Raw genomic sequence first — 72,089 nt, 5'->3', positions numbered from 1 at the left:
ATTATTATAATTACAACTATAATGCAACATGGATGCCAGAAGCCATGTTGTTCACTCATACTGTAAGGTGGAGGTGAAACAAAAGTTAATTTTTAAAACAAGGACAAACAACAATTCCCAAACCATAAATTTGACGGGAAAAGATGGGAGGACTGAGAATGGGTCTGTAAATAAAGGCATAGGGCATATGCCATATCTCGACTAATACAAAGAACGTTTTTTTCTGTCCTATTTTGTTTTTTTTATGAGGTGAAGAGATTAAACAGAAAACTCTACACTAAAATTAGTGTGATAGAAGTACTATTAACTTATATTAAACGTATAATTAAAGTTTTTATAGCAATTATAAAATGACAGTGCTTATTAAAGAAAGCATGAGATTTTTATTAATTTGTTTTATCAAATATCTTTGTTCTTCATCATAATAACATATTCCTTATATCATATATATGATCAATAATATTTTCTTTTTTCTTTGTATTGTGGGGGCTATTTGGGCTTTTGCCCCTTTCTATGCACTAGCACCTTTTTTTATGATTATTACATTGTGTGCATCCCTGGCACATTTAAGGCAATATGTATATTGCATAATTGGCTGATCTACTAAACAACTGAATATGGATCAATTTTTATTCCAAGCTGGAGCCTTTGCAGAACAGGCAGAGACAATGCAATTTTCCCAGGAAGAAGCTAAGAATATACTGTGGGAACAGACTGGATTAGAGTTACCTTACAATATTACTGCTAAAGATATTTATTTTAAATTTCCAAGTTACTCAGAAAAAGCATTGAGTTGGATCTCCACGGCCTCTTTCTCTCTGACTACTATAAGGCAAAGAGAGTTCCTAGAGGGTTCAGGATATTGAATATCCCCACTATCGGTAGGGGTAAAGCGAAGGTATGCAAAGAATGGACTATGGTGTTGAATAGAGCATCTTTGGACATGATGTTAATTATCATTAAAGACGTGAAGGAAGACCTAATAGAAGTCAATCAAAAAATCTGCGTCCACAGAGGGATTAAAACTACAGCAGAAACAGAAGACCTTCTCAGGTATAAAAATGAGCTGATTAAATTTAAAAAACAGAAATTCGAGAAGGTCCAACAAGATTACTTAGACCAGAGAGTTTACAGATGGTTATCTGGTAACAACCTGAATAGACCAAGAAGACAGCGCAGAAAGATTGTAAAACCCAGAATAGTCACTATTGACAATACATCAGGGGAGTCAGCCTCAGATAATGACAACATCGAATCCACCACTACTCCATCCATATCACTTTTATTAGGGGTCCCAGAAATGGGTACCTCCACCAGGAACCAAAGAAAAGAACACGCAGAACCAGATCAGGCCATGGGAACAAGAAGCATGCCAAAGGGGAAACCACCTTACAAGAAGTGATTCCGATATTCAATTTATCCCACAGACCACTAATCCAGGATGAAATTGATCTATTAAGCTGGGGATTATCTTTTGTACCAACGGCCAAACCAAACAAGTTTCAATAGAATGTTGAATGGTACAAGTTTGGCAGGAACATGCGTCTGAAAGAGTACTTTAATCAACCAGAGAAAGCCCCAATAAGTACCATCAATAAAGCAATAGAGAAATTTCGACCTAGATCTACCTTTGATCCAAAGAAAAACATGTCCAAAAGAGGTAGCACACAACACAACATCACTACACATCAACAACGATTACTCAAAAACCTTGGAGAAGATCCTTCGATAGTGATCCAGGCTGCAGATAAGGGAGGAGGAATAGTCCTGATGGATTATCAATATTATGCTGATAAGTTAAAACAACAACTGAATGACATTAATACTTATAGAAAGCTGGATAGAGACCCCACTAAAAGGATACAGAGTATCATACAGGATACACTCTCAATGGGCCTAAGAGCGGGCTTTATAGACTTGGAATTATTCCAATTTCTATATCAACAATACCCACGCAGCCCAATCATCTACAGTATTCCAAAAATTCACAAGGACTCACAAAGACCTCCAGGACGCCCCATAGTATCCGCAATCAATGGAGTAATAGAACCACTTGCTAAGTGGCTAGACGCACTCTTTAAGGGACCAATTGAAGCATTGGAAACATGTATAAAAGACACACCAACACTCTTGCAGAAAATAAGTGAAATCAGGTTCCAAGAAAACAAACCCATTCTGATCACTATGGATGTAAAGAGTCTATATACGGTTATCCCACACACTGAAGGGGTGGAAGCCATGAGAACGGTATTAACCCAATCTTCAGCCTACAGGGGTCCTCCTATAGAATTTGTATTAGAGGTCTTGACACTAGCCTTGGATCAAAACTATTTTCGTTTTGAAAAAGAATGGTTCTTACAGATATCGGTTACATCTATGGGGGCGTACATGTATGTCTATGAGCAAAATAACATCTTGTCAACATATGCTCATTTGATACAAGGATATTATCGTTTCATTGACGATTTGTTGATTATCTGGAATGGCACACTCATCGAGGCACGCAATATGGTTGAGCAACTGAATCTATTGCCAACATCGATCAGACTGACAGCGAATATCAGTCCTATCAAGGTTCAATATCTGGATGTTGAATTATCTATTGGAGAAAACAACATTGAATATTGTCTTTACACCAAAGATACGGATTGCAACACCTTACTCCATGCGCAAAGTGCGCACCCGGAAGCTTCGAAGAGGTCTTTACCTAAAGCTCAGTATCTCAGAGTAATGAGAAATAACTCTAATGATACAGTAACAGAAATGCAGATAAGGGAAATGACTAACAATTTTTTGAATCGTGGATATCACAACCAAACCCTCAGTAAAGCCTTGAAAGGTGCCAAGGCACCACGAACAAGGAGAGAGACAGCGCCATTACAACGGCTAGTCCTCCTGAAGACATTTCATAATTCAAGTCCCCAGATCTCTTCAGCTATCTGTAAACATTGGAGAATATTGGCTATGGATGATACGCTCCCAAAAGTGTTCCAAGAAATGGCACTAATATGTCACAAGAGAAATAAAAACTTGAAGGACTTACTGGTACACACAGACCCACTCAGAAGCTATGCCAAGGAAACTGATACTCAGAATCGGGGGTCAGTACGCTGTCTGGGATGCGTGACGTGTGGGCATATGACACCCTCTAAGAGTTTTACTCACCCGCATACGACTAAGAAGTATACTATACAATATACTATAACATGTAAAACGACACATGTCATTTATAAGCTAACATGCCCATGTGGACTGGTTTATATTGGAAAAAACGAAACCGCCCTGTGTGAAAGGATTAGGGGCCACCGCTCTAGCATTAGGTTTGCCTATAGGGATGGTTTATCAGATAAACCGTTGGCTAAGCACTTTTTGCAATATAAGCACTCATTGGCTTCCTTGAAATTCTTAGGCATAGATCATGTGCCCCTATCCCGCAGAGCGGGCGACCGTGGGAAAACATTGCTCAACCGGGAAACATTCTGGATTTCTGAACTAGACACAGTGTCTCCAAAGGGACTCAATGAAACTATCTCCTTTCATTCGTTTATATGAGTCTCAACTCCAGTTTGAAAAAAAAAAAAAATTGTAATAATGTATTGTAGCAATGTGCTGAATGTATGTGTTTCGTATTAAGTTATATGTGGTATTGATGTTATACACTTATCAGCTACACTATGCCATAGTTGCTGGTATACAATGAATAAGTCACATATTGAGCAGACTTATAAGGAGTTTCTTTAAAACAATTCCTAAACGTTATACATATTGATGAGCACATACAGTTTAAGCTTTGCCAAGGTATTTTGTATTAAACATGCTTAAGTTGATCTAGCCAGTGGTTGTGTCAACAATGGTAGAAAAGCATATTATATACACACTGACTGAGATATAGCAGGATAGATTTAAGTAGATTATGAGCGACAATCAAAATGTGGAACTATAAGCTTAGGATATCCACTAGGTAGCATCTATATATGTTTGGTTTGCAGCAAGCTGTTGTTAATAACCAGTAGTCCGCAGGTAAGATTTAAAAGAGTGAAAAAAGGGGGTATAGGCTCAGCGCTAGGTGGTCTAAAGGAGAAGAGAAAGGAGAGAAGCTGCAACCTATGGGTATGAGGTTCCCTCTAAAGTCCTCAATTAAGAATGTGGAAAAAACAAAATAATAGGTCGCGCTGTACAGAAATAATACAATTTTAAGGTAAAATGGGAAATATAAAATAGATAGAAATTTTACTCACATATAGATATACACTAAAATAAATATAAGAAAAAACATAATAGTCCCAATATGTAGTGGATTCCAATAGGCTGATGGAAACTTGATACTGTAGTCAAAATAGAACGCTGGGTCTTCTATGGTATAGGCAATCTTGGCTCAATGATGGGCATGCAAAATAGAAAGACAGGGAGACTCCAATAGTGCAGACTGTATTGGCATAGATAAAATAAAATGAAATAGGTGTAGGGGAGGTATTTCACTCACCTATGCAAGAGCATGTACTTGCTCAAGTGTAATCAGCATTCAGTGGCGTTTATCCCCCACTGGCGGGACATAGATGCGGGTAATTCCTCGAAGTAAAGAAAATAAAATATAGTGCTCACTGTATATAAAATATAAGAGTAAGACTTAAAAAATAGAGAACGTACTCACATTTGAATGAGCAGGATATACTGCTCAATATGATGGCGTGGGTGGTATAATCCCCACCTAGGATTCTTTAGACAATAGTCAGCTCCAAAATGACGTGTAACCAGGTAAAAGAGGAAAAGATAATATAATATAAAATATACGGATAAAATAAAATAAAATAAAGGGTATATGGCAAATGTATGGTGAAAAAAGCCAATATTCCTTTATTAGTACAAGTATAAAATATATATATAAAATTAGCCAAAACGCGTTTCGCCACACAGGGCTTTATCAACTGGCAATAATATACAATAACCTGGTAAAAATGAAGCTTATATAGGTTTGAAGAATACATAATGGTTTGAATTATGGCGCCAAAATGACGTCATCAATACAATGGGAGAAATACAGAAATGTTAAAAAGCATAAACATAACTTAACAATAGCAAGAGTATTGAATAATAATGGAATTTATAACTGAATGCTGTAAAAATTAGTTAAAAACGAGTAGTGTTCGCGATCACGTGTTGTTTTTACTTCAATCAAGGGCTGCATCCCTGGGCACTACACTTCCCACGATGCCTTGTGCCACAACACGTGACCGCGCGTGTTCGCGATCACGTGTCCCACCTTCCTACTGGCTACCATCGGACGGAGGTGTGCCCTCAGAAGCCAGCCTCCGTCCAGACATCACACCCTTTCTAATTTCCATGTTATATCACGTGACCGCGAGCGGTCGCGGTCACGTGTTCTTTACCCTTCCAGTCTCCCCAGCTCACCATCATATGTACTACATGTCCCAACAAGCACTGGGACGTACCATGTGATCACGGCAACTCGCGATCACATGACCATCTATTTTCCTCTCTTTTATCATTATAACTACTCGTTTTTAACTAATTTTTACAGCATTCAGTTATAAATTCCATTATTATTCAATACTCTTGCTATTGTTAAGTTATGTTTATGCTTTTTAACATTTCTGTATTTCTCCCATTGTATTGATGACGTAATTTTGGCGCCATAATTCAAACCATTATGTATTCTTCAAACCTATATAAGCTTCATTTTTACCAGGTTATTGTATATTATTGCCAGTTGATAAAGCCCTGTGTGGCGAAACGCGTTTTGGCTAATTTTATATATATATTTTATACTTGTACTAATAAAGGAATATTGGCTTTTTTCACCATACATTTGCCATATACCCTTTATTTTATTTTATTTTATCCGTATATTTTATATTATATTATCTTTTCCTCTTTTACCTGGTTACACGTCATTTTGGAGCTGACTATTGTCTAAAGAATCCTAGGTGGGGATTATACCACCCACGCCATCATATTGAGCAGTATATCCTGCTCATTCAAATGTGAGTACGTTCTCTATTTTTTAAGTCTTACTCTTATATTTTATATACAGTGAGCACTATATTTTATTTTCTTTACTTCGAGGAATTACCCGCATCTATGTCCCGCCAGTGGGGGATAAACGCCACTGAATGCTGATTACACTTGAGCAAGTACATGCTCTTGCATAGGTGAGTGAAATACCTCCCCTACACCTATTTCATTTTATTTTATCTATGCCAATACAGTCTGCACTATTGGAGTCTCCCTGTCTTTCTATTTTGCATGCCCATCATTGAGCCAAGATTGCCTATACCATAGAAGACCCAGCGTTCTATTTTGACTACAGTATCAAGTTTCCATCAGCCTATTGGAATCCACTACATATTGGGACTATTACGTTTTTTCTTATATTTATTTTAGTGTATATCTATATGTGAGTAAAATTTCTATCTATTTTATATTTCCCATTTTACCTTAAAATTGTATTATTTCTGTACAGCGCGACCTATTATTTTGTTTTTTCCAAGATTTAAAAGAGTACCTAGCCGATGCCCAAAGGTAGAGAGACCCAGCTTTCCCTGCAATTAGTCCCTTCAATTAGGCATATGGGACAGGGACTGTGTGTAAGCTGCTGCAGCAGCCTCCAAGGCTGCATTGCCTTATCTGTCCCTGATGGGCCTGGGTAGGCGCCCGCCTGTGTTGTAGCCCGCTTCATCCTTTGAGGTCGCGATCCCCCTCCATGCTGCTTTGCCTCTCTTTGTGGCAAGGGATAGCCGGCGTGCTTGCTGCGACGTCACCGCCAGCGGCGGTGGGTTCTCATCCTTCGCGGTAGTTGTCGGGCTGGTAGCTTGGGGGCTATGGCCCTGTACGACACAGGGTGCCCCATTCCTCCGTTCCCATCTCCTTACCCGCGTCCCGTCTGCCTGTGCTGTGGTACCTTACTCTTTTCCCCGGGGGGGTGTCGCAGCTCACTCGGTCCCGGCAGGGTGGGGTGTGCTTCCTGAGGTACATGCAGCTGCTCATTTAGGGCATGCCAGAATAGGGCGAAAGCGGCCTCTATGCGTCGCACGTCCTCACTGTGGGGTTCCGCTTCGGGCATGCAGTATGGCTCACTCGGTGTGCATGTCGCCGCCATTTTGGGTGCGCCATGTGCTCGACTACCTTTGTGCTGTGATGTAGTTGGCTCTGTGATCCGCCCGTGACTGCCACTTCTGTTGCTTCTGTTGCTTGTTGTGGACCGAGATAACCCCCGTCGGTCCAGGGGGTGGGGGAGAAGGTGTTGGCAACCCCGAGGGATCTGTGTCCGGGCCAGGCAGTGCAGGGAGCGGATGTCGGATGATTCCCCCGGGTGTCCCCGTCATTATAGCTGCCCTCCAGTAGGTGATTGTGCCGTTTTTCTGGGAATTTCCCCCAGAAAGTGTCGAGTATAGCGGGAGCTGAGGTTCAGCACAACCGCTCAGTCTGGATGCCAGTCTCCGCCCCCCCCCCTTCCTAAACGTTATAATATTTTTTCCTACGGGTAATAGATTTACCCGTGGATTTATAACCAGTTAAATTCATAAAGTCTGCAGCAAGTACTTTAACAGCTCTGCTCACTTTAGAGCATCAAACGTATTATGGGTGCTGTGTACATATGGCTATAGTCACTACAGATAAGTGTTTTTCTAGATATATGTTATATATATATACCATATATGTGGTGTGTATTTATGTATATTCATTTAGACCCTCAAGATTTATTCAATAAGCACTTTTTTATTAACAGTTTGCACTTTTGACACTGACACTTTGTTGTCCCTATCACACTTGCACTTTATAAACAATTATCTTGAGCAGGCACTCTGTCACTTTATATGATCGTTTTTAAACCACAGCAACAGTGATTGCCTTATCAGATTCAGCACATAGTACTGTATACTTCATTATGCACTTTATTTATAAATAAGCACTTCATCCTCTTTCCACTCACTCCCCCTATTCCTTAGAACGAGCAACACATTGCACTGTATTCAGGCAACCGCAACCCTATTCCCATGGCGACAACGTTTGTATCACATCGCCATGGAAACGGACACAATGACGTCATAACGTCACGGGGCGGAACTTCTTTGCACATGCGCACAGGGCAACACAGAATGCCGATCAGGAATGCACTTCACCTGGGGGTAAGCCACTTTGTTTAATGTATTTTGCTATATATGTTTGCCATTTTGATTGTGTTATTGTATTGATCCTGAGGAAAGTCCTGTCTAGTGGACTGAAACGTTGATCGTGATTTTTTTTAAAATGAACTAATAAAGACTAGAACTTTTAAATTCTGTGAGTGCTGCTACCTCTTTGGATACCTATGATCGATAATATAGTATGTTATATATTGTGTACTATTAATATGGCCTTAACTTGACCACAATTATTCTATCAATTGATTGTATCTATATAATCTTAAGCACGTATGTTTCCACAGCTTTATTCACTTACCTGATTCCAGCGCCGATTTCCCTTAGTCGCACGCCGCCTATTCCATCGTCAGCCGATGGGGGAGACCTAATGAGCATGCACTGCGAGGGCCGCACGCGTATTGGGACTTTGCCATAGGAAAGCTTTGACTTGTATCAGATCATTGCCTGTACAAATAAATGAAAGATTCCACTAACCATAAATTGTGACATAATGCAAAGTGATGATGTATAAATGTGCACTGATGTATACTTTTCTGTGTTGATGTACAGTGAGAGTGTATACATTTGTTTATTGCTGTACAGTGAGGGGTTAGGTGTGTGTATATATATATATATATATATATATATACACTGAACAAAATTATAAACACAACAGTTTTGTTTTCAGGGTCAAAATTCAGCAGGACAATACAACACATTACACATACTACCAATATATACCATTAATAATTAAGTAGATTACTCACCAAAAGTGCTTGCCGCCCAATCCGCCATCACCAAGTGTACTGCCGGGTATGCGCGCGCGTCTCTGAACGTGCCCCGCCTCCCGTTACGTGATCGTACGTGTATTGCTACCTCGATCACCAGGAGCTGCGGTTTCTATGGTGATGATACACAAACGTGCAATTTACATGAATCGGATGTGCTCCCAATTCCAAATACTGTAAAGTGAACATAGTTTAAAGTGCTAAAAGGTGCTCCCAATTCCAAATACTATAAGGGGAACATAGTTTAAAGTGCTAAAAGGTGCATAGTATGTATGAAAATAACCCTTAGATTCTTATGGTTATTAAATATAAAGTGTATAGACGTATTTAATCTAAAGTGCTTAAATTGAGTATCTAGCAGCCAATATTAATATATAAAGTGCCCAGTGCCAAAAAAACTTCAAAATCAGTGCTTAAAGTGAACCACACTAAAATTAGTGCTGCCAAATGCCATATAACTCTAATCCCTATGGTACATAAATTTATAATTATTTAAATACTATGCGTACATACATATAAGTTAAAAGCATTACAGTTAAAAACTTTTTTAAACTAGCTGGTTATCCTACAGAAAAGAGTGGTAAGAGATATTCTCATTCAGTCCCAAAGGTGACACAGTATTCAATTGATTAATCCAAAACGCCTCTCGTTGAAGCAACAATTTGCCCCTATTGCCCCCTCTCCGGGGGGGAGGGATGTGGTCTATCCCTATGAACTTTAGGGATGCCAAAGGATGCTTTTTGTCCAAAAAGTGTTGTGCGACGGGTTTATCTGTTTGTCCATCCCTGTACGCTAACCTTATGCTTGACCGGTGACCCCTAATCCTCTCGCATAGGGGTGTTTCAGTCTTGCCCACGTAATGTAGACCACACGGGCACACCAATTTGTAGATTACATAAGGAGTTTTGCAGGTAATGGTGTATCTTATCTCATAGACCTTATTGGTGTGTGGGTGGTTGAACTTTTTTGCTGTAATCATGTGCCCACAGGTCACACATCCTAAACATCGAATGCACCCCCTTATGTTGTGTTTGTCCACTTTGGAGTAACTTTCAACTGGGTCAGTATGCACCAACATGTCTTTGAGGTTCTTGCCCCTCCTAAAGCATATCAGTGGTTTCTCCTTAAAAATCCTGGGCAAACTTTCATCCAAGGCGACCATCCTCCAATTGTCTTTGACAATCGCTGTAAATTCACTTGAGGTATTATGAAACGTCATCGGGAATACCATCCTCTGTACGGGATCCTTAATGGTAGGTACCGGAGCCATTTTAGCTTTCAACAGTGCCTGTTCCAACCCCCGACGGTCATAGCCTCTGTCCAGGAATTTTTCAGTCATCGCCTGCAATTGTAACTCAGCTTTACTCATATCTGAATTGTTGCGTATAACTCTTTGGAATTGCGCCTTAGTAATGGATTTTTTCAACGGTACTGGGTGTGCACTGTCTGCATGCAGTAGAGTATTACGATCTGTCGGTTTTGAAAATAATGTATGTTGTATTGCCCCAAATGCAAATGTAAGTTCCAAATCCAAGTACTGTACACTAACATCACTAACATTTGCCGTGAATTTGATAGGTGTTTGCAATGAGTTGAGCTGCTCTATCATAGAATGTGCCTCACTGCTAGTACCTCTCCAGACAGTCTATCAAAAGACCGCACCATTGTTATCCGCTCAGCGGACAAAGGCGGCGGCGTAGTCCTTATGAATTACACAGATTACGCGGAGGATTTGTTTCATCAACTCCAAGACCTGAAGACTTATCGCCCCTTGCCAGGTGATCCTACTGCAGAAATACAAAGGAAGATCAGTGACGTTACAGATATGGGCCTCAGAGCTGGATATATCAGTCTAGACCTACATAAGTTCTTGAACAAGCAACACCCCCGGACTCCTATCATATACAGTATACCGAAAATCCATGAGAGTATGCGGAAACCCCCGGGACGTCCCATTGTGTCCGCCATAGGGGGCATTTTAGAGCCCATAGCACAGTGGTTAGACTATATGTTTAAAGGACCTGTGGAAGAGTTGGATACCTGCATCAAGGACACACAGACCCTCTTATGTAGAATCCAGACATTGGAATTTGGGGACCAACCTCCCATATTTATTACCATGGACGTTAACAGCCTGTACACGGCCATCCCTCACATAGATGGAATCGAAGCTATGCGACAAGTGTTATGCGACTCGACGGTTTATCAAGGCCCTATGATTGAATTTACATTGGAACTTTTATCTCTGGTACTGTATAATAACTACTTCAGATTTGAGGATCGGTGGTATTTACAGACAGCGGGTACATCGATGGGGTCAGCCATGGCCCCTATGTACGCCAACGCGTACATGTACGTATACGAGCAAACACATATTCTGACTCCGTACAAGGATAAAATTATTGGCTACTACCGCTTCATAGATGACCTGCTGATAATCTGGAGAGGTACTAGCAGTGAGGCACATTCTATGATAGAGCAGCTCAACTCATTGCAAACACCTATCAAATTCACGGCAAATGTTAGTGATGTTAGTGTACAGTACTTGGATTTGGAACTTACATTTGCATTTGGGGCAATACAACATACATTATTTTCAAAACCGACAGATCGTAATACTCTACTGCATGCAGACAGTGCACACCCAGTACCGTTGAAAAAATCCATTCCTAAGGCGCAATTCCAAAGAGTTATACGCAACAATTCAGATATGAGTAAAGCTGAGTTACAATTGCAGGCGATAACTGAAAAATTCCTGGACAGAGGCTATGACCGTCGGGGGTTGGAACAGGCACTGTTGAAAGCTAAAATGGCTCCGGTACCTACCATTAAGGATCCCGTACAGAGGATGGTATTCCCGATGACGTTTCATAATACCTCAAGTGAATTTACAGCGATTGTCAAAGACAATTGGAGGATGGTCGCCTTGGATGAAAGTTTGCCCAGGATTTTTAAGGAGAAACCACTGATATGCTATAGGAGGGGCAAGAACCTCAAAGACATGTTGGTGCATACTGACCCAGTTGAAAGTTACTCCAAAGTGGACAAACACAACATAAGGGGGTGCATTCGATGTTTAGGATGTGTGACCTGTGGGCACATGATTACAGCAAAAAAGTTCAACCACCCACACACCAATAAGGTCTATGAGATAAGATACACCATTACCTGCAAAACTCCTTATGTAATCTACAAATTGGTGTGCCCGTGTGGTCTACATTACGTGGGCAAGACTGAAACACCCCTATGCGAGAGGATTAGGGGTCACCGGTCAAGCATAAGGTTAGCGTACAGGGATGGACAAACAGATAAACCCGTCGCACAACACTTTTTGGACAAAAAGCATCCTTTGGCATCCCTAAAGTTCATAGGGATAGACCACATCCCTCCCCCCCGGAGAGGGGGCAATAGGGGCTAATTGTTGCTTCAACGAGAGGCGTTTTGGATTAATCAATTGAATACTGTGTCACCTTTGGGACTGAATGAGAATATCTCTTACCACTCTTTTCTGTAGGATAACCAGCTAGTTTAAAAAAGTTTTTAACTGTAATGCTTTTAACTTATATGTATGTACGCACAGTATTTAAATAATTATAAATTTATGTACCATAGGGATTAGAGTTATATGGCATTTGGCAGCACTAATTTTAGTGTGGTTCACTTTAAGCACTGATTTTGAAGTTTTTTTGGCACTGGGCACTTTATATATTAATATTGGCTGCTAGATACTCAATTTAAGCACTTTAGATTAAATAAGTCTATACACTTTATATTTAATAACCATAAGAATCTAATAAGGAGCCTTTAACAATTACTTTCTTTTGTTCTACCTTAAAGGACAATCTGCAACAGATTAAAATGGAGCTTGCTACAACAGCCACAGAAATAAAATCAGAAATTAAACAAGAAATAAATGTACTTGCAGCAAAAATAGACAAATTCGAGGATCAAATTAAAGAGCTGGAATTCACTGTAAAAAATCTAGCAGAAGACTGCCAAATGGCCAATCATAAGATTTCAGACCTGGAGTCTAAATTGAACGGTATCGAAGACCGGTCTAGACGTAAAAATCTGCGTTTTAGAAATATAGCAGAAAAGGGAAGACCAGAAAATGTAAGACAAACCCTGATGGAATATTTTTCTGCGCTGGGGGTGGAGTGTAATTTACATAATCACTTAATAGAACGGTGTTATAGACTTTTCAAACCTCAATCCATTCAGAACGACGCTCCGCGAGATATCATTGCATGTTTCAATACAGACGACTATAAAGAAAAAGTTTGGAAAGCCGTAAGAGAGAATCAGCTAACCTCGGGCTGTTTTCAAAATGTAAAAGTATTCCAGGATTTATCCTTCGAGACGAGAACAAAAAGGAAAATGTTTAATCCAGCAATCCAAGTTCTTAGACGCCATGATATAAAATACAGGTGGCTTTACCCGCCCAAAATAAGCTTGTCATTTGAAGGGAAAAGAGAGGTATTTGAGTCAAATACTAAATTGCTGGACTGGCTGAAAGGGAACAAATTGACTTTGTAAACAGCTGAGTCAGGGGCCAGGGCTAGATTCTGATACTATAAGGAAAGAAAGGGAAAGAAAGAATCCTTTTTTTTTTTTTTTCTTTTTTTTTTGCGTTTATGGTGTAAAGGATATGTCGGTGGTTTCTGGGTGGGATAATGGTAATATATCAGAAATAACCCCTATATTTGGTAGGTGAGCAACCAATTTTGACCTTACAAGTGTTAACAGCAAAGGTTTTTTTTTTCATTTTGTGAGGAGTTTATGGAAAGGGCTCCTATTGAAAGGGCTATTGTAAATAATAGCCTGCACTATGGGTTTTTAACACTAAGGCGATGGTAAATAATTTGATAATAATTAGACAAAAACGTGTGTGTAAGTAAATAATTGTTGCATCATATTTTTATTTAATTTAGAACGATACTATTTCACAGTAAGGTTTGATTTAAAATTGGGAGTAACACAAATATATTGATATACACGGATATAATGATACAACTTAATATAACACAGAGATATAGTACTGAGAAATAAGAAAGACCTCATTGAGGTATATTGATAAAATACAACTCCACACGGGGATATAATACTCTGTAATTGGGATAGGATACATACACTAATTGATAATTTTTGAAATAGTTGCTTGTATAGTTTTATATTACATAAGTGGTTACTACATATACATACACTATGTAGGTAAATTTTTTGTAGACCAATATGGAGGGGTATATTTAGATACACACTGAAATAACGATATAACACAAAAAAACACAGTGCATATATATTTCGATAGATGATATGATGTGTCAGACTCGTGAGGCCAACTGACATTTTCTGTTTATTATCAACAAAATAGATGCTATACAATAGTCTCATTAATAGAATAACTGGAGAAAGTGGATCGGGTTTAAATTCTGTACATATGACGATATAAGTCCTTAAGAGGAGAAAGAGAAAAAAAAGGGCAAGGATTTATGTTTTTCCTTTTTTTTTTTTTTTCTCTCTTTTCGTCGATCAGGTACAGTGGTTTCCTCCAAGGCGTTTTTTCTGGGCCCTTTGGTAGGCTCGCCCCTCTTGGTGTAGTGATACTACATTGCTGCCGTTGATTTCTAATACTATCGGAAATCTACGGTTAAAATAGAGTAGAAAGAACCATCTTCTCTCTAATCTAGCTGTATGCTGGATGACCATGTTGGATCTTTTCCGATCCAATTTTAATGTGATAGAGTTCCTTGTAGTTTGTTTTTTGGTTGGTTTTTCTTCTTTTTATGTTTATGTGTGTTTTTCCGCGCTCAGAGCATATGAATTCACTGACAAATGTATGGCAAAAAATGATAATAGTACTCCTATCTGGGGTTACTGGGGGTTTAATTATAAATATACCCGACTAATTTTCTGATAGTCACAGATGTTAAAATTATTATCTTTAAATGTTCAAGGATTAAACACGAACAAAAAAAGGAGTAGATTATATGATACCCTTAGTGAACATAACATTCAAGTGGCATTCCTACAGGAAACTCATTGGTTGCAAGATCTTAAACAAAGATGGGGTGGGGATAAATTTACCAAGATTGTCCATGCTTCTTTAAAAGACAAGAAAAAAAGAGGAGTTGCAGTCGTCTTCAATAGTAATATTGAATTGGTAATCGAATATATTGAATTAGACCCAGAAGCTAGATATATAATTATTGTATGCGTAATGGATAAAAAGACCTATACCTTAGTAAATGTTTATTTACCGAATGTCGACCCTATGACAAAATTCTCATCAATAATGGACAGAGTGGACAAAGTATCTAAGGGGTATTTAATTATAGCGGGCGATTTTAATTGTGTGGGAGACCCCAAAATGGATAAGACGTATATCTCTACTACTACAAATGATAAAAGAACTGTCAAACAATCTAAGAAACTAAATAATATCTGTAAACAATATAACCTTCATGACATATGGAGATTATTACATCCAACTGATAAAGACTATTCCCATCAATCGTGCGTGCATGGTTCATACGCTCGTATTGATTTTTGTTTATTAGAGGCTAAAGCGATACCCTTATGCAACTCAATTGAAATCAAAGAGAGTCTATGGTCCGACCATAGCCTTATTTTGGTAGACTTTGGTAATAAATCTCCAAGGGCATATAATACTTGGAGACTGAATGACGCTCTCATAAATGACCCGAAGAATAAGGAAGAAATAACCCAATTATTAAAATTTTTTTGGTTAGAAAATAGTCCCTCCGATACTTCGCCGGCAAACAATTGGTGTACACACAAATCAGTTATGCGTGGCTACTTAATTAAATTAGCACATATAATGAGGTCTATAAATGGGAAGCCCCTAAACGATTTGTATATTGAGTTTTATAATCTATCTAAAGTAAATAAACAAAATCCATCTGCAGAAATAAAAACTAAGTTAAATGTGTTACAAAAACAAATTAATTTCAAAGTGGAACAAAAAATTCAATTAAATATCCATAAACTAAGACTAAAAAATTACTATACCGGTAATAGAGCCAATAAGAACTTATCTAAAAGACTTCTAAATCATTATGCAAAAAACAGGGTGGAACAATTGATTGATGGCCAAAAGATCTATTCGACACCTGCTGCAATAGGGGACAGATTCAATCAATTTTATGAAGATCTGTATAATCTTAAACTGTCGCCTAACTTAAAAGTTATTCAAAACTATCTAGCCGATATCCAGATCCCAAAAGTCACACCACATGATCTACTAACTTTAAACAGGATCATTTCGGTGGATGAAGTTAAATTTCAAATCAATAGACTTCCTACCAACAAAACTCCGGGCCCTGACGGCTTCACGAATATATATTATAAACAAATGCAGTCCTTATTAATTAATCCTTTAACAGATATGTTTAATCAAATAGCTTTAAACAAATCTTTTCCAACTGAATTACTACAGGCCAATATTATTCCGATACTGAAACCTGATAAACCCAGCCACAACCCTAGTAACTATAGACCAATAGCCTTAATTAACGTGGACATGAAGATCTATGCGGCCATTATCGCTGATAGAATTAAGACTATTGTCGCGACGCTGATCCACCCAGATCAGATAGGGTTTGTGCCGGGTAGGCAAGCGTCCAATAATATCAGGAGAATAATTGATACTTTGGACTGGGCTAATAGAAATAGGAAGCCCTTCCTGGCCCTGTCATTAGATGCTGAAAAAGCTTTCGACAGGGTCGGGTGGGGCTACCTCAGCGAACTTCTTATTGCTTTTGGGTTCACTGGCTGGATACATGACGCCATTATGGCCCTATATTCCTCCCCCACTGCTAGAACGGTGGGTCCAAACATTACAGCAGGGTGGTTTGCACTCAAAAATGGTACACGACAAGGTTGTCCTCTTTCCCCCCCTGCTGTATATATTGTCTATTGAACCTTTGGCAATCAATATTAGGAATAATCCCCTAATCCAAGGTGTCCAAACGAACATGATGGATATTAAGATATCACTATACGCGGATGATGCGTTACTTACTCTTACATCTCCAGAGTCCTCTTTAAAAGCGCTAATGATTGAAATTAAAAGGTACTCCAATATTTCGAACTTTAAATTAAATATAACTAAAACCACAGTAATGTTTTTGAATTTGAACAATGATCTGGTAAATACCTTAACCCACTCCTATAAATTTATATGGACAGACTCAGAATTAAACTATTTGGGACTATTTATAACTGCCAATGTGACAGACATAATGGAGAGGAATACAATGTTTTTCATGAGAAATATGAATCTCAAACTTAAAAGATGGAAAAATCTAGAAACCTCCTGGCAAGGTAAAATAAATATTATCAATTCATATATTTTGCCTAAATGGCTATATATGTTCTCTATGATGCCACTCAAAGTCCCGGGGTCTTGGTTGGCTATGATCCAATCTAGCTTCAACAATTTTATCTGGAATAATAAAAAACCCAGAATTGCTCAACAGATCTTAACTAAAAAACTGTCCAACGGTGGATTAAATTACCCTAGTATTACCTACAGTTATTATGCAAATATTATTAGACATATCTATCTCCTTCAGGACCCAGTGCAGGTCCCTGAACCATGGTATATTTTAGAGTCTGAAATGGTGCAAACAGATACATTGCAATTTTCGATGTGGACAGTCACAAACAATTCTTTAATCAACACGTTTAAGAACTCCACGATATTATTTCAAATTTTGGAAGAGTGGATAACAATTAAGAAAAAATTAGGCCTAATTAATAAGATACCTAAGACATGTACACTAGATATACTGCAAATCCTTATAAAAGATTTTTCTCTAAAGAACTGGGCCAATGCAGATAAAATTAAGTTAATACAAATTATGCAAGGCGATAATATTTTGTCATTTCAGACCTTAATTGATACTTTTCATATTCCATCTAGAGAAATTTTCACTTATTTGCGGATAAAAAACTTTATACATAAAAACGTGCTCAAATCGACTTCTATTTTTGCTAAAAATTTGGAAGTTATGTTTAAGTCTCAATCTATTAAAAAGAGCATGTCGGTTGCCTCATCAATGTTGGAACCCCTTAAGGAGTCGCCTTATAGATTGATCAAGACGTGGGAATTAGACTTGAAATTGCAAATTTCGTTAGATGACTGGAACTCCTCTTTAACTCGGGTTAATAAACATATCCATTGCTTGAATCTGTCAGAATGCCACTTCAAAGTTCTCTATAGATGGTATTATACTCCTGTTAGATTAGCCAAAATGTTTCACTCTGCCGAGCCAACTTGTTGGAGATGTGGAAGTCATTTAGGCACCTACATACATATTTGGTGGTCATGTCCAGTTGTTAAAGCTCTTTGGTCCTGGGCCTTTAATATTTTTGCATCTATGACCATAGATAGAATTCCGGAGAATGCTGCCGCGGCTCTTTTACATCTGAATTTGCCTTTTGATTCTCAAAAAGAGATCTGTTTTGCCATTCATTGCTTAGTCGCTGCTAAAATTATTATTGCGAGAAATTGGAAAATATCCAAGCCGTTTAATAAACGACTACTGATAGAACAAGTAAGGTACCAAATATCAATGGAACATGAGATGATCAAAAATTCGACTTTCACTTCTAGGAAAAACAATTGGTATTGTGAATGGTTAGATAAATACAGCTTACTATTTGGATAACTACCCTATAGATGGTTATCTCCCAATTTAATTCATACGAGACATATCGACATCTGTATAAATAGAGAAAGATCTCTTAAACTGAAAATAGAAGTTAATAACCCCAGTACAGGTGGAAGAGAACATATCATGATTATGCGCTCTGAGTTGGTGGATCTCTTTTTTATTTATTTTTTATTTATTTATTTATTTTTATTTTTTTGTTGTTGTGTCCTATTGTTGTTTTTCTATGTATGTATGTTAGTATTGATATGCTGGATTATAAGTGAATACGTGACTACTATTTGTGAATACGTGTTATGCATGTTAAATATAAAAGATCTATGTATTTATTAGATAGATGTGCATATATGCTGCTAAGTATTAATTCCTGCATATTTGTTGTATGTCAAAAAAATGAAAAAATGTTTGTCTAATAAAGATTTATTAAAAAAAAAAAAAAAATAAACTATGTTCCCCTTATAGTATTTGGAATTGGGAGCACCTTTTAGCACTTTAAACTATGTTCACTTTACAGTATTTGGAATTGGGAGCACATCCGATTCATGTAAATTGCACGTTTGTGTATCATCACCATAGAAACCGCAGCTCCTGGTGATCGAGGTAGCAATACACGTACGATCACGTAACGGGAGGCGGGGCACGTTCAGAGACGCACGCGCATACCCGGAAGTACACTGGGTGATGGCGGATTGGGCGGCAAGCACTTTTGGTGAGTAATCTACTTAATTATTAATGGTATATATTGGTAGTATGTGTAATGTGTTGTATTGTCCTGCTGAATTTTGACCCTGAAGAAGGTCCCGAACGGGGACCGAAACGTTGGTCGTAGCTTTTAATCAACTTTAATAAAAATTGAATTTTTTAAGTCCAGAGAGCAGCCTATTTCATTTGGATCTTTTATATATATATATATATATATATATATATATATATATATATATATATATATATGTGTGTGTGTGTGTGTGTGTTGATGTACAGTGAGGCTGTATATATGTGTGTTGATATAAAATGAAATTGTTGTAGCGGAGAGCTGATTTCCCACAGCTTAACTCCACTAATATATTAAAAGGATGCAGGAACAAATAATAAAATCCAAGAGAGTATCCAGCACAATCAGCAATAAAATCCAATAGTATCCCATCACCTTCCCCAATCACTGGACGACACACAGTATCAGGAGTAGAACTGAAGTTTAATGGCAACATTCCTGCTTTTATGAGATTCTCCCATGCAAGGGGGGGGATTCACAACAATTAGGGGTTCAGGAGTTATGGGAAGGTAAAGATTTGACCGAAATTAGGTCCATGAGATCTGGCCCTGCGGTCGGTCTCAGTTTGTGCCTCAAAAGTCCCAAAAGGCTATACCATCCATAGTTAAGTCGGTAACCGGATGAATCCCCTAGTTCGTGGGATTCATCCTACCGAACGACGGGCCATCGGTACTTTCTGAAGCCCTGGAGGTCTTAGCGGTGTTCGGTTAGTCGAGTGTGCGTTTTGAGTTCCAGACACTCGACGACCAAACACCGCTGTTCGCAGGTTTAAGATGGCCGCCGCCACGTGTTCGGCTGCCGAAATGGCGGCCACCCAGGGAATATATCAGCGGGTTCGTACATTCAAGGGAATATAACAAGCAATCAGGGAGGTAAATTACATCCATTCTTCACATCAGGGTGGTCCGGTTGTTCGGTACTTTGTTCGTATGGTGATGTACAGTGTGTCAGGATCGGGACAGGGATCCAACACGCAGAGTACAAACAGTAGCCAGATACGTATACCGGACCTTAGAATGGCCGGACTAACGTAAGTAGTACAGTATAGAATGGTCAAAGACAAGCCGAGGTCGAGGGTAACAGAAGACAGGTAAGCGAGAGACAAGCCGAATCAAGGGTAACAGAGATAAGCAGAGTAAGGTAAACAAGCCGGGTCAAAACCAAAAGGGATAATAGAATACACAAGCACTGAGTGACTAGAACAAGCTAGAACCACGACAGGGCAATGAGCTAATGAAAGAAGCTCTGTTAAATACCCTGTTCAGAGCAGTAACCACGCCTCCAAGGCGTCCTGATTGGTCCTGCAGCAATTGAGTGACAGGTCGTTCCGGAGGAGTGTCCTGATGACAACTTCCTGCCTAGATGCTGTAAAAGGCAGTCACTCCCTCGCGGCCGGCCTTGCATGACCGGATAGACCGTGGGGAAGGGAGCCATCAGGCCGTCTGGATGGAGGAACAGCTAAGTCTCTACCTCTTTCGGAGGTAGAGACCACAGGTACCCTGACAGTACCCCCCCTCTCAGATACGCCCACCGGGCGGAATACACCAGGGCGAGAAGGGAATCTAGAGTGAAACGCCCTGCGGAGACGGGGAGCATGCACCTCCTCCTGAGGTACCCAACTTCTCTCCTCAGGACCATAACCCTTCCAATCGACCAGATATTGCAGTCTCCGCGGCCGGCCTTGCATGACCGGATAGACCGTGGGGAAGGGAGCCATCAGGCCGTCTGGATGGAGGAACAGCTAAGTCTCTACCTCTTTCGGAGGTAGAGACCACAGTTACCCTGACACAGTGAGGCTGTATATATCTGTGTGTTGATGTACAGTGAGGCTGTATATCTGTGTGTTAATGTACAGTGAGGCTGTATGCAGGGCCGGCCTTAGGGGTGTGCGAGCTGTGCGGCCGCACAGGGCGCCATGTAGCAGGGGGCGCCGTGCGGCCGCAGAGCCGGCCGGGATTTAAAAAAAAAAAACAAATACATATATATTTTTATTTTTTTTTTAATTTGCAGCGGGGGCGGAGCTTACCGTGCGGCGGGGGCGGAGCTAAAAGCGCCGGAAAACTGCTGCAGGGGAAGCAGGAAGGAGTCCCTGCTTCCCCACCAAACAGTCACCAGGAGCTGCACTGCCTCCACAATGAACTCCACAGGGATTGTCAGGTGAGTGTGACTCTCTGCCTGTGTTAATTACTGTCTGTGTGTGTATGACTGTCTGCCTCTGTGTGTCTGTGTGTATGACTATCTGCCTGTGTGTGTGTGTGTGTGTGTGTATGACTGTCTGCCTGTGTGTGTCTGTGTGTGTGTGTATGACTGTCTGCCTGTGTGTGTCTGTGTGTGTGTATGACTGCCACTGTGTGTCTGTGTGTATTACTGTCTGCCTCTGTGTGTGTGTGTCTGTGTGTATTACTGTCTGCCTCAGTGTGTGTGATTGTGTGTATGACTGCTTCTGTGTGTATGACTGCTTCTGTGTGTATGACTGACTCTGTGTGTATGGCTGTCTGCCTCTGTGTGTATGACTGTCTGCCTGTGTGTGTCTGTGTGTATGACTGTCTGCCTGTGTGTGTCTGTGTGTATGACTGTCTGCGTGTTTGTCTGTGTGTATGACTGTCTGCGTGTGTGTGTGTGTATGACTGCCTGCCTCTGTGTGTGTGTATTACTGTCTGTGTCTGTGTGTATGACTGACTGTCTGCCTGTGTGTGTGTGAGAGACTGTCTGCCTTTGTGTGTCTGTGTGTGTGTGTATGACTTTCTTCCTGTGTGTGTGTATGGCCGTCTGACTCTGTGTGTGTGTGTGTGTGTCACATACAACCAATACACGCATATCACACACTGTTAATACACCCATTACAAATATCACACATAGCATACATATCACACACCGTCATCACACCTACTATCACATACACAGACAACACAAACATTACAGCATACATGGATGACGGGGGGGTGGGGGGGGGCGCTGTGAAGATTTTTCGCACAGGGCGTCTAAATGCCTAGGGCCGGCCCTGGCTGTATGTGTGTGTTGATGTACAGTGAGGTTGTATATGTGTGTTGATGTACAGTGAGGATGTATAAATGTGTGTTGATGTACAGTAAGGCTGTATATGTGTGTTGATGTACAGTGAGGCTGTATATGTGTGTTGATGTACAGTGAGGTTGTATATGTGTGTTGATGTACAGTGAGACTGTATATCTGTGTTGATGTACAGTGAGGCTGTATATGTGTGTTGATGTACAGTGAGACTGTATATATGTGTGTTGGTGTACAGTAAGGCTGTATATATGTGTGTTGATGTACAGTGAGGCTGTATATGTGTGTTGATGTACAGTGAGGCTGTATATATATCTGTGTGTTGATGTACAGTGAGGCTGTATATGTGTGTTGATGTTCAGTGAGGCTGTATATATATGTGTGTGTTGATGTACAGTGAGGCTGTATATGTGTGTTGATGTACAGTAAGGCTGTATATATATATGTGTGTGTTGATGTACAGTAAGGCTGTATATATGTGTGTTGATGTACAGTGAGGCTGTATATATATGTGTGTTGATGTACAGTGAGGCTGTATATGTGTGTTGATGTACAGTGAGGCTGTATATGTGTGTTGATGTACAGTGAGGCTGTATATATATGTGTGTGTTGATGTACAGTAAGGCTGTATATATGTGTGTTGATGTACAGTGAGGCTGTATATATATCTGTGTATTGATGTACAGTGAGGCTGTATATGTGTGTTGATGTACAGTGAGGCTATATATATATATGTGTGTGTTGATGTACAGTAAGGCTGTATATATGTGTGTTGATGTACAGTGAGGCTGTATATATATGTGTGTTGATGTACAGTGAGGCTGTATATGTGTGTTGATGTACAGTGAGGCTGTATATATATGTGTGTGTTGATGTACAGTAAGGCTGTATATATGTGTGTTGATGTACAGTGAGGCTGTATATATATCTGTGTATTGATGTACAGTGAGGCTGTATATGTGTGTTGATTTACAGTGAGGCTGTATATATATATGTGTGTGTGTGTTGATGTACAGTAAGGCTGTATATATGTGTGTTGATGTACAGTGAGGCTGTATATATATATATATATATATGTGTGTTGATGTACAGTAAGGCTGTATATATCTGTGTTAATGTACAGTGAGGCTGTATATATATATATATGTGTGTTGATGTACAGTGAGGCTGTATATGTGTGTTGATGTACAGTAAGGCTGTATATATATCTGTGTTGATGTACAGTGAGGCTGTATCTGTGTGTTGATGTACAGTGAGGCTGTATATATATATATATATATATATATGTGTGTTGATGTACAGTAAGGCTGTATATCTCTGTGTTGATGTACAGTGAGGCTGTATATATATATCTGTGTGTTGATGTACAGTAAGGCTGTATATATCTGTGTTGATGTGCAGTGAGGCTGTGTGTTGATGTACAGTGAGGCTGTATCTGTGTGTTGATGTACAGTAAGGCTGTATATAGATATGTGTGTTGATGTACAGTGAGGCTGTATCTGTGAGTTGATGTACAGTGAGGCTGTATATTTGTGTTGATGTACAGTAAGGCTGTATATATCTGTGTTGATGTACAGTGAGGCTGTATATGTGTGTTGATGTGCAGTGAGGCTGTGTATATATGTGTGTTGATGTACAGTGAGGCTGTATCTGTGTGTTGATGTACAGTAAGGCTGTATATATATATATATATATATATATATATGTGTGTGTGTTGATGTACAGTAAGGCTGTATCTGTGTGTTGATGTACAGTGAGGCTGTATATTTGTGTTGATGTACAGTAAGGCTGTATATATATATGTGTGTTGATGTACAGTGAGGCTGTATCTGTGTGTTGATGTACAGTGAGGCTGTATATATATATATATATATATGTGTGTTGATGTACAGTGAGGCTGTATATCTCTGTGTTGATGTACAGTGAGGCTGTATATATATATATATATATGTGTGTTGATGTTCAGTAAGGCTGTATATATCTGTGTTGATGTACAGTGAGGCTGTATATGTGTGTTGATGTGCAGTGAGGCTGTATATATATATGTGTTGATGTACAGTGAGGCTGTATCTGTGTGTTGATGTGCAGTGAGGCTGTATATATATATGTGTGTTGATGTACAGTGAGGCTGTATCTGTGTGTTGATGTGCAGTGAGGCTGTATATATATGTGTGTTCATGTACAGTGAGGCTGTATATGTGTGTTGATGTGCAGTGAGGCTGTATATATATGTGTGTTGATGTACAGTGAGGCTGTATCTGTGTGTTGATGTACAGTAAGGCTGTATATAGATATGTGTGTTGATGTGCAGTGAGGCTGTATATATGTGTGTTGATGTACAGTGAGGCTGTATCTGTGTGTTGATGTACAGTAAGGCTGTATATAGATATGTGTGTTGATGTACAGTGAGGCTGTATCTGTGTGTTGATGTACAGTAAGGCTGTATATAGATATGTGTGTTGATGTACAGTGAGGCTGTATCTGTGAGTTGATGTACAGTGAGGCTGTATATTTGTGTTGATGTACAGTAAGGCTGTATATATCTGTGTTGATGTACAGTGAGGCTGTATATGTGTGTTGATGTGCAGTGAGGCTGTGTATATATGTGTGTTGATGTACAGTGAGGCTGTATCTGTGTGTTGATGTACAGTAAGGCTGTATATATATATATATGTGTTGATGTACAGTAAGGCTGTATCTGTGTGTTGATGTACAGTGAGGCTGTATATTTGTGTTGATGTACAGTAAGGCTGTATATATATATGTGTGTTGATGTACAGTGAGGCTGTATCTGTGTGTTGATGTACAGTGAGGCTGTTTATATATATATATGTGTGTGTTGATGTACAGTGAGGCTGTATATCTCTGTGTTGATGTACAGTGAGGCTGTATATATATATGTGTGTTGATGTACAGTAAGGCTGTATATATCTGTGTTGATGTACAGTGAGGCTGTATATGTGTGTTGATGTGCAGTGAGGCTGTATATATATGTGTTGATGTACAGTGAGGCTGTATCTGTGTGTTGATGTGCAGTGAGGCTGTATATATATGTGTGTTGATGTACAGTGAGGCTGTATCTGTGTGTTGATGTGCAGTGAGGCTGTATATATATGTGTGTTGATGTACAGTGAGGCTGTATCTGTGTGTTGCTGTGCAGTGAGGCTGTATATATATGTGTGTTGATGTACAGTAGGCTGTATATCTCTGTGTTGATGTACAGTGAGGCTGTATATATATATATGTGTGTTGATGTACAGTAAGGCTGTATACATGTGTGTTGATGTACAGTGAGGCTGTATCTGTGTGTTGATATACAGTGAGGCTGTATATTTGTGTTGATGTACAGTAAGGCTGTATATTTATATGTGTGTTGATGTACAGTGAGGCTGTATATATATGTGTGTTGATGTACAGTAAGGCTGTATATATATATATATGTGTGTTGATGTACAGTGAGGCTGTATATCTCTGTGTTGATGTACAGTGAGGCTGTATATATATATGTGTGTTGATGTACAGTAAGGCTGTATATATCTGTGTTGATGTACAGTGAGGCTGTATATATATATGTGTTGATGTACAGTGAGGCTGTATCTGTGTGTTGATGTGCAGTGAGGCTGTATATATATGTGTGTTGATGTACAGTGAGGCTGTATCTGTGTGTTGATGTGCAGTGAGGCTGTATATATATGTGTGTTGATGTACAGTGAGGCTGTATCTGTGTGTTCCTGTGCAGTGAGGCTGTATATATATGTGTGTTGATGTACAGTAGGCGGTATATCTCTGTGTTGATGTACAGTGAGGCTGTATATATATATATGTGTGTTGATGTACAGTAAGGCTGTATACATGTGTGTTGATGTACAGTGAGGCTGTATCTGTGTGTTGATATACAGTGAGGCTGTATATTTGTGTTGGTGTACAGTAAGGCTGTATATTTATATGTGTGTTGATGTACAGTGAGGCTGTATATATATGTGTGTTGATGTACAGTGAGGCTGTATATATATATATATATGTGTGTTGATGTACAGTGAGGCTGTATATTTGTGTTGATGTACAGTGAGGCTATATATATATGTGTGTTGATGTACAGTGAGGCTGTATATATATGTGTGTTGATGTACAGTGAGGCTGTATCTGTGTGTTCCTGTGCAGTGAGGCTGTATATATATGTGTGTTGACGTACAGTAGGCTGTATATCTCTGTGTTGATGTACAGTGAGGCTGTATATATATATGTGTGTTGATGTACAGTAAGGCTGTATACATGTGTGTTGATGTACAGTGAGGCTGTATCTGTGTGTTGATATACAGTGAGGCTGTATATTTGTGTTGGTGTACAGTAAGGCTGTATATTTATATGTGTGTTGATGTACAGTAAGGCTGTATACATGTGTGTTGATGTACAGTGAGGCTGTATATATATATATATGTGTGTGTTGATGTATAGTGAGGCTGTATATTTGTGTTGATGTACAGTGAGGCTGTATATATATGTGTGTTGATGTACAGTGAGGCTGTATATTTAGCACTGGGTATAGGTATACACAGCTCCAGGCGGCAGCTCCTACTCTACGCGATGAACACATAGAGAAGGCTCTTGGCGCCCTCTGGTGGCCGCTCCGGGTAATGCACCCCCCGCTGCAGACTGCGGGGACCGCGGATTGAGAGTGGACCCGGAGCCCGGCAGCATGAACCCGGGGAGCCGCTCCCATCCGTCCCCGGAGCACGACAGCGCCAAGCCGGGGGTCACTCGCCCCCATCCGCCCTCGGAGCCCAGCAGCTCGAAGCCCACCGCCCGCCCCGATCCTTCCCCGGAGGCCAGCGGCGGCGGCTCCAGCCCATCGGAGCGGTTCGGGGTACTGAGCACCGAGCAGCTGCGGCAGCTTCTGCAGGACGAGGGCAAACTGCAGCGCATCGTCCGCCTGAGCGAGCAGGTACCGGGGCTACCGCCTCTCCCAGCTCTCTGTGTCTGGCTATAGGGGTCTGTATGTGTGTCTGTGGGGGTCTGTCTATGTCTGTGTGTCTGTCTGTCTATAGGGTCTGTATGTGTGTCTATAGGGGTCTGTCTATGTCTGTGTCTATCTATAGGGTCTATAGGGGTCTGTCTGGCTATAGGGTCTGTATGTGTGTGTCTGTAGAGGTCTGTCTATAGGGGTCTGTGTGTGTGTTGCTATGTAAATACATCACCTGAGACATAGAGCAAACTGTACACCCTGCCTGTTGATAGCCCTCATCATACTCCAAATTGTACATATGTACACCCCTATAGGTATGCAATGTGCCCCCATCACCTATAGACTCTTGTGGACTATAGGTGCAGCTCCCCTTCTAGCTGCTATAGAGATTGAGCCTGAATAATCTTACCCAACCTTCCTTTATTTAACCAGTCTATATGATTCTATAGGTGTAGATGGCATCACCTATAGGCATCCGTACTGTGTACATGATGCAAACATCCCTCAGTGAGTTTCATTGTGTCCACCGTGTAGCCAGCTCTTCAGTCTACAGGGCCCAGTGATTTCCACATACATAATATTACCTGCAACCATTGTTAAGTGCTTATCCCTCAATATGGTAAAGAAAGCAGTGCCTTCCTTCATTGCTGTACACTGTTCTATCTATGGAACCCCAGGGCATACACACAGCCACCTATTCCATTGTTTGTAAATAAACATAGCTATTCAGAGCTGGATACATCACTCCAGTGAGCAGGCTGTGACTGAGACCATCCTGAGCTCGGAGGATGAATACACTGTGTTGATGTCTGTTCAGGGCCTATAGCACTGACCATAGCCCAAAGATGTAGATTCAGTATTAATATCCACACCTAGTCTACATGAATAGGCATTACAACACACACATATGTGTAAATATATTCAGACTGTGTTGTGCAAGCATGTATCTTCCATTCACTTCCATTGTATTTGGGAAAGACCCAGATCATCTATTGTATTGTACACAGGCAGCCTCTAACATCCCTACGTATTTATATGTATGGGCAGAGATTGTAGCATCCCCAGACTGGGCCTGTACCACCCACATATCCTTCTTATGATTTACACACAGCCTGTAGCTATGGTACAGCCTTGTGATGTACACAGAACCTGTGGAGCCTTCGTGATGCATACGTCCACACAGGCCTCCAAATCTGTACAGATGTATTCTGGCCCCGTGCAGGCTATTTGAATTTCTCCAGTAAATGTAGAACACACATCTGCAACACATTTGTCACATACAGCTATAGATGTTGCTTGATGAAGAGACATTGCCATTTGCCGGTGTGTTTGTTATGGTATTGCAGGCCTGCTGGTGACAGGCTTTGTATCCAGGCACTGATCCCTCAGAATATCTTCTTTCCCCCCCTGTCATTTAGCCATTTATTCTTTACATCACCCTCCGCTTACATCTCTTCTTTGTTCTCTCCTTCCTTTCGTCCTGGTGATTGTCTGGCCTCTATCCTTCCTTTGTGTTTTAGTCTTTTTTGGCTTATACTGCATGTTGTGTGTCTGTTTACCTGCATTATCATCGGTTTATCACTCAATGCCCATCTCCTTTTATTCTGTTTATATCGTTCTCTATCATTCTAATTTTCTCGTGTGTTCATATTTGGCTATATACATTGTGTCCTTTACTTTAACTATTTTTACTCTCCCTTTGTGGCTTTTTTGTCTATATCTTACTGGAATTGTTATATATGTGTTAATAATTACAATGGGAGGAGAATAATCGACAGAGGAATTGCAAATTTTAAGAATAACATTTTAAGAACAAAAATAAATAGCTTTTTTTCAGTACAGATATCTTAACCTAAAATTTGCAGTCCTTTGTCAGCTTTATACAGTTCTTAGTTTAGTAAATAAACCCCATATCTATTTGTTCGACTGTAATGGCTAATTTTATTTTTTGTATTTTTGGGGTTCCGCCTTACGGATCCCATTTGACTGGAGTGGGTATCATCTGCTCTAAAGTCCACAAAAGCAGTCAAAGTATAACAATCACTATTCATGAATGGAAATGAGAAATTGTCATGCCCAATTCATTATTTTTTACATGGGATTGTTTTATAATGGTTCCATAAATATTATTGTTACAATAATTGCGCATGATTGCATAGTGATGGCTAAAAGCCTGTGTATACTTTGACGTTTGCATGTTTTGAACACTTGCCTGATTCTTCAAGACCAACCATATCCATGTACGTTTTATATTGTTGCCTCCATCTTTGACCTATATTGTAATTATGGATGTTCTCTTCAGCAGTGACTTCAGGTTGTCTAAGTCTGTCCATACCATAGTTCACATTTCATCACCTGTCCACTAAACAATATTGTTATCTAAAACCACGTCATTCCTAGATGTATATTATTAGCACCCTTTTTGTACATTTTGACATAGAATGTGTACAGGCTTGAGTTGTAGAGTAAATTGCCCTTTTTATAACAATTACAGATTTTAGTAGAAAGTATTCCCCTACCCATTTTCAGAGACACATCAACCCACACTAGATATTTATACAAACATGTCGCCGTTAAATTATGCTTTAAAACACATGCCTGATTCAAGACCAGCCATCACCAGGTACCGGGGCTACCGCCTCTCCCAGCTCTCTGTGTCTGGCTATAGGGGTCTGTATGCGTGTCTATGGGGGTCTGTCTATGTCTGTGTGTGTGTGTCTGTCTATAGGGTCTGTATGTGTGTCTATAGGGGTCTGTCTATGTCTGTGTCTGTCTATAGGGGTCTGTCTGGCTATAGGGTCTGTATGTGTGTGTCTGTAGAGGTCTGTCTATAGGGGTCTGTGTGTGTATAGGGATCTATGTGTGTGTTGCTATGTAAATACCTCACCTGAGACATAGAGCAAACTGTACACCCTGCCTGTTGATAGCCCTCATCATACTCCAAATTGTACATATGTACACCCCTATAGGTATGCAAGGTGCCCCCATCACCTATAGACTCTTGTGGACTATAGGTGCAGCTCCTCTTCTAGCTGCTATAGAGATTGAGCCTGAATAATCTTACCTGTGTATACTTTGACGTTTGCATGTTTTGAACATTTACCTGATATTATAGATACTAGATATTTATACAAACATGTCGCCGTTAAATTATGCTTTAAAACACATGCCTGATTCAAGACCAGCCATCACTCTTTATCTCTTATTGGGACAATTCAAACTATAAGAAGTGTGCCTTTTGATAAATCTTGGGCCAGATAGGCGCAATATATTTTCCAGTGGGTAAATAATATTAACTTACTTATGAGCAATGATTCTTTTTATGTATCAAATATATAACCCTGTGATGTTTATCATCTGATGTAGAAGATATTAAGCTCATAAAGTTGTGATAGTGCAAATCAAGACACTGTCGATTACACATTATTACTCACTCAGTCTGAATCTTCTGGACTATGCCCTGTTCTGATAGTATCCCATTGCTGTGACTTACTCTTTATCTATATTCAATCCCTAGTGCAGGCATGGGCAACCTTCGGCACTCCAGCTGTTTTGGACTACACCTCCCATGATGCTTTTCCAGCAAGAGCATTATGGGGGATGTAGTCCACAACATCTGGGGTGCCGAAGGTTGCCTACCCCTGTCCTAGTACTTGTTTTCTCCAATCAGGATTTTGGCTTTTGAGACTTTGTTAAAGCAAGTTCTGTAGTAACACACTTGTATACCTTTTGTGTTCTTACTTTCTCTGTTGGAATGACAAGTGTAAAGGTTATGTATAAGTCTAGCTTTTTCCTTTTCTAAATGCCTTCTACATATGCAATTCTTTGCCTCTGTACCTTCCTCTATCTCTCTCTTCTGTTCTATAGGTGCAGTCGCTTCAGGAGGAGAGAAAAACCTCTCTAGCATCTAATTTTGAACTTGCTCAAAAAAACCTATCTCTCCGTCCCCGTCTGGAAACTGGCAAAGCCAACCTGGCAATCAAATACCAGCTGCTGCGAGAGACATGCGCGTCCTGTCGCGGGAAACTACGGAAAATTCGTAAGTGACATCTCCTCATGGTTGTTCTGAGAGCCATGTGCAGTAATATAAAAATCATGTGACTTACTCTGAATATGTCACATGTAGGAACACACTTATCCAAAAGGAAAGTCAGTGGGTCACTGTGTGATAGAGTAGAAACAATATACTTATGGCTGTAATGAAACTGTTAGCATAAGACTGTAGATCGGTATGGAATAATAATCCAATATTGTAGACATAGAAAATTAGTCTGCTAGCAAACTAATACAAAAAAAAAGTCTGCAAAACACCCAAAATGGAAAAAATAAATCCTGTATCTCCAGTAGCATATATCTACATCTTGTCTTGTGGGTCGTGGTGGTCTACACAATTTGTAATCAATTGACATCCACCTTGAATTCTATATTTTGATCATGTCGTCACCCAGCCTGCCACAATCTTCATAGTTTGACTTATCGGGTATTAGAGATCCCATATAATTTTCTCATTGAAGACGTAACATTATTGTTTGGTTTTTATATTTTTGCCATTTTTACTTTATCAATGTGTTATATTGTTATTGGTTTTTGAGCATGGATACCATTTTCTTTCTTTTTTACACGTGTTGTCTTTGTTCTTCTGTAGTTATTGCATCCATTATTTGGTTGCAGTTTACATGCTTATGGCCATTGTACACGTGTTGATGTACATGCTTTGTTGGCACTGTTATTTAGCACAATATTTAGTATACGTTTATTTTGTGTTGACCTACAGTCTTACATTAAATTATCTTTTGTAGTTTTGTAGGTGTGATTTAAAGTACATATCCCAGGTGTCCCGCATTTCTAGGAGCTCCACACATTTGTTTTCTGAGTTTGTATAATGGTGTGTGGTTTGTATGAGTGTATCACAGAGTCACACCGTGATAAAATGCATAGTAATGTTTTTGTAAAGTATTGTAAATACAAGTCCATTAAACCCTTTAAGGACACATGACAGAAATATTCCGTCATGAATCCCTTTTATTTCTGAAGTTGGGTCTTTAAAGGGTTAAATAATCTGTATTTCAAATACTTTGGCCTTGTTCTACTTTTCTTTCTCCGTTACATTAATTGGTTTAAGTAGACCATGGGATTCCTGGTTTAACACCTCCAGAACATTTCTAGTTGTTTGTTTGTTTGAAATGTTGGGGGTATTTACTATGGCTTATCATTACTGATTGGCCACTGACTTTATTTGTAGAAAATATTGTTCCCATAAGTGAAGATTGTCGCTTGTACCTCGACAGTATTATAGTATAATACGTGATTTCATTTTCCTGTCCGTTACTTTTACGTAGAGTCCCTTAATTTTCTTTAATTCTACTTTTTTATTTTTTATTTTTGCTGTTAGGGGAATTTGACCTTCTGAATATATAGCATCTGCGGAATCTACACATTCATATATGCTATATGCAAATCAATTTGGCCATGAATCAGACTTTGAACTTAAAGTTCTTACTTATTGTGTTATCAGTCATGTCAGTGCATTCTAAATTCATACATCAATTCATTTTTCCTCGTCAATGCAGAGTGTTTTATATTAACAGGGCGATAAACCATACTACATACTGGGTATATGGTAAAGATAGAAGATTTAAATTTCAATATTAAAGGGGCAGTCTAAGCACCATATCAATTACAGCTAAGGGTAGTGGTTATGTTGCTACAGGTCTATGGATGTCATCCTCTGTTTTTACTTATTTATTTTGTCACAAAATTTCAAGCAGTTCCACAAAATTTGGGCTCTCCCATCACTCAGAAAGCACCCTCCCTTTAACAGACACTACTGACACAACTTGCGTCTCTCACAATACTCATAATGGGCGGGCCTGCCTTGGAAGTAGGAGTGCCTGCCCACTGAATTGGCATGTCAACCTGGCCTTATGCACACCAGGCTGACGGAAAGAATCCTGGCCAACCCCCAACATACAGTGCGAGGCCGAGAGCTCGGCTGAAGCACTCCCTTTATGGTCCTAGTACCCACTACACAGTACAAGCATGTCTAATGATTTGCTACTTGGGAACAATCTGCTGGTGTCTCTAGATGTTAATATCATGTAAATAACATAGACCATATTATTTTGCGTCCATTTGTTCTATATTTCATGTGAATTGGGCATGCAACACTTGCTCTTTTCTATCCTTAGATATTTGCTTGTGCACCTGTTCTAGATCTCTGGGACTTTGGCTTGTGAAATGTGACTTTTGTTTAAATGTTTTCGTTGAATCACGTTTCCGTTTGTGTCATACGTTTTTTGACAATTTAAGGGGCTGTACTTTTTGTTTTGCGTGTCAGGGTGGGACAAAATTCAGAGTAGGGTTTGAGGAGTCAATAACTTTATTAATGAATACATTTCTATGATATTACCTAGAATGAATACTTAGTGTATGGAGATTTGTTTGACTAAGTACAGAATATGACATCTATGAAATGACCACCATTTGCCGCCTCGCAAAGTCGAGTTCTTTTTATTGCATTGTTCATAACATTAGTTAATGTTTGAGGTTCTAGCGCTTGAATTCCTGCATGGATATTCTCTATGAGCTGCTCGAGTGTACGTGTTTTGTACACTCGCTCCTTCAGATATGTTCACAGGAAGTCATCGGGAGCTGAAAGGTCGGACGAATGTCCTCCTCAGTCCGCCATTTTATTAATTTATTTATTTTTGGCATTTAGGGGGTGCGGACCATCCCCGAAGAGGTTACTACAACCAAATCCAGTGTTTCATGTAAGGAAGTGCTATTCTTGTTAAATGAGAAGTCAGTGATGGACTTTGCAAAGTGGAACATCTGACATAAACAAAAGCTTTTCAGCAACATTTTACATTTGAATGGATTTGAATCCGCTGGATGTTAAAGGACCACTATAGTGCCAGGAAAATAAACTCGGAAAATAAACCCCACCCTCAGGGTCCCACTCCCGCCGGGCTGAAGGGGGAGGAAGGGGTTAAATTCTTACCTTTCTCCAGCGCGGGCTCCCTCGGCGCTGGGGACTCTCCTCCTTCTTCCGTGCGTGCATTCAGTCAGTCCATAGGAAAGCATTTCTCAATGTCAGCGTCTTCTCACTGTGAAAATCACAGTGAGAAGCGCGGAAGCGCCTCTCGCGGCTGTCAATGAGACAGCCACTAGAGGCTAGATTAACCCTATTGTAAACATAGTAGTTTCTCTGAAAACTGCTATGTTTACAGCGGCAGGGTTAAACCTAGATGGACCTGGCACCCAGACCACTTCATTGAATTGAAGTGGTCTGGGTGCCTATAGTGGTCCTTTAAGTGCCAAAAATAAGAATATTATATACGCCAAGCAAGGAGATGCTAGTTCGGGGAAATAGTCCATCTCTTATATCTTTTTTTTTTTAATTTTTTTTTTTTTTTATATGTGCTGCTCCAAGTTCCTCCATGTTTTTCTTCATGTATGTCTCCTGTCCTTTGGTCTGAACGTCATTTCAATATGTCTTTATCTTGAAACTATTTTGTTCATCATTGTTTTACTTCGGTACCTTGTGGTGTCTGTCTATAGCCTCCTTATTTCTCAGGTTATTTTAGAGTATCTCTCTTTGTGTGTAGCCACAGAAATGTACTTCATATAAATATTTGTGTTCCTTTTTTACATCGTTTGGTCTTGCTTAACTCATTTTTAACCTGTTTTGTGTCCTTCTGACAACTGTTATTTTCTGTGCTCTTCAACTATATATATTGTTGTTGTCTCTGTGTTTTCTTCAGGTCCCTATCTTGCAATATTTGTTTTCTGTGTGTTTTTTATCTCCATGTTTGTATATTGTTTATCCAATTTGTTTCCTGTATCTCCATTTGAATAACTAATTATCTCTAAATTACTATTCTACTTATTTCTTTTTTTTTCCCCCAAACACTCTTTTCACATAGAGTGGACCTGAAGTTTCTGATGGCTGTGTTTAATTTGTTATCCCTCAGCAATCTGTATCCATTAGTACTTGTTATCCAGTGTCATTCTGTATCTCTTCATTTAATATGTTACCTTTTTTTAAATTCATATTATATCGTTTGGCATCGTTTGGCCAATTACCTTTTTCTATTATTTCTCGTAATCTTTCCTTGATTACTTGGAAACATTAGACAAATATTGACCTACAATTTCAATGTATTATTTAAATAATGCTTTTGAAATAGTTAAAGAGAGAAAAAATTGTCCTCACCTTCAACATTTCTGTAGAATCACAATGTTTAGAGAGGCTGTTTTCTTTAACTAGGCTCTGTGCAGCAATCTACGCAGCCATTGACTGACTATGTTAGTGGACGCAGTTAATGCTCTCTTCAAGCATGCGCCGTGTGTATACCTTTTTGCACAAGTTGGATAAAAGTGGCAAAGCAGGAAGTGAACATTCCTCTTATGCTCTCTCTGAGCGAGAGGAGCTGACTTACAGCTGGAGTGATTATTCCTAACTGCTGCAGTTATGATACCTACTTGTGGCACAACCCTGATACTCTGGCTGAGTATCTCTACCAAACAGCCCTCCTGATCACGCAAAGTCTTCAGTGATTATAGCATATCCACCCAAACATCAGTTAAGACTTGATGAAGGGTGAAAAACAAGGATTCTTTATTATGGGTACACCTATTTATACCCAATAGTAAACCCACCCAGGCGTCTCCAGGTCTGGGAGGTGAAATGATTAAATAGCTGCCAGACACATAGGCAGCTGACATAAAAAAATATTATTATTTTTTTTTAAACACAAAGAAAAACATTAGGAACCCCCACACATATGATATCCCCTGATAGCTTGTACCCGAGCGCTCAATATGGCAAAATAACGCCTTGATCTGAGGTTCGAAGCAGAAATGCTGCCCTATATATGTTTTGACTGGCTGCGATTGAGAGTCAGTCCAAGAAACCGTTCCACGCAGCCATCCTGAGGTAGCAATGAATTCCCGGAGAGCTAATCCAGCAGTTTACAATGTTCGGGAGGCTAGTATTCATGGAGCTTATACTGGGGTTGTCAGGGAGAGGGAACAAGGAGCCATGGCAGTCTGATTAGCGCTCTTTTAGGACATTTTATTTGTGTTCCCTCCCACCTTTCAATAGGAAGATCTGGTTTAGAGTTCTATCTGCACCATAAACTTTGAAATTATGCAGTGTTGTTATAGTGCTTAGAGTGACCCTTTAATTTATATTACCTGCTGACTGTTGGCTTTATTTTTTTTTAGTGTTTTCATATGAGTCGAAGAGTATATCAGGTTGTGCACTATGAAAATAGTAGTAAAAATATATACTAACATTTTGTACATTTCATTGCTTTTCCATCCTTATGATTTCCAGGAATTCCACCAATGGTCTATATTTCACATTTTGCCATTAAGCAACTAACATTCCACAAATCCCACCGGATATTCAGCCATTTCCTGGCAAATCTGACAATCCTCTGAGCACTGTGCTAAATCCTAAATACGACCTCTGAAGTGTAATATAGTAGTAAATTAGTATCGTGCAGTGAGTTTCCTGGAGCTTTTTATGGAACAAAGTCTTGTGTGAAAGTCCTTTATTTTAGATCATTGTCTACCTGTGAAGATAAAACCTAGAACATCTGTTTAGGAACCAAATAAATTATGTTGGGGCTGCCTATTGTAATCCCAGCCCAATTTAGGGAGCATATACACTTCTGCAGTTTTCTACAGGCAAAATTGCACAGTATATTATCACTTGAGAATCTATTAGTAGAATGGGATAACCAACTCTTTGACAAATGTATTGTTTTTCTTATATATCTAAAACTGTGACATATATGATCTTAAAAGCTGCATTCTAGGTGGGATTCAACTCTTTATTCCACGGGTTCCCAACACATGACTTGGTTGGTACATACATTTGCAGAGTAGTGCAAAATACCCCTACACAGTGGTTCACCCTGTATACAAAATTGCTTAAAGTGAATAAGTAATCTGGGGTAAAGGGAGATGTAAAAGTGCTGGTAGTTTTCTTCCGATGTTGGGTGCCAACCGGCAGTCAAGTCTGACAATGGTAGGAGTCCCGTTGAAGTTCTTGCTAAATGTACGTGCAAGTGGCCTCTTTTGTCTATGAACTCAAGTGGCCCAAAGTCTCGACGTCTGGGAATTCAGGATTATTTGTGAGGGGAACAATGGCTCCTTTAATGTGGATAATGAGAGCTGTTGTAGACTTTTTAACCAGGAGAAAAAAAAACACAGCACTCCATTTGAGAAGAGAAAAAGGAAATCAAACAAAAAACAAAAACTAGCAAAAAATTTACACATTTAAAAATATATCAAATTTGAAGTTTAGCAAACCAAAAACAATCTTCCCCAAAATTAGAACACTCCAGCATAACATACAATGTGTGATTTTTTAAATTTATTTTATTTTGGCTTATATTTATTCAATATTACCTTTGCAAAGTTTATCACTGCCTAATCACATGATGTAAAATATAAAAACATTAAATATTATACTATGAAAGGTAGCCAATATCATCCAGAGGCAAATAAAAACAATCTTCTGGTGATCACAACAGCAGTACTCGTGATCTGATCCTTAAGGATGTTAGGAAGCGCTTTGAATTGGGTTGACTTATTATTATTTATTTAAGAATTTAAATAAAAGTATTTAGACTTTCACCTACAAATTAGATAGAGATCTCCATGAGCCATTGATTGAAACAAATCGCATTAAAATATAATCACTGAGTTTATGATTTTATATGTCTTTGTCAGTAGGTCTGGATTACTTTTCTTTTCTCATGGCTCTTGGTAATTTTTATAACCTCTATTTTTATATAGACCTATATTGACCTCTCTGCTGCCTTTGACACAGTTGATCATGCTCTCCTCCTTCAAACTCTTCAATCACTCGGTCTCTGTGACTCTGTCCTCTCTTGGTTTTCCTCCTATCTCTCCCAACGCTCATTTAGTGTCTCCTTTTCCAAGGATACCTCCTCCCCTCGCCCTGTCTCGGTTGGAGTTCCCCAAGGCTCTGTCCTTGGTCCCCTTCTATTTTCTCTTTATACTGCCTCTCTTGGAAAACTTATTGCCTCTTTTGGATTCAACTACCACCTGTACGCTGATGACACTCAGATATACCTCTCCTCACCGGACCTCTCCCCGGCCGTCCTGCAACGTGTCACTGCTTGCCTCTCTTCCATCTCTGACTGGATGTCGTCACGCTTTCTCAAACTTAACCTCTCTAAAACTGAACTCCTTGTCTTTCCTCCTCCTAATACTGATCCTCCTCTCTCACTCTCCCTTCAAGTCAGTGATATCCACATAAGTCCATCCCTACAAGCGCGCTGTCTTGGCGTCATACTTGACTCTGGTCTCACCTTTGAGTCTCACATCCAGTTTGTTGCCAAGTCCTGTAGGTTTCAACTCAAAAACATAGCCCGCATCCGCCCCTTTCTTACGCATGATGCTACCAAGGAGCTTGTCCATGCTCTAGTAATTTCCCGCATGGATTACTGTAACCCTCTCCTGATTGGTCTCCCCAAAAGCCGTACTGCCCCGCTACAGTCTGTAATGAATGCTGCAGCTAGACTGATTTTCCTATCCAGTCGGTTACACCTCGCCCCTCTGCCAGTCCTTACATTGGCTCCCTGTATCCTATAGGAGTCAATTCAAAGTGCTAACCCATACATTTAAAGCACTGAACAATTCCAGCCCCTCTTATATCTCTTCACTGATCCAGAGGTATGCCCCTCCTCGTACCCTCCGCTCTGCCCGCGACCACCTCCTGACCGCTGCTCGCACCCGTACGACCAACTCGCGCTTGCCTACTGCAATCAGACTCTCCCCTAGTCTTCAATCATTTAAGAAGGGCCTTAAAACCCATCTCTTCAGGAAAGCGTATGGCCTCCCAGAGTAATCTCTCCCTTACATACCTGTCTCTTGCTCTCTCCTATGGGATAGTGCTTTGCTCTCTCCTCCAGCTCTGCTTCACTCCTACTTGATATTTCCTATCCTAATGTTTCTAATACCCCACCTCCTAGAGACTGTAAGCTCATTTGAGCAGGGTCCTCTTCAACCTATTGTTCCTGTAAGTTTTCTTGTAATTGTCTTATTTATTGTTACATCACCCCTCTCAAAATATTGTAAAGCGCTACGGAATCTGTTGGCGCTATATAAATGGCAATAATAATAATAATAATATACTTCTGAACCAGCAAGCCTTAAAGTTAAAGCAAAAGTGACCAACACAATTGATGTATTTACTGGGATGCAACTTAATTATCTCATGATGGACATTTACAAAGAAATATGGTACACTTGGGTATTCCTTCAGCAATACAAATGGTACTGCACAGTTTAATTTAAATTGCAGCTGGGCATGTAAATTAAGAAATAATTAGAATAGAAACTAAACAGCCCAATTCACTGCTAGCATTTAGTTGAAATTGTTCCTTTTTAACCATGGATCTCTGCCACACTTTAGACACATTGGTACCAAAGAGCAAGCTATTGAGTTTCTCTAAGCTTTTGTCGGTTCTCAGATTTCCCATATTCTCTGTTTTTGTTGAAATGTATTCCCTTGGCTCTCCCCAAGTTAAAGGGTAATCTAAACTTGGACCCCGTGCTCACTGTGCCTAGAGGTATAAACCTGGGTATCGGCTAAATCTCACTTACAAGGCCAAAAGAAAGCCACAAACAATAATCCCGTGTTGCTGTATCTCTTGTGCAGAGAGAACTTGCAGCATTTCTGTTCTGGACTGCCCTTATGGGTCGGATCATTCGGATATGCCTTGGAATAGTTTCTTTCTGTAATCGCACAAGTAAACAAAAACTATTTTGAGACCTGAGCGGGGATGTACCAAAGGGCAAGTTGTAGAGTTTCTCTGAGTTTTTGTTACAGTTCTCATATTCTCTGTTTTTGTTATAATAGAAACTTAACCGCACAATTCACAGCTAGCATTTAGTTAAAATTGTCCGTTTTAAACATGGATCTTTGCCACAATGGAGAGAGGCCTCATGGCAAGTGAAGTGGCCTCATGGCATTCAGAATCTCTCCAGATCCTTCAAATGTTTATGTTGACACAGATGAACAATCCTCTTCAGTTCACTCCAAAGGTTTTCTATAGAATTCCAATCATGGACTGGGATGGCCATGGCAGGACCTTGACTTTAAAAAAACAAAACATTAAAGAGCCACTACCATATTTAACTGTTGGCATGAGGTACCTCTGGTGTTTATTGCCAAAAAGCTCTGTTTTTTTTTTTTTTTTCTGATTATAGAACCCAATCCCATTTGCAGTTCCAGTAGTGTCTGGCAAGCTGAAGATGCTCGTGTTTGTTTTTGGGTGAGAGGAGAGGCGTTTTTCTAGAAACCCTTCCTACCAACTGGTGGCGACGTCAGATTGTAGTTTTGGTGTTGTTCTAACTTACTTCTGCAGTTCTCCATCTGTGACCCTTGAAGATTTTTGGTCACATAAACCATTTTTTTTACGGCCCATGAGAAAACATAAACACACGTCCTCTTCCAGGTTGACTCATAACATTTCCAGTACACTAGAAATGCCTTAATTATTGTCCTGTTGGTGGAAATGAGCATTCTCAATGCTTTTGCTATTTTCCTATAGCTACTTCCCATATTGTGAAGCTAAATAACCTTTTGCTGCACATCACCACTATACTCCTTGGCATTACCCATTATAATGAATGACTAGTGGAATTTGGAAAACAAGAAGTCATGATTGAGCAATTTCCTGTTCCTAGTCACCCAGGTGTACTAAAATATTTAAAATAACAGCAGGGATATACGTCAAATGTATTTATTTATCATTGTATTTTATAAACCTGTGTTGTGTTTGCAATTGTTTGATGAGAGCAGAGTAGTTTTTGAACAAAAGATCAAAAGTTTAAACAATAAAGACAATTTATCACAGCCTTCTTTGCTCGTATTTACCAAGGGTGCCAATATTCGTGGAGGGCATTGTATATGTATTGTAAGCCCTTGTGCATTTTGTATGTAAATTAACTTTTGCGAACCACTTATGATAGTTTACCTTTTTCCTTAAAACTACTAGATCTTCTCTTTGTACATATGGGTTCAAATATTTTTCTTGTATTTTTCACTTTTTCATACTTAAAGGAACACTTATCGTTATTTTAAATATCTTGATCTTTGTAAAAATATTCTTTATTAAAATATTTACTTATTGGTGTGCAGAAATCATATTTCCAGTTATCCGACCTATTACTCATTATTTTGCAGTTACATAGTTACAATTGCCATATCGAAGGCGCACAAAGATATACAAGGAATTTCTTCAATCTTCAGTTGAGATGGCATATTATAACAAAGATTTTATCAAGATGTTAAAAATAATGACAGTGTTCCTTTAATACTCATCTTAGATGCTCCGCATAATCGGAGTAACCGAGTAATTTTTAGTCACTCTGAAAGCACAATCTTTAGTTTGGTTTTCTATAAACTAACCCAGTGATCACTTTATCATTCTTTTTCAGAGTGCCTCTTGCAGGAATGTAACCCACACGTTGCACTCAGCCACCTGCAGGAGGAGCTGCAGAGCACCGAGGCAGAATGTGAGGTCAGTGTCCGTATGTTTTCTAGAATTATTAATCAAAGGTTTTATTACTGTGTAAATCTCTTCAAATGAACTTGGAACCAGTGGCGTACACACAACCCATGGGGCCCCGGTGCGAAAACTGATCCGTGGGCCCCCCCGCGCATGCGCTTACGCTGCGCGGGCAGGGGCCGCAACACATGGCGGCGGGCACCGGGTCGCAGGGCTGCGTTAATCCAGCCTCTAGTGGCTGTCTCATTGACAGCCGCTAGAGGATTTTCTGCGATTCTCACTGTGAAAATCACAGTGAGAAGACGCTGAACGTCCATAGGAAACCATTGAATAATGCTTTCCTATGGGCGGTTTGAATGCGCGCGTGGCTCTTGCCACGCATGCGTATTCGGAGCTGAGAGGCGGAGAGATTCCCAGCGCCAAGGGAGTCCGGCGCTGGAGAAAGGTAAGTGCTTAAGACACACACACACAGACTCTCATGAACAGACGCACACATTTACTGACAGACACACACTCAGTGACAGACATACATACACACTCACTAACAGATGCACACAAACATACTCAGTAACAGACACACACACTAACACACACTCTAACACACACACACACACACTAACATACACTCACACACACACTCTAAGACTAACACACACACACTCACACTCACACACACTAACATACACTCACACTCACAAACACACACTAACATACACTCACACACACTAACACACTCACTAACACACACTCACACTCTAACACACACTCACACAATAACATACACTCACACACTAACACTCACAAACACACACTAACATACACTCACTCACACACACTCACACACACTAACATACACTCACAAACACACACTAACATACACTCACACACACTAACTCACACTCACACACTAACACACACTCACACACACACTAACATACACTCACACACACTAACATACACTCACACTCACAAACACACACTCGCTAACACTAACATACACTCACACTCACAAACACACACTAACACTAACATACACTCACTAACACTAACATACACTCACAAACACACACTCACTAACATACACTCACACTCACAAACACACACACACTCACACTCTAACACACACTCACTAACACTAACATACACTCACACTCACAAACACACACTCACACCCTAACACACACTCACTAACACTAACACACTCTAACACACACTCACACTCTAACACATACTCACTAACACTAACATACACTCACACTCACAAACACACACTAACACACACTCACACTCTAACACACACTCACTAACACTAACATACACTCACAAACACACACTAACATACACTCACACTCTAACACACACTCACTAACACTAACACTCACAAACACATTTTTTTTTAAATCCCCCCAGCCTCCTTACCTGTGGGAGAGCTGAGGGGATTCCCTGGGGTCCAGTGGTGCTGCTGGGCTCCTGGGGGGCCGGTCACCCGGTGGGCAGGCAGGCTGGCGGGCGCGCGAGGGAGCACTGTCTCCTGAGTGCTTCCTCTTCAGCTCCCTCGCGCGCCGCGTACTGATGCCGGAGCCGGAAGATGACGTCATCTTCCGGCTCCGGTATCAGTGCGGTGCGCGAGGGAGCTGAAGAGGAAGCACCCAGGAGACAGTGCTCCCTCGCGCGCCCGCAGTACCGGCCAGCCGGATGACAGCAGGGCCAGCCTCGGGGGGCCCGGAGGTGGCCGGCTCCTGGGCCCCCCAGGAGAAGAGGCTGGCCCAGTGACATACATACCGGGTCGCAGGGTATGTACGCCACTGCTTGGAACTAACAGCTAGGTTCTTATATAAGAGATAAGCATATCTCTTGTAATTGTATTCAGATAGACATCAATGGGAAAACTGATATTTATATACCAGATTTAAGTTGATCTCTGGTAATTTGACCTTTAAAGGTACACTGTAGTGTTACGAATACATATCTGTATTCCTAATGCTATAGTCTTAATGTCCCTAGTTAATTTCTGGCTCACCCCCACTGTGCACTTTAAAACCTAACTAAAAAGAAACAAACCCCCCCAACAAAAATTGTCCCCTTCTCTACAGTGTTGAGTCTCCTGCGCTGCTCCCATGGTCTTCTCCTAGAATGATGTCATCCTGGAGGCGTGCCTTCAGTATGACGGACCAGTCCAATGTTTCTCATATAGGATTATCAAGGACCATAGACGTATGCACGGCAGTTTCCACTATGCCCCTATGATTCTGCCATAGATAATTATTGCATGCAGTGAATCTTTATGACTGACTGTGAAGACACTGCGCATGCGCGTTTAACGTCATGGTGTGTGAGATTATGAGAGCCAGGAAGTAACAGTGCCAGCTATCCTTAGAGGCGCTTAGAGGCGAGGCTTGAAGCTGTGTTTCCAAGTCTTCTGATTATTAAAAAATTGCCTTTTTGAGCCTGGTACTCAGAGGGAACAACTGTAGACACTATAACAAGTTCACATAGTTTAGGTTGTTCCTTTAAACTGAAACCTCCACCCAAAAGTCAATAAAGCTCAATAAATGGCAGAATACGTTACAGCTTAAATATCATTGTCATAAAATGTCTGTGACAGACCAAACTCCAGGTAGATATTCATGTAATTTATACACACTCCTAGTGAAATCACCAGTACATGTATAGATTAAGGCGTAGTTGCCAACAATCTAGACGCTAACAGAACAATGCTGATTTTGGCTCCTATCTTTTCTGTTATATGTCGCTTTTGGAGTTAACAGAGAAAAGTACAGAGTGAACTCTCTTATAACCTCACTACGTAATTCTTTGAAAATGTGAAGGCTTCTATAACACTCTGTGCATAGGCAATTCTAACCAAACTAAAGTGCATTAGGTGTGCAAAGTGTGTCTTTAATGGTTTGGCCAACACAATCTAAAGATAACATTTGCAAGGTGGGAATCTGTGTTTGTCATAACAAAATTCCTTGATGCCAAGTCTTATATAATGCGATTTATATCTGTACTTAAGGTACGTGAATGAATAAGCATTGAGCTAAAAAATAAACATGCAAGAAAATTTATTTTTTACAAAAACTTTCACCTTCGCTCCTTCTCATTGTCTCATAATTCAATAATTCCAAAGATAAGTGATTACAATTAGTTAAAAAAAAAAAATGCCACTATACAAAACCTCTAATTACCCTTTTCAAGAGTTTAAGGGATACATGCAGGGCTGTCATAGATGTGCATTGAAAGATTTACAGAAACCGTGCACATGAATCTATTAAAGGGTTTCATTCATTGAAGAACAATGAATGGAAATACTCTTGCAAGTTTATAGCTGGCCAGAGACTGTTCCATTTTAACATGTCGCAGTAAATGTGTGAGGTAAGTTGAAACACGTGGTTGCTGCATGATGCAAACATGTAGGCCTTCATCTTCCCATTATATGTCATGCAGATATCTTCTCGTCATGCCATCCCTGCCCTCTGTAATCCTCCCATAAATTTCTAATAGGGCTATTCACTAAAGTGAGAATTGTTGAAATTTAAAGGGAATTTTAAATTTAAGTCCAAAGTAGCTGTGCTGAAACCATAGCTGACTTGGGTAATTGTTTCAATCCATCTATTTTGACCTTAAATTTGACGTTCAGATTTAATGCCAGACAATACTCATCTTAGTTAATAGCTCCATAAGGGTGCATGAGATTCTAGGAATCCTCAGACTTTAATGATTTGCATCAAATGCCTGGCTGTGCCAAGCTAACCTTTAATTTAAAGGGTCACCCAAAAAAATCTTTTGCATAATGAAGCAGTTTTGGTGTATAGCTTATGCCCCTGCAGTCTCACTGCTCAATTCTCATTTGGGAGTTAATTCTAGTTACACCTCCCTGCATGTGACTTGCACAGCCTTCCTAAACACTTCCTGTAAAGAGTCAGCTAATGTTTAAACTTCCTTGATTGCAAATTCTGTTTAATTTAACATGTCTTATCTCCTCCGCTGTTAATAGCTTGCTAGATCCGACAGGAGCCTCCTATGTGTAATTAAAGTTTGATTTTCAAAGCTGGAGATAAAAACTTTGTGTCAGTCACAGCCAGAGGAGGTGTGGCTAGGGCTGAATAAACAGAAACCCAACTGACCTAATTCTTAAGTTGATCAGTGAGACTGCAATTATATGATCTATACACTAAAACTGCTTCATTATGCTAAAGTTGTTTTGTGACCTAGAGTATCCATTTAATGAGGATTCAATAAACTGATTTTTTAAATATGTTTAATACACATCTAAATATTAGCTGTCAGAATAGAATATTAACTCAACGATTACCATTTAAACTCTACCTTGTTACCTTATTAATCCTTTGCTTAAAGGACTTGTCACACACTCCTGTCTTTTTGAGCACCAGTGCTGAATAAAATGCTTTATTCTAACTCTGCAATTAACATTTTCCTTGTGTAAATATACATGTATATTTCATTGTATTTTGCATTTTAACTAACATCTTTCTTTTTGTTTTTTTCTTGTTATATTTGCTGTCTTATGTGATGTTTGTTTTGTTTATTACTTTTATTCTTTTTTACACTGTCTCAATTTCCTTCTCTAATTCTGGAATTTCACCCTGCCTCTCTTCAGGCCCTATCTCAGCTGTTCCTCGAGGGTTCCCTCCCTCTTCTTGTTTTTCTGGATTCTTACCACTTGCTACGGGCTCAGTGTCACATACGCAGGATCCAGAATGAGAAGCTGCTTGAGCTTCTGGGAGAGACTCTTGACCAGGACACATCCCCCCAAACCCAAGAACTGCCTCCTGACCGGGAATTGCCCCCTCAACCCACCAAATTACCCTCTGACCAGAACCTGCCCCCAAAGCTTCAGGAACTTCCCCCACAGTCCAGAAAACTGACCCCCAAGCAGGCCTTGCCCCCTCCTCAAGCCACCAAATTGCCCCCCAACCGGGATCCTCAAGTGAAGCCTCGCGATGTAGCCCCTGGGGGGCAACAGCCTTCTCGACCCCGAGAACTGCCCATCCAAACCAGCAAACTGCCCCCTGAACGAAAACTGCCTTCCAACCCCAAGGAAAAGCCCCACAATCCCAGAGATCAGGCCTGTGCTCAGTCCATTCCTTCCCCTGCTGCCCCTTCACAGATGCCCCCAGCTGTGTTTCGTCTGCCTCCACTGCCATGCGGTATGACTCCTGCATTACTGATCCCAGCGGAGGTGCTATCACCATTTCAGGGTCCGTCTGCCCAGTCCCCTGGCTGCCTCCCTCCACTGGGCCGCCCTAATGCTCAACAGCAACAGCAGCCCCCAAGGGCACCTCTGCGCTTCATCGCTCGAATCTACTTCCTGAGCACTCGGCACCTTAGAGTGCTGTCCAGAGCCCAGCGGCAGCAGCAGCAGCAGCAGCACCCTCCAAAGCGATAAGTGAGGGGCTGCGGGCGGATAAGGGAGTGGGGCAAATTATGGGACGGGGGACAGGGTAGTTGTCTGTGTGTCAGTGTGTGGGTGTGATTGTGTGTGAATGAATGTATCTGCAGACGTATGTTTTCTTTGTTAAGGCAGGATGTTTTTTGTGTGTAGGAGGAGTGTGTGTATCTGCGTGCAGATGTGGACTGTGCATTTAGAGAGAGTGAATATGCAGTGAGTTACAAGGTAGTTTCCTCTGGAGGCAACGTGTGTGTCTCTGTGCATGCAACGCATGCTCAGTGCTTCATTTTCCATGTATTTATTATGTGTTTGTAACCTCAGAGTGTGCGCATCACGTGTCTGTGCAGATTCACTGTGTATATCAGAAGGGTCCAAGTTTTCATTGATGATTAATGTAGAACTACAACTTCCATCATCCTTAGACAGTCCCCGGGAGACACCAGAGGATGATGTGAGCAGTTCAGCAGGTGAAAAATACCAGGCAGGTATATGCTCTATCTCTGTGCATGTGGTGGCATGCATGGGGTGTTTATTTGATAGTCTTTGTGTATTTTCACACAAATGTGTAGGTGCAGTTTTTCTGCAGTGCAGTGGGAATGTCGGTATGGCACATACGTAGAGTGCAAAATGCTGATTAGACACAAGACTTGAGTTGCGGTTGTATGTACGAGTGCTTTGTGTATGCGTGTATGCTGTAAGATTGGTTGTATTAGGAAAAAAACACATGTATGCTTGTTTTGAAATATTGCACTTTATTAACAATGTTTGGATGACATCTTAACATTATGGGTGCCTGGAAGATGCGCAGGATGCTGATTTGCAATGTGTTACCTCTTTAGTCCACACTGGATTTGAGCTCAAACTAACCTTAAATAAATCAAGAGATTCCTTACCAAGACCTGTTGGCACTAATAACACGCTACTTGTAATACTATTCTATACAGATTTCACTCTGTACAGCCAAGGATCTACAGTGTGACATAGCTTAAGAAATCTTTGTAAAGGCTTTAATATTTTTAAACTAGTATAGAACATAGTGAAAATAGCATTGCCATCTGCCACCCTGATAATGTGGACTGATACTGTGATAAATCCACTGGAGGGGCGAGGTAGGGTGGAGATCAATTGTGGATTGGGTATATAGGTGTAATCAATTAGCTTAGGTCATAGGGTTGAACAAGAAATCTATCCCTTGTCAAGTATTTTTTTTCCTCATCTGCACAAAGTATGTGGATATGTTATTATAAAATAAAAATATCCGAGTCTTTTTTTATTTTAATCCATGCTTGTATCTTGTAGCTGTCCTATGTTTAACTAAGTATTGAAACAGACAGTTATAAATCTGGTGCAACAAAAATATGTATCGCCCGATAGGGAATCAGTCCAGTGGACAGTGTTGTCATTCTGTCTCAGACAATTAGGTTGTGTCAAGGTAGCCACGGCACATCCTGTAGTTTTGCTTAACGGTATATGCAGGGTAGCTTTGTGTGAATGTTGTGTTGGATGAATGTATATGTAGGTTAGCTTTGTGAATGTTACATTGGATCGTGTGAATGTATGTGCAGGGTAGTTTTGTATGTATACTGTGCTGGATTCCATGAATGTGTTTTTTAATGTAGCTCTGTGTGTACGTTGGATTGTATGAATGTTAATGCAGTGTAGCTCTTTATGTCTGATTGATTTGCAGGCTATCTGTGCGTACATGGCCTAAAATATTTTGTGAATGTATACACCGCTGTATGTGTATTTTGCGTAGGATTTTATGAGTGTGTGTATACATGGTAGCTGTGTGTTACCATTACATTGGATTATATGAATGTGTAGCACGAGTGGTTATATATGTGCTCAGTTTGAATACACTTGCTGAGTTGATGAATCTGATACATGTTACAGTACTATAAACCAGCTTTATATGTCTAAAGGATTTGCCTTAGCAGGCCCGAGTGTGTGTGTTTGTGTGCTTTTTTTAGTTTTTAAAAAAAAGAAAATCACTTTATTTAGTTTAGCTTGAGGTTTTCCTGCTCCTTATGCCAGACAGTGTTAAATGTCATGTCCAGCTGTAGGACCCCCAACTCCAATAATTTTTGTTCTGCCCATAGGTGATGGATGTTAACATGCTGTGGGTGCCACATATTGCCCGGCCCAGTTCTATGCCCTAGATTAATGTTTACTGTTTATAGAAACGGAAGCAAGGTGTTCTAAACATAGAACTATTTAAGAGATGTAGGCTTGTACATATATTCTACACCTGGGCACACAGTCAGCACATAAGTTGTGTAGACCTATTCCTAGTGCAGTGATGGCTTATCTGGGCACTTCACCTGGCTTTGAACTACATTTCCTATAATGCCCAGGTAGCCTTTTTATTCAAAATCACCATGTCTGTAAAAGCACTGCGGGTAGTACACTGGAATGTTATCACCAAGTACACCCACCCATTTCTTTCCGTTTTGCACATATGATCATTCCTGAATCCACCCATGCCCTATCCTTAATATATTTATTTTATTTTTAAGCAGAGCCTTCTATATTTGTAATCCACCCCAATGTTTAAAACAAAAACTATATGAGCCATTGACTACCGTGCAGCAAAAAAAAAAAAAAACAAGTTACAGCATAATGCATTACTTTCATATCTGGTATTTAAATGGTTCATTTTTTTCACCCAGAGATCTGCTTCTTAGAACTTTATGAAAAAAACAAACCCGTCTATTTTGCACATTAATAAAAAGACAGCACTAAATATCAAAATACATTTTGCACATTAATAAAAAGACAGCAATAAATTTCCTTCTTCAGTATTGCGAAAGTTAAATGTTATTTTATTAACCTATATACATCATTCATTTTGTAGCTGTAGCAATGAATGCATGCTGTGTGCATTGTTCATAGGTTTACAGCTCTTTTTTTCTTTTTTTTTCTTTTTTCTTTGAAGGATACAAAGTCCTAGGGGTGAGAAGATTTCCAATTCTAAAACCTGATTTCATAGAAAATCGCTAGAAAATAATATCTCTTGTATCTTGTAAAGCGCTGCGGAATTTGACGGCGCTCTATAAATAATATAATAATAATAATAATAACATCCATTCAGCATTGCAAGCAGGTTATATATATATATATATATATATATATATATATATATATATATATATATATATATATATATATATATAGGGTCAGGAATGGAGAGCCTTTAATTTTGGCCAAGCAATGAGCCTCTAAGGTAAAACCAGAGAGAGAGAGAGAGAGAGAATGTCTGATTGTGAAGCTGTATACTGGTCAAGACACTGATGTCTTGATCTCGTGCTGATCACAGATGCACAAGTTACACCACCCCATATGATTCATAAGAATCTGTTTTAGCATGTATTGTATGTGAAGATTTACTTTTATTGCCAAATATGCCATGGGATATAAATGTTCTTAAAGCGGCACTGTCATGCCGAATTCCGTTTTTTTTTTAACCCCCCTCCCGCCTCAACTACATCCAATCGACCCCCTAGTCACCCCCAAATGCCCCTATGCCCCCCACATTACCTATTTTTTATTCTTTATTTTCTGCCCCGATCTATATTCAGGGCGCCGCCATCTTTGTGTGGGTAGGTGAAGTCCCTGTGGGACACGTCATCTACCCACACTACACAGACTGTGAGATTCCCGCACATGCCCAGTGAAACATCTGGACATGTGAACGGGAATTTCACCTATTCATTCATTCATCAGACAGACGAATGAATGAATAGAAAAAATCAGACGAACAAACTAACACTGTGTATCAGTGTTCGTTTGTTCGCTTTTATTACAAGGAGGGAGCTACCAGCGTGCAGCTCCCTCCTTGTAATATGTAAAGACAGAAGCGGCAGGGAGCAGTGCTCCCCACCACTTCATAAGCCCCCCAGGTCCCCTCCTCACTCTATGGGGGTCAATATGACCCCCATAATAGCACAAGGGAGATTAAAATCTCCCCAATGCCCCTACTTGCTATATCGCGAGTAGGGGCATGTCCACTAAACAGTGAGCAGCCTGTGGCTGCTCACTGTAAAAAAAAAAAAAGGGTTATAAGGGGGGGACGGGGGACCTACTGTCCTCCCCCCCGGCCCCCACCCCTGGATGGCGGGTGGGGGCCATAATGGGAATGAGGGGGGACCTACTGTCCTCCCCTCAGGCCCCCACCCGCGGGTGGGGGCCATAATAGTAATAAGGGGGGGGGACCTACTGTCCTCCACCCCCCGGCCCCCACCCCTGGGCGGCGGATGGGGGCCATAATAGTAATAGGGGGGGGACCTACTGTCCTCCCCCCCGGCCCCCACCCCTGGGCGGCGGGTGGGGGCCATAATAGTAATAAGGGGGGGGGGGACCTACTGTCCTCCAGCCCCTGGCCCCCACCCCTGGGCGGCGGGTGGGGGCCCTAATGGTAAAAGGGGGGGGGGACCTACTGTCCACCCCCCCGGCCCCCACCCCTGGGCGGCGGGTGGGGGCCATAACGATAATGGGGGGGGACCTACTGTCCTCCCCCCGCCCCCACCCCTGGGCGGCGGGTGGGGGCACTAAGTAAATTCCCCCCCCCATCAAGGTGACTAGGGGTGCCCAAGCCCCTAGTCACCCACCCCCCACCCAAATAAAAAATGCCCCTACCTACCCCCCTCACCCTAAAAAATAGTGAGGGGGGAATAAAATTGCTAACCTGTAAAGTAAAATTAAACTTACCATTCGACGTCTTCTTTTTTCTAAAATCTTCATTTTCAGCCCCAAAGAAGGCCAAATAAAAAACCATCATAGCCGTCGAACTAAAAATAAAATTAAAAAACCCGAGCGCAAAAAAAAAACCCGACGAAAAAGAAAAAACCCGAGCGCACAAAAACATAATCCATCTTCACCCATGGAGGGCTCCGCGCAGACTGAGCTCCGCAGGGCGGGGCAAGGCTTATAAAGCCTTGCCCCGCCCTGCAATTAGCCTAAGAACACTCTGATTGGTGGGTTTAAGCCAATCAGAGTGCTCTTTGTCATTTTACAAGCGTGGGAAAGTTCTTTGGAATTTTCCCACGCTTGTAAAATGACACAGAGCACTGTGATTGGATGGCTTGAAATCCATCCAATCACAGTGCTCTGTGTCATTTTACAAGCGTGGGAAAGTTCTTTGGAATTTTCCCACGCTTGTAAAATGACACAGAGCACTGTGATTGGATGGATTTCAAGCCATCCAATCACAGTGCTCTGTGTCATTTTACAAGCGTGGGAAAATTCCAAAGAACTTTCCCACGCTTGTAAAATGACACAGAGCACTGTGATTGGATGGATTTCAAGCCATCCAATCACAGTGCTCTGTGTCATTTTACAAGCGTGGGAAAATTCCAAAGAACTTTCCCACGCTTGTAAAATGACACAGAGCACTGTGATTGGATGGATTTCAAGCCATCCAATCACAGTGCTCTGTGTCATTTTACAAGCGTGGGAAAATTCCAAAGAACTTTCCCACGCTTGTAAAATGACAAAGAGCACTCTGATTGGCTTAAACCCACCAATCAGAGTGTTCTTAGGCTAATTGCAGGGCGGGGCAAGGCTTTATAAGCCTTGCCCCGCCCTGCGGAGCTCAGTCTGCGCGGAGCCCTCCATGGGTGAAGATGGATTATGTTTTTGTGCGCTCGGGTTTTTTCTTTTTCGTCGGGTTTTTTTTTTGCGCTCGGGTTTTTTAATTTTATTTTTAGTTCGACGGCTATGATGGTTTTTTATTTGGCCTTCTTTGGGGCTGAAAATGAAGATTTTAGAAAAAAGAAGACGTCGAATGGTAAGTTTAATTTTACTTTACAGGTTAGCAATTTTATTCCCCCCTCACTATTTTTTAGGGTGAGGGGGGTAGGTAGGGGCATTTTTTATTTGGGTGGGGGGTGGGTGACTAGGGGCTTGGGCACCCCTAGTCACCTTGATGGGGGGGGGGGGGAATTTACTTAGTGCCCCCACCCGCCGCCCAGGGGTGGGGGCCGGGCGCAGTAGCCCCCCCCCCTTATTACTATGATGTCCCCCACCCGCCGCCCAGGGGTGGGGGCCGGGGGGGGTGGACAGTAGGTCCCCCCCCCTCTTATTACCATTATGGTCCCCACCCGCCGGCCAGGGGTGGGGGTGGGGGCCGGGGGGGAGGACAGTAGGTCCCTCCCCCCCCCTACTACTATTATGGCCCCCACCCGCCGGCCAGGGGTGGAGGCCGGGGGGGAGGACAGTAGGTCCCCCCCCCTACTATTATGGCCCCCACCCGCCGCCCAGGGGTGGGGGCCGAGGGGGGGAGGACAGTAGGTCCCCCCCCCTCTTATTACCATTATGGCCCCCACCCGCCGCCCAGGGGGGGGGCTGGGGGGGGGGAGGACAGTAGGTTCCCCCCCCCCTCTTATTACCATTATGGCCCCCACCCGCCGGCCAGGGGTGGGGGCCGGGGGGGAGGACAGTAGGTCCCCCCCCCCTTTATTACCATTATGGCCCCCACCCGCCGCCCAGGGGTGGGGGCCGGGGTGGAGGACAGTAGGTCCCCCCCCTCATTATCTTTATGGCCCCCACCCACCGCTCAGGGGTGGGGGCCGGGGGGGGACAATAGGTCTCCCTCCCTTATTTTACTTTACAGCCCCCACCCGTCGTTTAGGGGTGGGGGGCAATATTTTTATTTTTTTACAGTGAGCAGCCACAGGCTGCTCACTGCTTACTAGACATGCCCCTACTCGCGGTATAGCGAGTAGGGGCATATTATTTACTAATACCAAGTCATTTTTACTTAGTGTTAGTAAATTTGGCTGAAAGACCAATTTAGGTCTTTCAGCCTTTTAGTAGACAGCTCCCTGATACCGTGGGAATTAGGGAGTTATCTACTAAGCGGCTGCAAGATGCAGCCACAGCAATGAATAGGATCGGAGTTTCATTCATTTGAATGAAATTCCGATCCGAACAAAGTACCGAATTGCATCCTAACACCAATGGAGAAACAGTGCTCATTCTGTTAGGATGCAATTCGGCAGTTTTGCCGGCGTTCTGTCTAAGTGACAGGACGTTCGGCAATACTGACAGGAAGCATTGTGGGAACTGGGAGGAAAGCTAGGGATCATGGGAAAATTGGTCTGACCAGCGGAAATGAAGCACACTTTGCTCCTCCGCTGGTCAGAGCTGGTCAAGCGGAGGAATCCTCCATAAGACAGAGTCCCTACTTTGTCTTATGATTTTAAAGAAAACTAAAGAAGACAGGAAGAAAAGAATAACAGATCCCGAGAGAGGGGGAGAAGAGGAAGAGATTGAGGAAAGGTAAGTTCGGCATGACAGTGCCGCTTTAATACCCAATACAACAGTACTGATTATCTATTGCCCTCATAATATGAGTGGCTAGCAGAGTATTAACAGTGTACATGATTGGTGTATTAACTAGCAGAGCTATCTCTTAAAAGTACACTATAGTCACCAAAACAATGTTAGCTTAATGAAGCAGCTTTTGTATAGATTCTGCTTCTGAAGTTTCACTGCCATTTAGGAGTTAGATCACTTTTGTTTCTGTTTATGCAGTCCTAGCCACACCTCCTCTGGCTGTGACTGACACTGGCATGGAAAGAAATGGTTTCATTTTCAATCAGATGTAACTTAGTTTAAAAGTTTTTATCTCCTGCTCTGTAAATTGAACTTTAATTACATACAAGAGGATCATGAAGGTTCTAGCAAGCTATTAACAGTGCAGGAGATAAGACATTCTTAATTAAACAGAATCAAACATTAGAGGACTCTTTACAGGAAGTGTTTAAGAAGCTTGTGTAAATCACATGCAGGGAGGTGTGGCTAGAGCTGCATAAACAAAGTGATTTAACCCCTCAATGGCAGAGAATTGAACAGTGAAACTGCAGGGGCATAACCTATACACCAAAACTGCTTTATTAAGCTAAAGTTGCTTTGGTGACTATAGTGTCCCTTTAAGCTCACAAATCATCTATAGTAAATAGACTTTAGCATCTGTATGCTAAAGTTATGCTGGCGGAAATTCCACTCTGATTTTCTAAGTGATATACTTTTGCCACAAAAAAGTGCAACACACACTGTATCCTCACATCCTAAAACACAAGACATCAAGGTCATTGTTAAAAATAAGTGTTGCACATTATCATTTTACAAACAAATAACATAGTCACCTATAAAATATATAAAATTATTATGGTACGGTTTATTTAAGTTCCATAGGATGTTTAGCATAGAGCAGTATAATCATAGACAATTCCTGAATTTTTCCAAATAGTCTTCTCAAGCTATCAGATAAATAATATTTAGAGAACAATACAGCACATTATTTTAAAGACACCAGACTTAGAGTAAATAGGAATGAACAATCATGCACTCACATTGTGCTTAGATAACATCCAATCAAAATTACTGTTAACACCCCACAAGTAAAACTTATTATAATGAATACAAATCTCTGCCACCATCACTTGGTAAATAACTGCCTCAATCATTGTGGAGATTGCCAGCAGAAACACAACCTGGGTTTCTTCATTCTATGAGGTGCTTCCACAGCTGTTTGGATATATTTGAAGAGATTGTGTGATGGTTTCAGGACCCACACTACTCGTTTCAACATTTGATAAACATCTCAACACATTCTTCTCAAACTAGAATCGAGCAAAAAATTGGCAGAATTTCTTTGTTTCATCAAAGTTGCCCAGTCAGCTTAAACGTTAACCCTTACAGTTCCATTACTAACAATCCTTTAAAATAGCATTGTGTATTGCCTTTCATGCATATTCAAAAATACCATGTGTACATAGATTATTGTTCTAAACTTACATTTCATAAAATATTACATTATACATTAACCTTACTCATAAAGAAAAAACAACGTATAAAGTAATATGTTAATTCATAGTGTAAAATGAATTGTATATTTTGTTTGTTCGGCACGATTATCTATTACCACATAGAATTTTTATAAGAATTATTCTAATGTGCATTAAAGACTACAAGCAGTGCAATTTTATCGGTTTGTTGTAAATGGAAACCTTTAAGGTTAATATTTAGGAGGAGGGGCTAACTATGATCAATTTAAGAAATTCTGCTCTACCTCAATTCTGATTTTACTGAGTGGCGGAAGTAAGGGCAGAATGAGGTCAAAATGCATCTTGTGCGCCATGACGTTATTGGGTGACCTCCAAAAATGTCACAGTACCAGCTGAAACATCTCATGGAAGGAGGCCAGTATGTGTTTCTACTGGAGATGTCCGCATGGACTGGACAATTATGTGCCAGCCGGCATTGAAGACTCCGATTTTTTTTTAAATGAATTATAATGTGATTTAATTGTGGGCTTATTTCCAGTAATTCGGTTTGTACGCCAACCATAGCACAATGCAAGTACATAGGTTTTTATTCTTTTATCATTATGTAAAATATGCGTGACCTCTTAAATATAGCACTATATTGTTGCCTATATATTTATTATTTCTTTGACAACTGGATAACACTATTCGGAAAATGTCCAGAGTATTTGTGCATATACTGTTCTATACGAAGGGTCAAGGGCTTTCATTTCATTCTGCATCATATTTTTTGTATTTTTTATAGGTTACTATTGTGTGATATATATTTTTTCCAATTTTATTATAGTGCATACAACCTGTTTATAAAAAAAAAAAGAAGAAGAATTCAACCTTTTAGTGGCGTTAGGACTATGACACTATTGGATTCTCAGACCACTAGTGAAAGTTCTTACGAGAAGAAATAACATCACAGATTACAACCAAAGAAGGGTACTGTAAGTTAAGAAAGAAAAAAAAAAAGTGTCACTTTAGCTTCAACCAATAGCAGGGAATCACATTATATAACTGAGGTCATTCTACCACTAGTGATAACATTCCTTGCCCAAAGGTTATTGGTTTTAGCGCAGTATGAATAACACTATTGCTGCTATTCTTGTTACTCTTATGACCTAATGCAGTGTTTTTCAAACCTGGCTAATTGGTGGTTAACGGGGTTGATATCTCCATTTGAAGACTATTGGATATTTCTTAAATACTTCACCACTGGTGGTTTGAGAAGCACCGATGTACCAGGAGCATAGTCACTATGAGCAGGACAAACATCAGTAACAATAAGCTCCCCTTCCTCTGTGTGTTCCATACAGTTCCTCTCCTTGGAGAGGTATGATTGGCCTGAATCGGCTTTCCTATGCAGTGTGAGCTGTGTATGTATACAAATAAGGAATACATCTTTTAGATTTCAAAAGAATGCTGCAATTTAAAAAAAAAATTACATTGTTTTGGGGTAAAAAACTACAAGAAAAACTTGATGCCAAAATCGATCAAATGTATTAGAAAGTAACACTTAGTCAGCTGCACCACTTTATCTTAATGAAGTGGTCTTGGTGCAGTGAGCCGGTCATTGTACTCCTGCAATGTAATACACTGCAGTTTTATTTTAGAGGGTTAAATACACCAATGGTGGCTGTCTCCTGACATGCACAGGAGATGCTTCCTATTCCAGACCTAGTAAAATCTGGTCTTGGAATCACATGATGATCAATGCTAATAGCAGCATTTGATTGAAGGAGCATGGTGCTTGAGAAGCAGTGGAATGGAAGAGATCGCAGGTGATGACAGCTTGGATCCTGACATCACCGGGGATGGACCTGGAGACAGCGGAGGAGAGCTGGAAATGAGGTGAGTAATTATTACTTAACTTTATTATTTAGACTGAGAGGTCAGGAACCACATTTAATATTAAATGTATATAATCATTACAGTTATTTAATAGATCAATAGACGTACTCCTGTATATTACCCTATTCTTATTTTAAAACCACCATACTGGTAATGTAATAACATTGAAGGTCTTACAGAAATTCGGGTGGTTCTCAACTTGTTCTTGACTCAATATTCTGTTAATACTTTCTCACTTACACAAAGATTATTTTGCTGGTGGGTGGTTATTCACATGATTTCACAGTGTGGTGATTGGATGGCTGGGTCTAGACCATGTGTGACTTATATATGTAAGAATATATAAATAGATTGTGTATTAGCTAAAGATTTGAAGTTAGGATAATAAAATTCCTTTTAAAATAGCGGTGAAGTGGCTGCAATTAATAGTTGAGGATAAGCCTACTATAGATCCGTACTGACTAATTTTTGGCATTGGGTCTCCACATGTCTCCTGTAGTAGTAATAGATACAATGCATTGTGGCTAGTATGGCGTTATTAGCTAAGGCAGCCTATAGGCTATGGCTTGTGTAAAATTCAGAGAAAACACGACACTATTTACATATCCCATTAACTTTCCAGTTTGCATTCATTCTGTTTGTGTTAAGTGTTCATTCTCTGTCTCTGTATGAGTGTGAAAGTATGGGTAGATGCTGGTCTATGTGAATTTGTTTTGTATCCCAATGTAGTGTGTTACCAAAATTAGTTTCTCCTTGTGTGATGAGAGAGACCTGCGTTTTTTATGGACCGCCTGTGCATGTTTGCGTGCAGTTATTATGGACTGTGTGAGATTTGTGGTTATGTGCTAACATTCTACAAATTAAGCTTGCAACCTTCTGCAAGTGTGATTGTGCGTGTGTGATTCTGTAAGTATGTTCCTTGTTGAATAATGTGAAAGCCTGATTTAGGGTATGCATAGTGATATCTGCCAGTGCTCCGTGATGCCAGCAAGAATGGTTTCAATGTTTGCTTAGAGACACCTGAAGATGCTGTTTGTGCACAGAGACCTTTGTGTGTGGTAGCAGTGCATAATAAAGTCGTCTGAGCGTGTGCAGTCCTGTCCTGCAAGTGTGATACGGTGTGCACAGTGATCTCTGCCAGTGTGTAGGGATCTGTATGTCCACAGCAATGCGTGTGCGTATGTTGTTGCAATGAGGCTCTGCCGATGGGTGTCCAGGTGCCTCTCTCCTTGTTCATGTGTGTGAACTGCGTGTCGCTCAGTCTGCGCAGTAGTTTGGTTGATGTAACTCTTTATGATCCTCTGATATATACAAATAAATCCTGTTTCTTTCTCATCTTGGTTTCCAATCCTAAGTTTTTGCTTGATTTATTTGGCACTCTGGCAGCTCTGCAGAGCATCATCCCGTTAGCTTCTGTTGAGCAGTGTATGTAAATGTTCAGTCCATGTCTCCCTGACTCAGTAGGGGAGCATGGTCCTCTCTCCTTTCCTCTAATTGCTGCCCAGAAGCTCTCGGTTACATGGCTCAATCATTGACTAATTAGGGTGTTTAATGGTCTGTGCACTTTAGGCAAGGGGTGAGCCAAAATGCCTGTTGTCCTGACTCAGGCTGCCTTTCTACAACCTGCTGTAGAAACTAAAATGAGTCACTTGGAGAAAGATGCCTTTCTTTGCAGCCGATGATACTCTTATGGGACTTTTGTTTATTTTTATTTTTTTTTGGTCAATTTGAGTTCCCATCAAAACTATGAACACATTACGAACAACTCTTACTGTCATCAATTAATGCTCTGCAACGTATTTTGGTATAGATAAAATAAACCTGTTTATACTTTTTTTTACTATTACATCCATGACAAGCATCAGCTCTTTCATACAAAATAAATTGATAGCCAAATTACAGGTACAGATCAAATTCACGACTGATACCTTGACAAAAATGTGAAATTCTTAAAAGGGACAATACAAAAAAAATATTTCCTTTGAGAAACTTTTTAAAATCTAGTGGTACGTTACCTTGAGCATTAAAACAAGCATTCAAGCAAGATTTACTATTTTTTGAGCAGCCTATTGATACGCAACCCTGAAGAAGAACAAAGAATAAGCCTATAGGGTGTTGTTTTTTTAAGTATTTGCACTTTGTATTATTTTTTTTATATAGCACTGACATGTTTGGCAGAAACGTAATTTTTTTTTTAATAATATGACAAACAATTAAACGATGTTAACAGAAATGATAAGACCATCCTTAAATAAGCTCATTGTATTTTGTTTGTTTCTGTGTGCGTGTGCGTGTGCGTATGTATCTGGCAAGTCACTTTACAGAACTGCATAATACCTGCCATTTGGTGATGCATACATGTAGAGAAATCCCCATCTTACATATCTCTATGTAGGTGACCTTAATCTCTCAATGTAATAACCCTGAGTTGTTACTCTATTTCAATAAATTGTTTGGGTGTATCCTTTTTTTTTTTAACTATTAATTATGACATTATTTTTTATGATACAAACCTCAAGGTCTGAAGCCAATAATTGACACATGCCATTATTTATACTTATTAGGAAGTAAATTAACCTTTCTGGAAGTATCCCATTATATCTATTATTTAGTGTCCAAACCATACAGAAAAGCTATTCAACATCAGTGGATTCCAAAGAAACTCTCCAACATTTGTATCATGGTGATTTACTCAATCTCTCTTTGTGCTTATCTTGGTTTGTCACGCTACTCCAAGACTTTTGATGGTGTATTTATTTTATTATTAAATTGTTTTTACGATATATATACTGTTGTTCATTTCTCCCTTTTTATCTGTTTGTCGTACATATTTTGACCTAATACAATTATATTAAGGGGACATTAATGTCTTATGTCAAAGAATCAGGTGAACCTGTACCTTAAAGGATCACTATAAGGTCAGGAACACATGTATTCCTGGCCCTATAGTGCTAAACCCACTGCCCCCACTTAATCTCTCTATAAAAGTTTAAAACTCTCCTTATTTCCAGCGCCGTGCGGCTCCACCTGCGCTGGCTCCGGCCCCGTTGTGACATCATCAAAATGGCCGATTTTTAGCCAATCCAATACTTTCCCATAGGGACGGGGCCAAATGCCATTTTTGTCAATCAGGATCTCCTCATAGAGATGCATTGAATCAATGCATCTCTATGAGGAAAATTCAGCGTCTCCATGCAGAGCATGGGGACACTGAACGGCAGGGCTGCTTACTGTGCAGCCCTGAGCCAGGAAGCCCCTCCAGTGACTAAGGAGTGGCCACTTGGAGGTGTCACTAGGGGCAATGTAAACACTGACTTTTCTCTGAAAAGGCAGTGTTTACATTAAAAAAGCCTGAAAGGAGCTATTATACTCACCAGAACAACTACATTAAGCTGCATTTGTTCTGGTGACTATAGTGTCCTTTGAACTTATAAAAATGAGCTTTAATCTGTGATGTAGCGTGCTTCTTGTATATAACATTGGTTGTTTTTCAATAAGGGCTTTGTTGGCTTGGTAATAACATAAAACATATAATTTGCTAATTAACTGCTATCTGTTCACAAAATGTGTAAAATACCAACTTTTCATAGCTTGAGTTTCGGGTGAGGGATTACCAGGACCCATTTAACGTTGGGACTCATGGGAGCTTTTCATAATTTCTCCAATCTAGATACAATTTAGTGGGCAGTTAAAGGGACACTGTAGGCATCCAGATCACTTCAGCTCTTTGAAGTAGTCTGGGTGCTGTGAACCTTTAGCACTTAGTGCTGGAATGTAAAACATTGCAGTTCTAGAGAACTGCAATGTTTACATTGCAGCACTAAGTCTGCCCCCAGTGGATGTGTAGCAGCCACTGGGGGCGCTTCCGGAATCATAACCTCTAGTCGGTTATCTGATGCTGGACGCCCTCACGGACCTCCAGTGTCAGATTTTACCCATAGGAACGCATTGAATAATGCCGCGCATGCAAATTAGGTCTCCCATGTTGGCGGGGAGTAGCATGGGCAGAGCCTGACCCAGCGCCGAGGGACATCAGCACTGTATTCAGGTAAGTGGCTGAAGGGGTTTTAACCCCTTAAGCCTCGAGGGAGGGGGGGGACCTAATAACCCTATAGTGTCAGGAAAATGGCTTTGTTTTCCTGGCACTATAGGATCCCTTTAAATAGGCAATAATACTTTAAGGAGTACAGTCTGGTAATTACACCACTGAATACAATCCAGTTTAGTGCTGGCACAGTCAAGGCATACATTGCAATGGAGGAGGGGGAACCAAACATTCAGTTTTACCACCTCGACATACTATATTCAATGACAGAAAAGGGCAGAGCTAATAACAATGATTACCAGCAAGCCAATATGAAGACACTCGTTTTCCAAAGAGAGCAAAATACAGCTGTGGATAATCCCCTCTAGGATGTTAGGACATTCTGTTGTCCTTGATAAAGTGGGTTTAAAAGCCTGTAGGGCGGCATCCTGCATATTTGGTGTGAGCATGGTTTAAATCCCTGCTCATAACACTGCTCCTATAAGTCAGCTGGGGCCAATTTTAGTGGCCCCAGACTGACCAACGAATGCATTGCTTGAACTTAGTACTGTATTCATAAAACTGCAGCTGAGCGCAATTGCGCTCAGCCGCATTTTTCTGGGGTGCAGGCAACTTTGGGGAGACCTTCCAGGGTCTTCCAGTCTGTTCACAGCCAATTGGGACTGGGTCTTTGCCAGCTTCCCAGCACCGATCTCTATATAATTGTCCGGGAACCCGGCTTCATTCAATAGTAAAATAAGGGTAATTCTGAAAACAGACAGTAGATGGTGGCAACATACCACCATCAACTGTGTTAAATAGTAAAACCAATTTCTAATAGATCTAATCAGAATTGAGATTAGCAATGGGTTACCTTAAGGTTGGGGTTAGTGATGGTGGTAAGTGTAGAGTATACGTATAGGATGTTAAAAGAAAACTCTTACGGTCCTTAAAAATGTATTTATAGTATGTATGGGGGCACAAGAGAAACCCTTAAATCTCTAGATCAAATTCAAGGTTTTTTTTTTTTTCTGGTTCAGAATGCGAACAATTGTCTCTGTCCTTAAGGTGTTAAATCTGATTTTTCAGATCTCACAAACATATATTTTGTAAATGTATGACATACGTAAACACAAGAATAGAAATCCTGTGAAGTGACAGTTTCCTTTTAAAGAAAAAAAGAATCTAACCCCTTATGGAGGCGGTCCTAAATGGGGGGCATATCACATGCTAGCCATCCTCGCTGCTTAACTAACCGCCGCAATTCTACCGCAGGACATCGCACTGGGGGGGGACCTGCATGACAACCGAGGCAGCCCCACTGTGGCTAATCTGGACCTTCCGGGCCATGGGATCGCAATTACATTGTGATCACATGGCCGGAAAAGCAGGTTTTAGCTCAGTCTGGCAGTCTGGATCGGGCTTGCCTGTGATGTAAGGCAGTTCGCCAAACTGCAAAATAAAGCAAAAACCAAACACACATTTTATCAATAAATTTTTTTTTTTTTTTTAAAAAAGCTACTTATATTATATATACATATATACACTGCTCAAAAAAAAATAAAGGGAACACTTAAACAACACAATGTAACTCCAAGTCAATCACACTTCTGTGAAATCAAACTGTCCACTTAGGAAGCAACACTGAGTGACAATCACATGCTGTTGTGCAAATGGGATAGACAACAGGTGGAAATTATAGGCAATTAGCAAGACAACCCCAATAAAGGAGTGGTTTTGCAGGTCACCACTTCTCAGTTCCTATGCTTCCTGGCTGATGTTTTGGTCACTTTTGAATGCTGGCGGTGCTTTCACTCTAGTGGTAGCATGAGACGGAGTCAACTACAAGTGGCTCAGGTAGTGCAGCTCATCCAGGATGGCACATCAATGCGAGCTTTGGCAAGAAGGTTTGCTGTGTCTGTCAGCGTAGTGTCCAGAGCATGGAGGCGCTACCATGTGGCAGGCCAGTACATCAGGAGAAGTGGAGGAGGCCGTAGGAGGGCAACAACCCAGCAGCAGGACCGCTACTTCCGCCTTTGTGCAAGGAGGAACAGGAGGAGCACTGTCAGAGCCCTGCAAAATGACATCCAGCAGGCCACAAATGTGCGTGTGTCTGCTCAAACAGTCAGAAACTGACTCCATGAGGGTGGTATGATGGCCCGACATCCACAGGTGGGAGTTGTGTTTACAGCCCAACACCGTGCAGGACGTTTGTCATTTGCCAGAGAACACCAAGATTGGCAAAATCGCCACTGGCGCCCTGTGCTCTTCACAGATGAAAGCAGGTTCACACTGAGCACATGTGGCAGACATGACAGAGTCTGGAGACACCGTGGAGAACGTTCTGCTGCCTGCAACATCCTCCAGCATGACCGGTTTGGCAGTGGGTCAGTAATGGTGTGGGGTGGCATTTCTTTGGGGGGCCGCACAGCCCTCCATGTGCTTGCCAGAGGTAGCCTGGCTGCCATTAGGTACCGAGATGAGATCCTCAGACCCCTTGTGAGACCATATGCTGGTCCGGTTGGCCCTGGTTTCCTCCTAATGCAAGACAATGCTAGAGCTGGAGGAGAGAGTAGAGTGCTGCCCTTTAGGAGAGAACAAGAGACAGGTATGTAAGGTAGAGGTTACTGTGGGAGGCCATAAGCTTTCCTAAAGAGATGGGTTTTAAGGCACTTCTTAAAAGATGCAAGACTAGGGGAGAGTCTGATGGCAGTAGGCAGGCTATTCCATAGGAAGGGAGCTGCCTGCGATAAATCTTGCAAGCGTGAGTTGGTCATATGGGTACGAACAATGGACAGGAGGTGGTCATGGGCGGAGCGGAGATACCGAGAAGGGACATACCTATGGATCTGTGAGGAGATAAGAGGGGCTAGAATTGTTCAGAGCTTTATAGGTGTGAATTTGTACCTTGAATTGACTCCTAAAGGATACAGGAAGCCAATGTAAGGACTGACAATGGGGTGAGGTGTGAGAGAACAGACTAGAGAGGAATATCAGTCTGGCGGCAGCATTCATTATGGACTGTAGTGGTGCAGTATGGCTTTTGGGAAGACAAATCAGGAGAGGGTTACAATAATCCATGCAGGAAATTACTAGACCATGGACAAGCTCCTTGGTAGCATCTTGCGTAAGAAACGAGCGGTTGCGGGCTATGTTTTTAAGATGGAATCTACAGGATTTGGCAACATACTGGTTGTGAGGCTCAAAGGTGAGGCCAGAATCAAGTATGACGCCAAGACAGCGCACTTGCAAGGATGGACTTATGTGGATACCACTAACTTGAAGCGAGAGCGAAAGAGGAGGATCAGTATTAGATGGAGGAAAGACAAGCTCACTTTTAGAGAGATTGAGTTTCAGAAAGCGGGAGGACATCCAATCAGAGATGGAAGAAAGGCAAGCAGTGACACGCTGCAGGACGGCAGGAAAGAGGTCCGTACAGGTGGTAGTGGAATCCAAAAGAGGTAATAAGTTTGCCAAGAGAGGCAGAATAAAGAGAAAATAGAAGGGGACCAAGGACAGAGCCTTGGGGGACTCCAACCGAGACAGGACAAGGGGCGGAGGTGTTATTAGAAAAGGAGACACTGAATGAGCATTGGGAGAGATAAGAGGAAAACCATGAGAGGACAGAGTCACAGAGACCGAGTGATTGAAGAGTTTGAAGAAGGAGAGCATAATCAACGGTGTCAAAGGCAGCAGAGAGGTAAAGAAGAATTAGTATGGAGTAGTGGCCTTTGGATTTAGCTGCAATAAGGTCGTTAGTAACTTTGATAAGCGCAGTCTCAGTATAGTGGAGAGGGCGGAAGCCAGATTGAAAAGGGTTAAGGAGAGAGTTGGAATTGAGGAAATGAGACACACGGGTAAAGTCAAGTCTTTCCAGAAGCTTTGAGGAAAAAGGGAGCAGGGACATAGGACTATAGTTAGAGGGGGAGGACGGGTCAAGATATGTATATATATATATATATATATATATATATTATAAGTAAATATCTATATACACACACAACTTTATCAGTGTATTTTAATACACAAACACACTCACACTCTCTCTCTCTCTCTCTCAGAATTATTCAATCCCCATTGAAAATCAGGTTTATTGTCAAAATCTACAGACTTTCAGCTGTTTGCAATGAACAAATCAAACAAAGGAAATCGAAATAGCTCAAAACAACGAATGCTTCAAGGGATTTACCCAAATTCAACTGAAAAATACAACTTATGACTCCTTGTCAGCATTACAAGTTGATCCAGCATGCAGTACTGTGTCACACCTAGGACTAAGGATAACGTATAACCGGACCTTAGAATGGCCAGACTTAACGTCTCCAAGAATAGTCAAAATACTTACTGAGGTCAGGGACACAGAATCAGATACAACGATGAGGGAAAGCCAAAAGTCAAGATACCAGATATCAGGGAAGTCAAAACAAAGCCAAAGTCAAATACCAGAAAATCAAGATCAGGAACGCACTCTCAGATAACCATAGGCATGAAACCACCACAGGGCACTGAGCAAGAGGAGAACTGGGCCTAAATACCCCTCCTGTGGATCTGACAGGCTGAAACCGGCCTTTTGACCCCAAAGGCAATTACCAGGTTCCCATTTGCATGATTGCTGCTCAGCACAGGCCCTCCTGTGGATTTGATTGCTGCTTGGCACAACTTTTCCTATCAGGACAGTAAATGCCATTAACCACATTTTTATGTGCGGATGAATACGTGACATTACCCCCCACCTGAAGAACGCACACCGGGTGGGCAGGACCAGGTTTGAGAGGAAACTTGGTGTGAACAAATATTTTACGGCCAAAATGGATATCAGAAGCCGAAACCCAAGAACGGTCAGCAGGCCCATACCACTCCAATCAACCAAATACTGTAAGGAACCACGAAAAAACCTGGAATCAATGATGGAGGAGACTTCATACTCCTCCTGTCCAGAAACAACAAAAGGAGGAGGGGGAACAATCGGACTTGTGTACCGATTGCAAACAAGCGGTTTGAGCAAGGACACATGAAAAGTAGTAGGTATACGTAAGGACGCTGGAAGGGCCAGAGAATAAGAAACAGGGTTGATTCTCCTAACCACACGAAAAGGACCATGGAACCTTGGAGCAAACTTCATGCTGGGAACCTTCAACCTGATGTTGCGTGAGGATAATCAAACCCGATCACCCACCTGGTAAACTGGATTGGCACTCCGCCGTTTATCCACATGAAACTTAAAGTGAGCAGCTGCAGTTTCAAGAGCAGAGTGAACCATAGTCCAGGTATCACGAATAGAGGTAAGGTGATCATCCAGAGTAGGGATAGTCGTATCAGAAAACACAGCAGGGAGAACTGCAGGATGACAACCCGTATTGACAAAAAACAGACTATGCCCAGATGAGTGATGGGTAGCGTTATTCCTTGCAAATTCGGGCCAGGGCAATAATTCAGCCCAGTTAGACTGTGTACTATTTACAAAACAACATAAATACAGCTCAAGTGATTGGTTAGCTCTTTCAGCCGTACCATTAGTTTGGGGATGGTAAGCAGAGGAAAATGACAATTCAATGCTCAACTGTTTATTGAATGCCCCCCAGAACCGTGACACAAATTAAGAACCCCTATGAGACAAAATATTTTGAGGAATACTATGTAGCCTGACAATACCACGGATAAATATGTGCACCAGGTCCTGAGACGATGGCAATTTTTTAAGTGGAGTGAAGTGTGCCATTTTGGAAAAAAATGGTCAACTACCATGAGGATGGTAGTATACCCATTGGAAATAGGCAGTTCAACAATGAAATCCATCGATAAATGAGACCATGGGATACTGGGTGTAGGAAGTAGCTGAAACAATCCACACGGAAGTTTATGAGGAACCTTCGAAACTGCACAGACAGAGCAGGCTTCTACATATTCTTTAATACCCCTCCTGAGTGACTCCCACCAAAATTACCTGGAAATGGCAGATAGCTTTATTAATACCCAGATGCCCAGCGGTCACATTGTCATGAAATACCTTCAGCACCTCTTTCCTGTCAGGCAATGGAATAAACCATTTATCTTGAGGTTTGTTGCAAGGTGCCTGGGGCTGAGCCGCCATGATAGCACAGAGCAAAGGGGACGATAAAGAAAGGACAGTGGATGCAATAATACACTCAGGAGAAATAATAGGGGATGTCTCTTGTTCTAGATCCGATTTAACGTCAAATTGCCTAGACAAGGCGTCAGCTTTAACGTTCTTAGAACCGGGTCTGTAGGTGATAATGAAGTTAAAACGAGACAAAAATAATGACCATCTAGCTTGTCTAGAAGACAGTCGTTTGGCATCCCCAATATATGCCAGGTTCTTGTGATCAGTAATAATCAGAATGGGATCCTTGGGACCCTCCAAAAGATGTCGCCATTCTTTAAGCGCTAGTATGATGGCTAACAGTTCTCTATTACCAATGTCATAGTTATGCTCGGCCTGAGACAACTTTCTGGAGAAGTAACCACCAGGATGCAAAGGGGCATCCTGACTCTCTCTCTGAGAAAGAACAGCCCCGACCCCTGTCTCGGAGGCATCAACCTCAAGTAGGAATTAGCCCCCTTTTGTGTCATATTGGTGATGGGGGCTATTACCGAAGAGAAACCTTTGATGAATCTCCTGTAATAGTTAGAGAAACCAATAAACCTCTGTATGGCTTTTAACCCACTGGGTAATGGCCATTGTAAAACGGCCTCTAGTTTGCGAGGATCCATTTGGAAATCAGAGACAGAAATGTTATACCCCAAAAACAACCTCATGTTGATCAAATACGCATTTCTCAAGTTTACAATAAAGACCATTTTTAAGCAAAGTTTGTAAAACTTGTTTGACATGATCATGATGAGTTTGGATGTTGGGGGAATAAATAAGGATATCATCCAGGTATACAAGCACAAAAGAGTAAATATAGTCTCTGACTACATCATTAATGAAGTCTTGAAATACGGCCGGAGCATTACATAACCTGAAGGGCATAACAAGATATTTGTAGTGGTCACTCCTAGTGTTAAACACCGTCTGCCATTCATGATCCTTCCTAATTCTCACCAAATTGTACGCACTCCTAAGGTCAAGCTTAATGAAGATCTTAGCACCCTGGAGTCTATCAAACAATTCGGATATAAGCTGAATGGGATAGGCATTTTTTTTTATAGTAATCTTGTTTAATGCCATGTTGTCTATGCAAGGTCGTAATTCTCCATCTTTCTTAGCTACAAAAAAGAACCCTGCACCAGCAGGCGAGGATGATTTATGTATATGGCCTTTACATAAAGATTCCTTGATGTACTCATCCATGATTTTACTTTCTTGTGGGGATAGGGCATATACCGTTCCTTTAGGAGGCATAGCCCTTGGCAACAGATCAATGGAATAATCGTAAGATCTGTGTGGAGAAAGAGCATTAGTCTGGCTTTTACTAAACGCCTCTCTAACCTCCCAATGCTGTATGGAAATTTCGGGAGTTGGAGACGTAGCAGCGGGTAAAGCAACAATGCCCACTTTTTTAGAAATGGGTAACATGCAGCATTCCTGACAGTCTCTCTAACCCATTCCAGTATTTCCCCTCTAGTCAAGTCAATATGAGGGTTATGCTTGATGGGACAAGAAGGAGAAGCGATTATCTGGAAAGTAATTAGAACAGTTCTGGTGTACCTAATGTACCACACAGGAGAGAGGGAGACGGACTAGCACTAAGCTGCTCGAAAACTGGTAATGATAGGGATTCACTAAAAACCTATATAGAACAAGGGAAAGGAACTCTCTAGAAGAGTGGGAATACCAGGAGCTGGCTAGGTGATTAATGGCTAAAATACTACTAAATAGAGAATAAAAATATACAAATATAAATATATGGTACTATGCCTTTAAATCTGGAATAGACAAAGTATCCCTATAAATGTGCAAAAATGTAAATAAAGGTGCTATGAGTGGAGATCTCAAATAAACGGGATATCCCTTTAAATGTGCAAAAATACAAAGAGAATGCTGCTATACCTTTAAATATCCTTTAAGAATGTGCAAACATGCAAAGCAGTGCTATATAGGGGGGTGAGAAATAGAAAAAAATGTATATATATATATATATATATAAAAATAAATAAATAAATACAAAAATACAAAAAGGGAAAAATGAGAGACCAAATTCTCTGCTGGATTGAAAAATAACAGCAAGGACCTTCGGATTGTTAAGGATGGATACAGATTGTGATGATTCAATATACAGCTGCCGGTGAGGATGGCTTGTGTCTGTGAGCACATCCCGAGCAGGAGCCTCACTTCAGGGGACGTGCAGGACAGATGCCTCCGGTGGCGGTACTTTCCAAAAAGAGTTTTGAAATTAAGTGATCCAGTTTTATGCTTCAGTTTTCCAGCGATATATTGTTTCCATTTTTATTGCCTAAAGCTAACAGTTCCTTGTACTGTATAGCTTATTTGTTACTTCTATCATTTACAAAGTATATTATTTTCAACAGGTATCATTTATCCCTCATGTTGTTTGGGATATAGACACCAGTTTCATACATATTTTTTGGTCATCCAGCAGAGAATTTGGTCTCTCATTTTTCCCTTTTTATATTTTTGTATTTATTTATTTATTTTTATATATATAATTTTTTTCTATTTCTCACCCCCCTATATAGCACTGCTTTGCATGTTTGCACATTCTTAAAGGATATTTAAAGGTATAGCAGCATTCTCTTTGTATTTTTGCACATTTAAAGGGATATCCCGTTTATTTGAAATCTTCACTCATAGCACCTTTATTCACATTTTTGCACATTTATAGGGATACTTTGTCTATTCCAGATTTAAAGGCATAGTACCATATATTTATATTTTTATTCTCTATTTAGTAGTATTTTAGCCATTAGTCATCTGGAAAGTAATGTCTTCCTTATGCAAATCTCCTATCGTAATGCAAATAGGCAAAGTCTCATGGGTAATAAGAGGTTGAGATAAGGGTCTTCCATCAATAGCCTCAACCGCTAGAGGTGATGATCTCTCCTTGACTGGTAGAGTGTGTTTAACAAAATACAAATCAATAACGTTACCAACCACACCTGAATCAACCAGGGCTTTGCATGAAAGGTTCTCCTCATTGCAAAAGGCAGAAATATCAAGGAGAAATCTGCTTCGGGAATTACTAGAGGACGTATCCATAACACCTAAGACCTGTCCCCTTAAGGTTCTTAGGTGCAGAAGTTTTCCGGACGTATAGGACAAACATCTCTCATATGCCCTTTCTTGCCACAATACATGTGCACAGACCCTCTCTTCTCCTATACTGTTTCTCTGCCTCAGACAGTCCTATAACCCCTAACTGCATAGGTTCGAGTTCAGACAGCGTTGAGAGGCCAGGGACAACAGGTTTGGAGAATCGAGGTGCTAGTGACATTGTCAAATGTCTAGTTCTGTTTCTAGTTTTTTCCCTGGTCCTGAGTCTATTATCGATCTGCATCACATAGGTAAGAAAGTGATTTAACCCCTTTGGTAGGACTTTGGCAGCAATTTCATCAAGTATAACTTCGGATAATCCTTTTTTTAAAAGCAGCGATTAATCCATTGTTAGTCCAGTCTACCTCAGATGCCAAGGTACAAAATTCTATGGCATAATCCGAGATAGACCGGTTCCCTTGTTTGATAAGCATTAGGGCAGTGGGGGCGTCTTCGTCTCTGCCTAATGGTTCAAACGTCAGTTGAATTCTGCCAGGAATTCCTGGTAACAATGAGCTATACTCCTATTACTTTCCCACAATGGATTCTCCCAGGTTAAGGCCTTACCTTTAAGTTGGTTCATCAGATACCCAATCTTAGCTCTATCTGAAGGAAATGAACCAGGTGAGTCCTCAAAGTGGTACTCAATCTGATTGAGAAATCCCCTACATTCCTGGATATTACCAGAAAAATGCGGCGGAGGAGATCGTAGGTGCCTTATATACCATAGGTGGAGGTACATTAGGCAGTGGTGACATATTTGGAGAAGCCTCAGGTTGTAAATGAGCCGTCATAGTAAGGAGCGT

The 72,089-nt window shown here is 40.8% G+C and overlaps 1 protein-coding gene across 1 annotated transcript; it reads left to right on the top strand.

Annotated features, from left to right (window-relative positions):
- Positions 1-27,088: 27,088 nt before the first annotated feature.
- Positions 27,089-50,178, top strand: VPS37D (VPS37D subunit of ESCRT-I). The gene is made up of 4 exons (XM_063443657.1): positions 27,089-27,365; positions 31,254-31,425; positions 41,874-41,956; positions 46,566-50,178. Exons 1-4 carry the CDS (start codon positions 27,120-27,122, stop codon positions 47,352-47,354), a joined length of 1,290 nt encoding a protein of 429 aa, XP_063299727.1. The 5' UTR covers positions 27,089-27,119; the 3' UTR covers positions 47,355-50,178.
- Positions 50,179-72,089: the final 21,911 nt, after the last annotated feature.

This window comes from Pelobates fuscus, chromosome 1 (assembly GCF_036172605.1).
Source record: "Pelobates fuscus isolate aPelFus1 chromosome 1, aPelFus1.pri, whole genome shotgun sequence".
NCBI classification, from domain to species: Eukaryota; Metazoa; Chordata; class Amphibia; order Anura; family Pelobatidae; genus Pelobates; species Pelobates fuscus.
The sequence above is the reverse complement of the archived record's forward strand: the minus strand, read 5'-3'. Positions and strand labels throughout refer to the sequence as shown.

Coding starts and splice junctions, on each gene's coding strand:
- VPS37D (XM_063443657.1), top strand. CDS start 27,120: ATGAACCCGGGGAGCCGCTCCCATCCGTCCCCGGAGCACGACAGCGCC. Junction 27,366..31,253: donor TCGTCCGCCTGAGCGAGCAG/GTACCGGGGCTA, acceptor TCTGTTCTATAG/GTGCAGTCGCTTCAGGAGGA. Junction 31,426..41,873: donor CGGGAAACTACGGAAAATTC/GTAAGTGACATC, acceptor ATTCTTTTTCAG/AGTGCCTCTTGCAGGAATGT.